Source organism: Erpetoichthys calabaricus, chromosome 4, assembly GCF_900747795.2.
Source record: "Erpetoichthys calabaricus chromosome 4, fErpCal1.3, whole genome shotgun sequence".
In the NCBI taxonomy this organism is placed as follows: Eukaryota; Metazoa; Chordata; class Cladistia; order Polypteriformes; family Polypteridae; genus Erpetoichthys; species Erpetoichthys calabaricus.
This window is the reverse complement of record NC_041397.2, coordinates 243,533,675-243,605,763: the sequence shown is the minus strand read 5'-3', so window position 1 is coordinate 243,605,763 and position 72,089 is coordinate 243,533,675. Positions and strand designations below refer to the sequence as shown.

The window sequence follows — 72,089 nt, the reverse complement described above, 5'->3', positions numbered from 1 at the left end:
GTAATGCAGTGCACTTTTGCAGAAGACTTTGTTAAAGAATTATCATGACCTAGCAAAGCATTACGGAAAGGGTTAGGAGTAGAAATAGACAGTCAAGAGAGACGAATTACTTTAACAATGTTTTCAGTGAGGACCCGGGCGCCGAATCTATTTGGATGCAGACCATCTCGCTAGATGAAACGCGGCCTCTCCCAGAAGAGGTCCTAGTTGTCAACGAACCCGATGTTTGATTCTATAAACAATAATAATAATAATAATAATAATAATTGTTTTTAGTATTTTAATGCTACTGCCTATGATGGGCCTTGGCCAAGAGAGAGGGCAATTTTATGTGTTGTGTATGCATTTATATTTATATCTAGGATTGTGTTTGTGTTAAGGAATTTTGTTTATGTGTCAAGTTTTTAAAATGAATTCTTTCTGTAGTTTTATGTACTGGTTGTGTATTGGGTTAGATGTAATGTCTGTAGATGTTTGTGTGGTGTATGTGGGTTGACAACAGTGATGGATACAAAAATAGGCACAGTTATTTCCTTGGCCATTCTCAACAGGCAGTGGACTTCACTGTCAGCTCTGTGTACATCTGCATTTTATTTGTTTGTGTGTTTTTTAAGTTGTGTGTACTTAGTACAGCAATGTCAATAATATATAGTTTTTTTTTTGGTTGTCTGGTCTGTTATAATGTAAGGTTTTGTCAGTCAATATATTGTAGTTCTGTCCCAGTGTAGTTTATAGGTGGCATTTACTATGGAGGGTCAGTAGTTTACAACCTAATGCGGTGTATTGGTTTTTTCTTGTTCCTTATGGCTGTATTTGCATATACTGTCTACAGTGTTAGTGTCCTTAAGAATATATACTGCTAAAAAATTAAAGGAACACTTTTTAATCAGAGTATAGCATCAAATCAATGAAACTTCTTGGATATTGATCTGGTCAATTAAGTAGCAGAGGGGGTTGTTAATCAGTTTCAGCTGCTTTGGTGTTAATGAAATTAACAACAGGTGCACTAGAGGGGCAACAATGAGATGACCACCAAAACAGGAATGGTTTAACAGGTGGAAGCCACTGACATGTTTTTTTCCCTCCTCATCTTTTCTGACTCTTTTTTCACTAGCTTTGCATTTGGCTATGGTCAGTGTCACTACTGGTAACATGAGGCGATACCTGGACCCTACAGAGGTTACACAGGTAGTCCAGCTTCTCCAGGATGGCACATCAAAATGTGCCATTGCCAGAAGGTTTGCTGTGTCTCTCAGCACAGTCTCAAGGGCATGACAATTACTCTAGGAGAGCTGGACAGGGCTGTAGAAGGTCCTTAACCCATCAGCAGGACCGGTATCTGCTCCTTTGGGCAAGGAGGAACAGGATGAACACTGCCAGAGCCCTACAAAATGACCTCCAGCAGGCAGGCCACTGTTGTGAATGTCTCTGACCAAACAATCAGAAACAGACTTCATGAGGGTGGCCTGAGGGCCTGATGTCCTCTAGTGGGCCCTGTGCTCACTGCCCGGCACAATCGAGCTCAATTGGATCTCCAGAATGTCCTGATCAGAAGAGCTTTGCAAGGAGCAGAATTCTGGACAGATCATAGACTTGTCCAGTTCATCCTTCACACTGTACTTAGACCACCTACCAGAAGACAACCCCCCAAGTCACACCTCAACATTGCATCCCTCACAACCATTGACCCCAGAAACGCATTGACAAGTCATCTTCATAAGCAGCTTGAACACATCCAGATACCAACCACGGATGGTGACATCATGACTACCAATCCTGATGCTGATGAACTGTGGACCTCGCTGCTCACAGCCTTGCAGTGCGAAAAACGTTTTGGTGAGTTTCTCCAATCATCACTAGTCACATGTAATGTCCTTAATCTGTGTTTCTAGCTTGTGTTCCCAGGTGGCCTTCCTGAAGTTGGTGTGATGATGGTGTGTTTTGTTTATTTCATGTTTTTATTCTAATGTGATATGATGGTAGTGACTACAAATATATATATTAATATATACACATCTTTTAGTGTTAAATGTATGTGGAAGAATATTTTCGTTAATAAGTTATGTTGTTAATGACAATTTATTTTTGTTCAGTGGTATTGGTATATAGGGATGCTGAGTGGGGTCTGTTCCTGTGTATTGTGAGTTTTCTCTCAATGTCTTGTCAGTTTGTGTAATAGAATGTAATCCTCAGTGAATAGTGTTTTGGTGGGTTCATCAGTAACAGTTGTTGTAGTGTCCACTGTTTTTGGGTGTACATTGTTTAATGTGTTGTCTGCCAGTGTGTTTCATGAGCTGGTGTTGTTACTGGTATTTTCTGTTTGTTTCTATAAGTTAGCTGCATCTTCCTGTTTTATTTGTTTGGGTCTTTTTTGGTTAAGGTTATGTGTGAGGGTAGTTTATCACTGATCTGCGATTCTTTGTTCTGTGATTTGTATATTCGAGTATTTCTGTGTAAAAGCTATGAAAAATTTGTGTCTGTAATGTGTTGTGTCTGTTTCTAATTCTGTAATTGTATAATATGTACACATAATGAAATGATTAATATATTTTGTCCATTTCATGTACAGGAATATCTTGCCTACTTTGTTGGTCAGGGACATGGGGCCCCTGAAGCAGCCATAGCAGTTTGGGTCTGGTGGTCTGGCCCTTCACTCCATGGAGTGGTCATAGCAGTAATCATATTTGGGCCGGTGCTGCTTTTGCCGCTAGTACCCAAGGGAGACTGCATCTTTTCAAATGTGGGCCTCTACCTAACTCACAAAAAAAAAAAAAAAGGTTCTTTTTATCCTGGGTGACGAACAAGCCAGTATGAACTGCATTTCTAGATGTAACCATTTTTCATTTAACATTTCTGCCAAAGCAGATAATGGTCCACCTTTAGTCTGCCTCTTCACTTAGACCTTACCAGCATGGGTGGCCCTCTCAAGATCATTAAGCTCCTGCTAGCATTGCTCTACCATGATAAGATGGTAGACATTGGGGGGGGGGGTATTTATTATTATTATTATTATTATTATTACAGTATGTACTATACAAGGGTTTATACCCCTTTAGCTTGTCATTAGGTTTGGATGCCTCTGTGCAGTACAGTGTAGTTAAGCCTACTTTCTTTGTCTATGCTCCTATCTCATCAAAAAAGAAGAAGTTGAGAAAATGCTTCAAATGATTTTCTAAAATGGGATTAGGCTCTTCTGCGTACCTTCTGTAAAAAAGACGTTCATATTGCATTATCTAGTCTTAGTCTTGCTAGCTTCATTACAGGAGGAGATGGACTAGGATCAGAAAATAAGACATGAACGTTTGACCTGACTGACTCACCAATCACTTTTGCATCCCTTTCATGGGGCAGACAAGGGACGTAGTCAGTGACCTTCAAAAGACACTAATGTCAGGGGCAATGTGTTTCAGAGGACACTATCTTCAACTAAGTATTATGAAAATATAGGGTCCAATTGTTGTTTGATCTTTTAAATGGTGACTTATTATTTGTTATTAGTTTATTTATTTGTTACAGGTAATACCTTAGCTTGGCCCTAATCTTAAATTATAATGAGACAATGCTGAGAAAAATAAGCCTTACCCAGCTGTAACTTTTCATATATTGTCAGGGTCCATCAGGCTCTACCATTGTGAGATGTTGGACATTTCTTGACTCATGTGCGTCTCCACTTCCCTGTGTGCTCTACCAGTCTCTCCACATTTGGCCATATTATATAATTTTGCATTACTACTGAACCAGCTTGCTCTTGGTCTTCCTCTTCCCCTTTAGCTATTAACTTGGAATTACTTCTTCTAATTTATTAATGACTTTTATTAAATTATTTCCATCTAATTATTTTCCAAATTTGTTTTTTCATTGCAGAATCATAAGACCACCCTCCCGTTTACAGCTACACTCACACAAATGGAGTCTTCTCTTCACTTTATGTTGTAAAAGGGAACTGAAGAGCTCTCTGTGAACAGAGACCCAGATCTGTCACCATAACCTCATAATATTTCTTTTATGCCATCTCTTTGTGACCTGGTTGGCAAGCCAGACATTTCTGTGTATGAGGATCATGATGATGATGATTCTTGCAGCTTCAAATTTGCTTAAACATTGATGCTCAAATTTTCCAAGCATTGTTGCCTTTTCTAGCAAAAGCCTCTCGCTTCTGGTGTCAGCGATTTTCATTTTATTTTGATCTGAGCCAGTTTTAATGAGCAGTCAAAACTGATTTAATCTGAAAGTGACTGATTTCTGTATCTCTTTCACCATGGTATGCATGGTGATCTTCCACCATTGCTCAATTCTCTCTGAGATGTTTTCTTGGTGGCCCCAATTCCATAGCCATATCCTGATACATTGAAGAACATTGCATTGACTATATTATCAACCCATTTAAATCAGTAGGCTGGTGACTATAAATTGGCCAAGTTTGAGTGTCAATGTGTAGTAAAGGACTGTCCCCCCTCTCCAGGATTGGTGCCTGCCTTGCACCAAACTTTTCCAGAAATGGCTCCAGGCTCAAGTAACCTTGAACTAGATTAAGTAGATTTGAGAATTTTATAGTAGTATGAGGAATTCATCCATTTCTTGAACCCACTCAATTTGATGTAAGGCAGGAACAGTTCTGAAAATGGGCCCTAGATGATCCCCTTCTCGCCAGTCTGACTCAGAGTAGTCTACTAACCTAACATATATTTGGGATACAGGAATAAAAAAGGCTAAAGCACCTAGGAAATCATCGGTATGTGGTGAAAATATAGAAATAACTCAGAGGGAGGAATCGGGCCAGACTCCAACTGGGAGGCTGATTATAGGATTGATTAAAGCATTTCTGTATAATGCAGGAAACAAACGAGAATTACATTTTCATTGTTTAAATCATTTCTATTAAATGTGAAGAGCAGTACAGTGACTCACCATTCAATGCACGCTACCTAATTAGATACTATCATACTAAAATGTATTGTCTACTTAGTCCATTAATTACATACAAGTCCTTCTACCCAACTAAGAGAAACAAATGAAACGAAAAAAGAAGAGGAAGAAAATATAAAGAGAAATATGAGTATTTAAACACAGTAGAAAATAGGTGATCAACTAAGCTAAAATGGTGAGAACATATAAAGTGATTCAGTGAGTTCTGGTTGAAGGATGGCATTAAAGAATGGCTGTATATACCAAAAAATATCCGAGATATTCCACACAGAATGACTTTCAGTTTTTGTTTTTTTAATTTTTCTTCTTCTAATTATATGGTTAGCATCTTTGACTCATCTTTTCTTATCTGAACCCAGAACTGAAGTTTAGGAATGCCAGTACCTTTCCACCGACGTAAACAGTATAACAGGCTTCTCTAACACTCAATTAGCATTTACTAATTGACTAATTAAATGATAAGCTTAGGGCAGTTGACCATATTAGGACACTTAAGAAATATCTTGGTTGTATTTTTAAATCAACTTAATAGTATCTTGATAAAATGTAACAATTTCTGTCAAAAATTAGAAAATTTCTGGGCGTGTCCACACATTTTAAACTGGAAGTGTATTTAGAAAGGCTTTTTGCTGACAACCAAACAAATTGACAGTTAAAACTAGTACAGGACAACTACTGAAATCTGTCTGTCTGTCTTTCTGTCTATCTCTTTGTTGTTACTCCTGTGCAAGTGTGGCTGCACAGCGGTTGCTTCTTGTAAGTATACACTGAATGCTTGCTAACTATACTGGAGAGGCAGTAGCTAGGTGGAGGTGTACCATGTACACTGTGACCAGCAGGGGGCACTGCAGCCTCCCAAACCTCAGACACCGCCACACAGACACCAGCTCGGGTTCAAATAAATGATGTATTAATAAAACATCCCTCACAATTGCCCACTGGAAGTACTGCTCGGTCAATCTGAAGTCCCAGAGAGTAGGGATCACATATGCCTGCAGCACACCCTGGTGGCACCCACGGGACGTGACAAGGCTGCTGTAACAGACTCCAGTTCCCAGTGTGTCAACACTGGTAGCATCACCCAGGAAGGCTGGCATCTATCATGTCGGGGGGTTCCGTAGCCTTGCCAGGTTGTTTCCCCTGTCCTTCCATCCTACTGGCCTCCCAGCCAGGTAAGGGTTCGAAACCCATCCCGATTAGGATGCCCACACATGTGTGCTGTCTATCACAACAACCAGGAGAGAAAAGGAAGTTGAGCAAGTGACACTGATCCATTGTTAGAAGAGTAAAGAAGCCTGCGGATAGATGGCAGGAGGTTTGAACACTGAGGAATCATGGACATGGTGATGTGCATTGTGAAGTGGGGCTATTTTAAGGGTTTTTTTTTTGTATGAAGTCAGTACGTGATATAAAATAATCTGAGGCACTGAATCCAACATTTTCATGAGGAATAAAAGTTCTGAATAACTCCTAGCAAGGTTATTATAGTTTTGCCTTTTTATATTATTTCTGACCTTACCTGGAAATTCAGTTTAGTTTTAGTTGTCCTTCATCATGAATTTTTAGTTTTAATTTAGTTTTTGTTTCACAAAGACATATCTATTTTATTTTTATATATATTAGTTTCAGTTTTAGTAATTATGGTAGGGTTAAAGAGTTTTGTGTCACAATCAGACAGAACTGTACACTTAATGGGTTTGGATATGATATGAGTTTAATGTTAGTGAAAGCTTACTACACTACATGGCTTACTATTTTGTTTTTGTCTGATAAAAACAAGCAAAATCAAAAACAGATATTGAATATGAAAGATTTTACACAATTTTATAATTTATAAAACATTTTCTAGATAGATAGATAGATAGATAGATAGAATGTCATCTCTGTAGAACAAATGTGCACTGACTGTTGGCACTTTTATTCTTTTCCTTTTCTTGCCCAAAATGGACCAATTTGTGATGAAATTTAGGTGAATTTTTAGGATCGAGGGTCTTTTTTCTCTAAATTTCTACATCACACAACATATCCTGCTCCAAGACAATCTACTTACAATTAATTCCTTCAATATTGCATTAAAAATTTTCCCATACTGGGCTTTATTTTCTACCAGCTATATTGATCTCTGATTCCATTTCAGGCACATACGATTTATAGACAGAATTTTGCCACCTGCAGGCCTGAAAATATTTCAAAAATCAGATTCTACTGTGTTCTGATAGGGGTGATCATGAAAATCATGGGGGCTTAGGAAAAACAGGGCTCTTAGGCATGAATCAGCAAGCAGACCCCACCTAGCTGTACTGAGGGAAACAAAGAAAAACAAGCATGTAGTGTCAAGGTTAGGGCAGTGAGACTTTGAATAGCCCATGCATAAGAACTGTAAACCCTTAATGAGCAGAGTAAGAACAGGTAATAGGAGTACGGAGAGCCACAAAACAACAGAAACAGCATCTGAGATTAGGAGCAATATATACACTTTCTAAACCTACTTATCCAGAGCAGGATCGCAGGAAACCTGGAGCCTATCTGAGCAGCTTTGGATGCAAGGCAGGAAAAATCCCTGGAAGGGGTGCCAGCCTATTGCAACAATGCTATATATAGGCAATATGTATGACATGGCTGATGTTAAGAACAAAAAATATTTAAACTATCTATTTTGAAAGAGAAAGATTGAAAAGAGGAGGACAAATATTTTAAAACATAATTCTACTACCAGATTATTTTCACAATATCAGGTATTTTGAGCTGTGAATGTAAAACTAAGAAAAGATAAATTAATAAGTACTGACATATCCTGAGATACTTAAACTCTTCCTCTGCAGGCAGCACCTCATCTCCAACCTGGGGAGGGCACTCCACTCTTTTCCAGCTGAGAACCATGACCTCAGACTTGGAATTGCAGATACTCATCCTGGCTGCTTTACACTCACCTGAAAACCACCCCAGTGTATGTATAACGTCACAGCCTGATGAAGCCAGCAGGATCATATCATTTGCAAAAATCAGAGATCTGATCCTGGGCCCACAGATCTGAACACCCTGCACTCCTTGGCTAGACATTCTGCCCATAATAATTATGAACACAATCAATGAGAAAAGACAGCCCTGGTTGAGTCCCACACCCACTGGGAATGAGTCTAACTTATTGCCAGCAATGCGAACCAAGTACCTCTTACTACCAAAGCACCTCCAACAGGACATCCCTAGGGAGGTGGTCATATGCCATTTCCAAGTGCACAAAACACATGTAAACTCGTTGGTCATACTCTAATGAAGCCCCCAGAATCCTTGTGAGGGTAAAAAGCTTGTCCAGTGTTCCTCCTGAATCCAAGGCTCGACCAACAGTTGGATTCTCCTTTCTAGAACCCTGGTATAGGCCTTCCCAGGGAGGCTGAGGAGTGAAGAGTGTGATTCCCCCTAAAGTTGGACACAAACACACAATCCCATCCCCTTTCCTAAAGACGGGGACCACCACCACCCCAGTTTGCCAATGAAAAGTTATTGTCCATGGCCTAACCGAACTCCTTCTTCAGTCTGACAGCTCCTTTTACTGCTGGAACCCACTGCCAGAGATTTAATGCTATGACAGGCACCAGTGACCTCACATCTGCTACTCTGTGCAACCACCTGGGGTCAATGTCCCCACCTCCCTCAGACATCAGGAGAAATTCATCCAAAGGCACAAGTTGAAGACTTTCTAGACATGTGCATCTGCCAAACCTACCTAGGACACCTTTACTATACATTTAGGTTTGCCTAGTCTGTCTGGCATCTTGCCCTGTCCTCTGATCTAAATCACCATGAGGTAGTGATCAGTTAACAGTTCAGACCCTCACTTCACCCAATTGTCCAAGACGTACAGTCATAGATCTGATGATAAGACTGAAATCATATAACCTATGTCGAAGGGGGCTCTGGTGCAAAGTGCACTTCTGAACACACATAATCTCAAACATGGTGTTTGTTATGGACAAACTGTGACTAGCACAGATTTCCAGTAACAAAACGCCACTCAGTTTCAGATCAGGTAGGCCGTTCTTCCCAATCACACTCTTACAGATTTCACTGTCATTACCCATGTGAGCGTTACAAGTCCCCCTGTAGAACAATAGAGTCCTCAGTGAGAGCAGCCTTCAGCACTTCCTCCAAGGTCTCCAAGAAGGCCGAATACTCTGAGCCAATTGGCACATAATCACAGACAAGAGTCTGAGCCCTCCCCCCAACTTGACCCTTTTGTCTACCGGGATAAACTGGTCCAGCCGGGGGGGCTATAAGTAATCTCACTCCTGCTCGACGCTTCTTAGCCTAGGAAACTTCACAGTGGAATAGAGTCCAGCCCCTCTCCATAGGTTTAGTTCCAGAGCCCATGCTGTGTGCTGAGGTGAGCCAAACTATGCCTAGATGATGCCTCTCCACCTTCAGCACTAGCTTGGGTTACATCCCCACCAGAGATGTCACATTTCACGTCCCATGAGTGAGTTTTGGTACCCAGGGACTGGTTCACCAAGGCACTTGACTCCCAAGAAGAACAATTCATACATCCAACTTCTGAACTAATTTTCTCCATTGTAGCGTTGGGGGGAAATGAAGTCTCTACCATCAGGCAGGAAATAATTCTGGATGGGATGCCCACTCATTGTAGGGCACTAGTTTTGAGTTGCCAGACTTTGGTAGAACATGCAAACTCCACACAGGCAGAATTTGGTAACTAGAGATTTGAGGCAGCATCAGCATCAACCACTGCGCTACCATTATCCCCTTGACTCTAAAAGTGTTCACGTTTAATCAAATGTTCTGGAATTAGAAAACAAGTTCAGTAGGTTTTCTAGCTTACAAGGTTTTATTTATAATACTTTTCATTTAAGTCTTACTAAAAATATTCAGATGCATTTAATATATAAAGTTAACATAGCAATTTAAAAATATTAATTGAACAATCAACATAAAATTCTTAAAAATAATATACAATTAATTACAAAATGAATAAGCAAGCTTGGCACACATTCCTTCTATTATGTCCCCTGTTTGCCTGAACTGAAAAGACTCATCAACAACAACTACAACATTTATTTATATAGCACAAAACAAAAAATCTCCAGATGGCTGGAGAAAAAAAATAAAATCTGCAGGGGTTCCAGACCATAAGACCACCCAGCCCCCTCTGGACATTCTACCTAACATAAATGAACAGTCCTCTTTATATTTAGGGTTCTCCCAGAAGGACTTGATGATGATGGTCATGTAGACTTCTAGCTTTTAATCCATCAATGGTGCTTTGATTGGGGGGGGGGGGGGGGGGGGGGGGTTGGAATTGTGGAGCAGATCGCCACCACAGAAAACCGAGAAAAGAAACAGAAGAGAGAGTAGGGGTTAGTATGGATTTTAGAGCCACCATGAATACTTATGATAATTAATTGAATATACAGAGCATCAGGATTAAATTAAAATGAAGTTATGAGAAGGCCATGTTAAAGTAATGAGTTTTTAGCAGCTTTTTTTAAAGTGCTCCACTGTATTAGCCTGGCAAATTCCTATTGGCAAGCTATTCCAGATGTTAGGTGCATAACAGCAGAAGGCCGCCTCACCACTTCTTATAAGTTTAGCTCTTGGAATTCTAAGCAGACATTCATTTGAGGATCTAAGGTTACGATTTGGAATATAAGGTGTCAGACATTCCGATATATAAGATGGGGTGAGATTATTTAAGGCTTTGTAAACCATAAGCAGTATTTTAAAGTCAATTCTGAATGACACAGGTAACCAGTGTAGTGACATCAAAACTGGAGAAATGTGCTCGGATTTTCTTTTCCTAGTTAGGATTCTAGCAGCTGCATTCTGCACTAGTTGTAATCGATTTATGTCTTTTTTGGGTAGTCCTGAAAGGATTGCGTTACAGTAATCTAGTCGACTGAAAACAAAAGCGTGAACTAATTTCTCAGCATCTTTCAATGATATAAGAGGTCTAACTTTTGCTATGTTCCTTAAGTGAAAAAATGATCTGATTAATATGCGATTTAAAATTCAGGTTACAGTCAACAGTTACCCCCAAATTCTTTACTTCCGTCTTGACTTTTAATCCTGATGCATCAAGTTTGTTTCTAATAACCTAATTATATCCATTATTGCCAATCAATAAAATTTGTTTTCTCTTTATTTAGCTTGAGAAAATTACTATTCATTCTTTTAGAAACACAAGTAAACATTGTGTTAGTGAAACAACAGAGTCAGGGTTGTCAGGCACTATTGATAAATAAAGCTGCGTGTCATCAGCATAGCTGTGGTAACTCACGTTGTGCCCTGAGATAATCTGACCTAACGGAAGCATGTAGATCAAAAAGAGCAGCGGACCCAGGATAGAGCCTTGTGGAACACCATATAGAATATCATGTGTCTTTGAGTTGTAATTACCACAACTAACAAAGAATTTTCTACCTGCCAGGTAGGATTCAAACCAATTTAAGACACTGCCAGAGAGGCGAACCCATTGACTAAGGTGATTTCTAAGAATATTGTGATCAATGGTGTCAAATGCGGCACTCAGATCTAAGAGGATGAGAACAGATAAATGGCCTCTGTCTGCATTTACCCGCAAGTCATTGACTACTTTAACGAGTGCAGTTTCTGTACTGTGATTTGTTCTAAAACCCGACTGAAACTTATCAAGAATAGCATGTTTATTGAGGTGGTCATTTAGCTGCATAATGACTGTCATCTCTAAAATTTTACTTAAGAAAGGCAGGTTAGAAATGGGTCCAAAATTTTCAAAAGCAGAGGGGTCAAGATTATTTTTCTTGAGTAAGGGTGTAACTACTGCAGTCTTAAGACAGTCTGGGAAGACCCCCGTATCTAATGACGAGTTTACTATGTCAAGAATATTATCAATTAGCACGCCTGATACTTCTTTGAAAAAACTTGTTGGTATTGGGTCAAGGACGCAGGTGGAGGGTCTCAGTTGAGAAATTATTTTATGTAAATCAGGTAAATCTATCCTGATGAAAGAATTTAATTTGTTTATAACGGAGTACTGGGGCTTAAGAGGATCCTTAGTGTTGGGGAGATATACAATATTATTTCTAATATCGTTAATTTTTTGATTGAAAAATACAGCAATAACTTCACAAGTTTCACTGGAAGTATTTTGGAGGCATTCCTTTGAGTTACTTGGGTTTAGCAGACGATCAATCATAGAGAATAAGATTCCGGGATTACTAGCATTGTTATTTGTAATCTTAGAGAAATAGCAGTGCCTCTCAAGATGGACTGTGTTATTGTATTCTGTTATTTTAACCTTCAATATCTCATAGTGGATAGTTAGTTTAGTTTTTCTCCATTTACGCTCAGCTCTACTGCATGTTCTCTTTGAATCAGACACTCTTTGGGTCTTCCATGGTATAACAATGCTAGAAGATTTTAACTGTCTTTTCAGGTGCAACTATGTCAACAGCAGCTCTCACCTACCTTACTATTTACATTATCCTCGCTATTGTAGTTAGCACTATAAACAGACTGCTTAGAACGTTTGTAAATTTTAAAGCTGCTGATGAATCAAAGAAGCGTTTTTTCACAATATGCTTCTCATGAATGTTTTCTATCAATATTTATATATTAAATAGTAAAAGAAAATGGTCTGATAGACCAGGGGTTCTCAATGTCGGTCCTGGGGACCCCCTGTGGCTGCAGGTTTTTGTTCCAACCAGCTTCTGTTTTTAATTGAACTCCTGGGCTAATTAAGAGAACTGATATTTTCCAAGTTCTGTGTTTAGGGAACAATATATTAATTAGAAAACTAAGTTTGTTAAAAAAAAAAAAAAATTAAAATGTACCAAGCAGTTATATAGGAATAATGTATTTTTTTTCTTTTTAACAGTATTTTCATCTTGATTTTCATTCTACTTTTCTAGGTGTTCTAATTGTTTAATTAATCCATTATTTACTAATTAGTGGGTCTGACGCTAAAGTAGCTGCAGCCTTTGATTATTCCGTGTTGTTTGCCTGGGTGTCTGCTCTGCTCGTTTTAAGTTGTCATTATTAAGATACAACAAAGGGGGAAAAACTGCACAGAGAAAGGGCAAAGTATAATGAAATCAACAAAAGAAAGTTAAGCATTTAAATCTATAGCAAATGCAGAAATTTTATAAATGTCTTATAAATGTAAAAATCATGCTGCTATGCTTTTCTGAATGTCAAATAAAAGAAGAAAAAAAAATACCAGCTAATTAAATGAGCTCAGTGTTATCAGGTGTTGTCACTGATTAGGAATCTGGTTGGAACAAAAACCTGCAGCCACAGGGGGTCCCCAGGACCGAGTTTGAGAAACACTGTGATAGACCAATATCAATGACCTGCCTGACATCAACTTTTAGTCCTTTGGTAATTACTAAGTCTAAAGTATGACCTGCTTTATGTGTAGGCTGATTAACGAGCTGTCTCAAATCAAAAGGTTCATGAATTCTTGTACTTTTGGGTCCCACTGATTATCGATATGAAAGTTAAAGTCGCCAACTATTAGGAATGTGTCATAGTTCGTAATTATGATTGACAACAAGTCTGAGAATTCCTCAAAGAAAGACGCGTTAAATTTAGGAGGTCTATACATGGATAATACTAGAAAGTGAGAATCTCCATGAATAACAACGGCATGATACTCAAAGGACTTGAATTTACCAAAACTGACATCGTTACACTTTAACCGGCTCAAGTAAATGTTTGCTAAGCCGCCACCCTTCTTTCCCTGGTGATCTGCACGAGTAAAACTGTAATTTGGAGGCGCAAGTTCGATTAAAACAGCCGTACCATCTGAGCTAAGCCACGTTTCACTTAGTGCAATAAAATCTATTTTTCTATCACTAATAAGATCGTTGATAAAAAATGTCTTGTTGGTTAATACTCGAACATTTAATAGTGCCATATTTAATGTTTCGGAGGAGCAGAGCTGAATTCTATGTTTGTCATTGGTCAATTTCTTTGTTGCTTCCTCATAAAATTCAGTAGTTTTGTGATAATTGATGTCTCTGTCTAAACCCATGTTGACTTATCAATAATATCCTGTTCTTGTTGCTCAATTTTATTTTTCATATTAGTAGTACCATCATGTGTACTGAGTACAATTAAATTCTTACTTACTTGTCAAACCAACATACAACCCATTACCACTCTCTGGCTTCATAAAAAGTGGATTGTTGCTCGCTGCTCTTCTTTGGTGCAAATGCAGAGTTGAGCAGACCCTGTTTACACCTTGAAACAACAGGAGGTACTGATTAACTCTGTCTGATTTTAATTTTTGTATTTTAGTTTTGTTTATAATCTGTGTTTTATTTATTGTTCGGTGTCCTTGAGTGTTTAGAAAGGCGTCTACAAATAAATAAAATGTATTATTATTATTATTATTAATAAAGGTTCAAACTCTACTACTATCACTACAGACACAACATATTTCCACAAGTGCATAGTTCGGTACTTAAACCCAAACCAAAACATTACTAAAGTGCGAACAATTCCTAACTTACCCTTGTAGTTATTGCATTCATTAATTTCCCATCATACTTTACACTATCTATGGACAGAAGCCATACACCCCGCACTTCAGAACCGGTAATTCACCTGAAGCTAAGCACATGTGAGCCTGGCCAATATTTGAATGGAAGTCTATGTACAACCGTGGTTTCCAAACTCAATCCTGCAGATCCAATGTAGCTGCAGGTTTTTGTTCCAACCAGATTCACAATCGGGGATAATAGTTGATCTTATTTAATTAGCTGGTCTTTTTTTTCCTCTTCTCTTATTCTAATTAAATGAGATTTATAATGAAAATAGAGACACACTGATAAAGTATTGGGGTCTGTGGATTTTTCCAAAAAAATAGAGTACAAGGTCTGTGTGGTTTACAACAATGTTTACTCCTTAAATCAAGCTAAAGGAAATGCTCCTGAGGAGGCATCTCTGTCTCCATCAAAAGTTGGCTATTTCCTGAACCCTGACTTCCTGTTTAAATAGCAGATGTGGTGGGGATGCAGGATGTCTTTTGTGTGAGCGAAAGTGATATCAGAGGTCTTCCTAGGTGTTCTTCTCCATTCTAAGTTCAAAGAGGAAGAGGCAGTCGATGACTGTGTTACACCCCAATCCTTTCCTGTCTTACGTACCTGCACAGAGCCCACATTAACACTCCATGGTTGTGCAAGGCTGACAGCTTAATGGAATAAATACTCTCCTCACGTCTTTCTTATATTCAAAACTGACTTGATTTGTGTCGGTGTACTCTGCAAAGGACAGGCATCTGGTCCAACATTTGCTCCTGCCTTGCACCACATGCTGATCAGAAAAAATGAATTAGACAGCTTCATTAGACAGGCAGATGAGTAGTTATGTACTATGCATTAGTTTAATTCCAAATTCCTCCCATTAAATGTTTCTCAGTTTTTTTTTAAATATTAGCTAATTTCCGCAGAACCCCCATTAATCAAAGTAGCAGGGCAGACTGCAGTAAAGTAGTGTCAATTTGTACTTATCGTAAAGTGTGTCCTTAATGAAAATATTTAAATAGGCAGGGAAATGAGAGGCAAAAAGTCCAGACTAACAAATCCAGTCCTGTTAATAAAATAGATGAATGCTGGCTGAGCTCGTGGAAGATGACAAGGCATTTTACTTTTAACTGTAAAATGGAGCAGAAACAATGCAGGATCTTGTCTCTACAACTAAAACCACTTGGGTTTCCCGTTTAAAGGTTAATTGTTAAACTGAAAATATACCTCCATGTATAATGAAGGATTAATAAGTACAAGACATGAAAATATGAAAATAAGTATGCAAACACTTCATCAACTATTTACTCTTGGAATCTGAATGCGAATAACTGAAAACCAAATCACTGAAATTGAACATTTACATACAGGATCTGACCCTGAATGGCTTTATGACTGCCTTGTTTTTCAGAATCATTTCATGGCAGGAGGATCCTATCCTGACCACAGTTAGACTGTATCTCCAGACATGACGCCTGTGTTGTCACTAAGTACACTTTCTCACACTCTGACTTGGGTCAAACATGCATGTAAGCAATCCCACCCGAGCCAAGAGAGTGAGCCAATGTTAATGTACCAGTATTTATTCTTCCTTTCTGTCCACAGCTTAGAAGCTTTTGGATAGTCCAGAAGATTTTCTTCCAGGTCCTCCACTAAGTCTCACTCCTTCCAGAACCACTAAGTAAAAGGTCAGCGATGAACAGTAGTAGGCGTTGTAAACAAGACAAAAAAACAATGATAAAGATTTGGGGAGTCCACCCCGTATATTGTAACTACCAGCACACAACAGGAGAAAGTATTCATAAAAGACTGAGTGAACTATACAGACTGATCTGGTGATTGATGGGTTTGCTTTTTGTATTTTCTTGGCGGGTTAGGAAGGGAAGTGAGGTCAGTAGAAGGGCTGGAACCGGAAGTAGGTGGGGCTTTAAGTGGTCTTCCCTTCTGAAGGTCTGCGAAAGAGGGAGAAAAGGCATTAGTGTAGTTCATCAACCCCTGTCTCTGTTGCTTATCCTCAGCTAAGCCCTTAGACTGCCTCCCATGCGCACATGTGTCACAGCGTTCATTCTGGATCTTGACCTGGAGACAGATCTGACCACTTGACACTGTCTTCATTTCCCTAAATTCAGCCTTGGGTTTGATTTATTTCACACTTGTGTGCCTGTTAGTTTCATAACATTAAGTTCCAGCATTGTTAAAATGAGGTTGTTGACAGACTCTCCAACATTTCTTTGATGAACCTGTAATCGTCTTTTTACAAGGGAAAAGGACTCAACTGGGAGTGAAACCTGGGGCTTTGGACCATGAAAAGGTAGGTTTAATGGACTAGAATGACATTCATACTGTAAAATATTTAAGTGACATTCTTACTTACTGTATATGTGCTAATCAACAAGCAACACATCTGCACTCCCCCTGCTCAGATGATCGCTCTAAATTCATGGAGGTGTTGAGCAAACACAACTACAAAACTTGGGAAGCACTGAGAGATAGATAGATAGATAGATAGATAGATAGATAGATAGATAGATAGATAGATAGATAGATAGATAGATAGATAGATAGATAGATAGATAGATAGATAGATAGATAGATAGATAGATAGATAGATAATATTTTACTTGTTCCAAACATATTTTACAAATGCTTGGAGAATCCTGCTTGCACAACACCCAGAAGATTTGGCAGAGAGGACGACATGGTGGTTAAAGCTGCAGCTTCATGCAACACTTGGTCATTGCCTGTATGAAGCGCAGATCTGCACAGATTATTCTCTGGGTACTGTGGTATTCTTACCACATCCCTAAGACATGCACATTGGGTTCATAGGTGTCTTGGTTCCATTGCTGTGTGAAGCTGGTGGCGTGTGTAGGTCCTGCAATGGACTGGCATTGTGTTTAAAGCTGTTTCCTGCCTTGTACCCAATGATACCTGGAAAAACCCTGGCCCCCTGGAACACTAGACTGGATTAAGCATGCTCAAGAATGATGCTGTGTGTAAGATATGTTACTGCTGAGTACATCTCACCTAATTTTGGATCCCAGGTCCCTGTATTTGTAAGACAATGATAGCAACCATTTAGCCAGAGTGTCATCAAAAAGGAGAGCATTTTCTAAAATTGCTTTGTCAGTATCAGGATTGTGTTAAAATGGAGCCTGCACTGGTAACACTGGACACAAGCCTGGAACCATATCTTGAGCCAAGGTCATTGGATCTGAAGGTGCAGACTTAACCAGTCCAACATCTGTAATACTAAAATATAGAGTTGAAATGTAATTAAACTGTGAAAACCTCTGACTAAGAACTGCTTGAGCAGTAAACCACAGTGTAAGGAAAATGCTGCACTGGATTGGTGTCCTTTCCAGGAATGGTTCCTGTCTTGTGCCTGATACTGCCAGGACAGAATTTGGTAAACCTTCCCCCAAGCCCCTACCGCAACTCTCAATTGGATTAAGCTGGCTTAAAACTTTTATTTTATTTTAGGAAAAACAGATATGTTACAACTTTTATCTTATATAGTTTCCAAGTGGTTTTATTCACAAGTAGGAGCCATATATGTATGTAGCCCTTTCTATGTCCACCCATACATTGGTCTAGCTGGTAACTGCAGACCTGTTCCTGAAGCTGGGAAGCAGCAGTGCTACCCACTGGGCCAACTTGTCACCAGAAATGAGTTACACACTCTTAAAAATGATATCAGACAAGAGGACAGAGGTAAGTACTCCTGGGGACAAAAACTAACTGCAAAAAATATCTATGAAGTCCATTAAGACATATTGTACATCCCACGCAGGCAGTAATTTTTAGGACTGCAGACTGAAAATACCTAATTAAATTATTTTTTGCATTAACGGCAAGAATTGACTTCTAATTTATAAATGAATTGAAAAAAAAAGATATAGCGGCTGCAGCTGTTCTGAGACATCTAATCTACATTATTCATAAAAGTGTTCTTATTTTTTGACTAAGAAAACACTTTAAACCACTTTTTTCCCTGAACCGAATATATTAAATTAATGTAATCATACAATGGTTAGCAAATTCACATTGAAATCAATAACTTAATGACAGTCGGCATGGGAGATATTTTATTTGGGATTATACATCTTTCTGTTAAGGCCTTTTTCTTTTACATGCAAATTCTACTAGCAAATGGCTTCACACAAGATTAAATTCTAAATGTATTATAAAGCTTTATGTGTCTGATCAACTGATTTTAAGTCTGCATTTCTTGTTGTCATGGTTCTGCTGGAACTTTGCCCTTGCACTTTGTTTTTTTGTTTTCTTAAGAATCTCTTAATTAATTGATTTCTCCTTCCCGTGTTAAAAATTGACCCTAAGGGGGCATGCCCTCCTATTGCTGCCAATAACACCAGTGGTACTGCTGATTACAGCAGGCTGACATCAGGTTCAAGTTATCGATGTTCTTTGTTGTTGTTTTTTGTGCAATACTCCATTTCAATTCTTATTGTTTACATTTTTTGTATCGTCTGTCTCCATTTTGTATAATTGCGTTCGTGGGTGTCTACATTCTGTGTCTTCTCCCTAGGATACTACAGAGATGCATGTTGTAAATCTTATTTCTGTCTTATTTTCACACATTATATTTTGTGAATCTTGTTCTTTTTCTCTTTGTGCAACTCCAACACATCATTTTTATGCTTTTATTTGATTTTTGTATTGTTTGTTTTTATTTCAGCTCGGGTTCCCAGCTGGCCGGGATTCAAATGTCAGATTTTGTTAAATGTTTATGCTATTAGTGATGATTATTTACTTTCTGTATTCCAGTGTGTATTCTGCTATATTCTTTGTGTCTTGTGGGTTGTCCCCCTAAGAGGCAGGGCCACCTGCCCAACACTATAGGGCGCTATACCCTTCGTTAAATGCTGAGGAAAACCCACAGTTCCATGCAGTTCATTGAATGTGCTGGCTTTGGTGAGTTTTGTTCAATTTCTTATGATCATTATGCTTTTGTGGATTCTGGATTTTTGACCCCTACCTAGATCATTCTTTGTATTGTGTATTGGGATTTTGTTTGCTGTTGGATTGCCTTTTTCAGCTTTTGCATTTTTAAAACAAATCTTTGGTGTGTGCGCTTGTGATTATTATTTTGTTGGCTAGGGATTTTTGTGGTGACTTTGGTTGCTGAATTTATTTATTTTTTGACTCACCTGAATAAATTATATTACAATTTAGCCTAAAATATGAAGGCATAATTTTCAGTATGATTTAATATATCAAATAAATATTTTTAAGATTATACCTGAAATATAATGAAACATATATTTCCCTCAACTGATGTAGCACACACCTTACTGTGCAACTTAACACATAATCAGTGATGTTACTTGGGGTCATTGGGTGTTTCTTGTCTTTCAGCAGCAGGCGAACTTATCTAGCGACCCAGCCAGGGGTGATTGGGTCATGGATGGCCCCATGTTATATGTCTGTTGCATTTTCCCTAGCAGTAGGCTTTTCACTTGTACTGTTTGATGACAGATTGTCATTGTTTGCTTCAAGACAAAGCCACTTATTCACTTATAGAAAAACAAAAAACAAAACACACACACACACTTTCTGGCTGCTTTTAAAAGGTGGTGAATAGGCCCTTGTTTGACATGCTGATTAAATGATGCAGCACATTGTGTTTACTGATACACTAAATTGTGTTCTATAACTTTTCTTGATTGTGCAAAAATAAATTAAATATTTATTATTCCATTTACCTAGGTGCTGTAGCTTTTTTCTCACTTAATTATCTTGCTGTTCAGTTTTTTTTTTTTTTCATACTCAGCTCAGCTCACTGTCTTATTTAACTGAAAGTTTCAAATAATCTAATTATTATGCTGCAGGGAAACTGTATAATTTAAAACTGAATTCATTTATCACATTATCAATATATGTATAAGTAAACAGGTAGGAATTCTTTTATGTTTCCTCCTGAAATATTTTCAAGCACCATACTCTGTGTCTGCACAAGTCCCCCCCATCTCCAATCTGTAAGACACCTTCATTGGAAGTCAGTGGTCACTTTGCCTTCTCGCCCACACTACTTACCAACAGTTTAGGGTATCAGTCGGCCACCCGCTCACCAACCACCCTCTGGTGCCAGCCAGCTATTGTCTCATTCTCCTGAATTGTCAGCCGTCGAGTCAAGCATATCAGATGACGAAAGACAGCACCTTATGGCACCACTGCTGATTGGTCTCCTGTTCTGTCAGATTCCGTGAAGTGTGATTTAGTCATAAGAGGACCATTTCAGATTAAGTACAGTTTCACTTTTCTAAAACAAGAGAATGCATCACCATTATTGGTAAATCAGGAAAAAAAAATTAAGAGGTTGGCTCACCTACTCAAAAAATTTGCTTCTGTTGCAAATGATTTTAATCCAATAACTACAATTTGGCTCATCTGTGACTTACTCACTGGAAAAATGCACCTCTACTTCTTAATGATCATGAAAATAGTCCAGAGTACTCAGAGCATATGACAGCCTGGAAGAAGTTAGAATTGCCCCTTAACAGTGGCTTAACACTTGATAAACAAGAGATGACACTCTTGGGGGCTGAGGGAAGGCAATGGCGTGATGTTCTCTCTCATTTACTGGTAATGATTCAGTCACTATCAGAGAGGAATCTTGCTTTGATGGGGTCCACAGACACTCTAAACCAGCCAAACAATGGAGATTTTTTGAAAGAAGTCAAACTTTTTGACAAATTTCATCCTGTTATGAAATGGCATATAGCACACAGCTGAGTGTGGCACCAGCACCCACACAACTGGCCTTGGCTAAACAATTTAAAATAAGCTCATTAATTTCATAAGTAACAAGGTGACTGAGTATATAGTGAGTGGCATCAAGCAGTCCAGATGTTACTCCAATATTTTGGATTGCACACTCGATGTTAGCCACGAGGAGCAAACTTCACTAATTATAAGAATTGTCACACTGGAGGAAGTACCCAGGATTGAAGAGCACCTTATGGGATTCCTTCCAGCAAAAGAGACAACAAGAGCAATTTATCTTCTCTTGTCCTGGACAGACTTGAGGACCTAACCATTTCTTTTAATGATTGTAGAAGGTAACCATATGAGAATGGTGCTAACATGAAGGGAAATGACAAAAGTGTGCGGGACGAACTGCTGCAAAAAAATTCACTGTGCTTTCTTTGCGCCATGTGTTGCCCACTACTTAAATTTAGTGCTAGCGGATGCAGCCAAAAGCCCAAGAGATGCCATTGTCTTTATAGCTCCTTTCCATCTGCACCTGTCTTGATTAAACATGTAAATATCACAATACATGTTTGCATTGTGCTAGTTGGGGTTCCAGAACAAAACTTTACTTAAGGTTCCAAAATAGTTTGGGCTACAAGAGTACAAATACAAAATGTCTCCAAAGAAGATCAAGGAACAAACAACAAATGCACATATAAAACACTACTGAGGGGCCAAAAGCTCAGAGGCCTAAAGTATTTTATTCCATAACAAATAAGAATCTTTTATGGGCCTTTTGTGTAATTATGGCTGTAGCACCTGAGAGTCCTAATTTAGAGGGTGACCCACTCCTGTAGATTCAGAACAAATTTGAGAATAAAGGACTAGAGGAAAATAAAATCATTAAATGAAATGAAAATAGTGACAAGGCACCATTGTAATCCTAACAGACTCCTGTCATCATGGTGAACACACTATAAAAGATAGCCATGTGCACGAAGTAAAATTAAAACTTAAAAAAATGACTTTGTGGAAGACAAATTGTGGAAAATATAAATAATTTATAAATGATTTTGACTTGGATTTAGTTTTGACTTCAGCTTGAGCATAGCTCCTTTGTGTTTTGATGATCAGTATAGTCTCTTGTGGGCCCATTTCTGAATATTCTTTTAAAAAATCTTTTAATTCTGTTGCCTCTTCTAAACTCTACCTCTTACTCCATTTGTGATTCCTGATGCTTAATAAAAAGGTTAGCTCAAGCCTTGAGGTGTTGTCGAGGCATTATATCGGTTTTCTTCCTTGCCAGCGGCTTTTCCCTCGAGTAAAGTCAGTTACTTCTAACTTTCCGGCTTTCTTTTTTCTTGTTATTGATTTAGAATTTGTGTATTTCAGTCTTGTTTGATGATTTGTGCTTTTCAGATTTGAAAGTTTGTTTTGAGCTGGTTTTGTTCTTAAATAATCCATTTAAGTTTAAAATATTGTTTTGCCTGCATGTAGTTTGCATGTTCTCCCCGTTTCTGCGTGGGTTTCCTCCAGGTGGTCCGGTTTCCTCCTGCAGTCCAAAGACGTGCATTGGCGATTCTAAATTGTCCCTAGTGTGTGCTTGGTGTGTGTGTGTGTGTGTGTATGTGTCCTGCCCGGGGTTTGTTTCCTGCCTTGCGCACTGTGTTGGCTGGGATTGGCTCCAGCAGACCCCAGTGACCCTGTAGTTAGGATATAGCAGGTTGGATAATGGATGGATCGATGGATGGATATTGTTTTGCTTTTGAGCGTTCTGAATTTAAGTATTTAAATTTGTGTTTGTCCTTTTTTGTTGATGTGTTTTTAATTTTTACTTTAGATTATGTTATGTATTTGTTTCTATTTACTCCCCTTGTTGACAAATTATTTGGAATTTATTTCACTTTTCCTTGTGATTTAGTCTTCGGTTATAGGATAAAAAAATCATTTAATACAATCATTTAATAAATAATCATTTTTTGTTTACTGATTCTTTAGTATGGATACCTTCATCATCACTTAAATTAGACAATGTGCAGTGTATTTACTAGAAACTGTAAGGACTGCTTATGTGCCTCTCTCCTGCCTACATTTTGCTTGGTGTTTTCTGTTTATTCCTGATCTCTTATTTTGACAATCATCCATTAAGTTCTGAATTAGGCAGATGAGAGATTCTCCCTAATTCAGGTGTCCCAGGAGCTGCAGTCAGTGAAGCTGCATTTACCTGAAAGGTTTAGAACACCCTCGTAGCTGCCACCTGATCCCTTCTGTGTAACTAGCAGGCTTTTCGGTCCTCTTAGTCGGTGCTCTTTCTGTCTGTGCTCTGGATTACCTCGCCATTGTTTGAATGTAAAATTTTTAGGGTTACTACTTCATTTCAGTTCCATTTTTGCCATTTATATGGTTTTGTTTAAAAGTTTAAATTCAAAGCATATAGGTGTTGTATTTTACCATGAGATTGATTTTTCTTCCAATTTTGGCATTTTTATTTATTTTGTTTCTGCCTGTTAATTACTGTTATCGGTCATAATGAGGTAATTTTGCTGTTATATTGGGAATTTGGTCATTGTTGGACAGAATGATATTATCCATTTTTGCCTTGCGTAGAAACACAAGTCATTAGCTTAGCTAGCTGCTGCCAAAAACTCTTAATATCAGCCTCTGCACTTTACCTGTGTAACAGCAGATGACGCTATACCAGCATTTAACCCAACACAGACAGACACAGGAGGCACTGATAAAACACAAATGTCCTTTATTTATTTTTAGCTCATGTGGAACGTCTTCCCAGTTCCCACGAGCACACAACACAGTCCACAAAGCACAAAACACACTACAATTCTTAGTCCTCTTCTCTCTATCTCCACCATTCCTCTCCAGCAAGCTTCATCCACTACCACCCGACTCTGGCTCTTGGAATAGTATCTGCTGGTCCCTTATATAGGTCACCCAGAAGTGCTCCAGGTGCTTATTGACCTTCTTCCAGCAGAACATCCAGGTATAGTGGAAGAACCACCCACACAGGCTCAGGAATTGTTGCAGCACAACAATCCGGCGCTCCCGGATCCCAACAGGGCTGTAACAAACTCCAATTACCATGAAGCCCTGTGGGAGTCTGAGGTACCACTGCCATACAGGGAGGCTGTATTCCGGGGAGGTGATGCGCTGTCCACACTTGCTCCCCCTATCCTTCCAAGGAAGAGTCATGACACCTGATAAAATGATCAATGACAAGCCAAATGATATCCCAGAAATTGCTCCTCAAGGCACCATCTAAATACCCAAACTCAGACAAACAGTTATAACTCAATAATTGGCATCCTCAATGGGCAATTCTTTGCTCCAGTAGTCTACCAAAAATGATGGGCTTATGTCCACCCAAGAAACCAATTGCTTCTTCTTATAAAAGCTCTTTCTTTGTACACCCTAAATCTTTGTTTCTTCTATCAGTTCACTGTTACCTGTCTGTAACAGGATAAAGTCAGCCAATGGATTATAGTATGAGTATCAATATCACTGAAAGGTAATAACCTTGTGAAGTATAAGTTCCAGCTGTTGTAATTTTTTTTCCTAAATCCAGTAAGAAAGAGCAGTGCAGCATCACTTACACACACATATACACAAACTCTGGGTGGGGGATGTAAACCAGTATAGACTAGCTGTGAGTAAATCAATGCCATGCTGCTTAATAACGGGTTTAAGAGCTTATCCATCTTAACCAAGTTGAAAGATTAGAATTCATAAGTAGTGTGCCTTTTTCTACAGGAAAGAAAAAGATTTATCTAAGCCTGGAAAAGTTCAAATAAGCAATAGAAATTTTTCATTTTGTGTTGTTTTTTATTGTCCTTTGTATATACTATACTATATATCTATATACAGTACATATAAATATGATACAGTATCTGCCAAACAATACAAAGAGTACACAACACGTGTTTTGCCCTTATTGGGGCTCGTCAGGTGTAAGCACTTTTGCGTCCGACAGTCCGACAAACCACAGGCGTTACCTGATAAGTAACCACCTAAATAATCAGACTGCGATTCAGAACTAAGAATGTAATATATATCTGCATATATACCATCTTCTATTATCCTTTTGTTATAGATAAGTTGCATTGTTTGGTTTATTGCAACACGTGTGTTTGGGTTATTTGTTGAAAATAAGTGTATTGCCACATCTGAAGCACAACAGATAAAGTGAGTGTTTAATGTAGAATTTCACCAATTTATTAACCTTGTTCATAAATTGTACAGATCTCTTTATATTTTCTGCAAAACAGAGATCCCTCGTTCAATCTACATTAGTCTGGCATCCTTTGGTGTTTGTGTCTTGCTATTTGTTTTAATTAATACCGGCATTGCCAAAGGCAAAAATGTTAACTGAGTGATCAGAGTCAACCCTTTTCATACATCATAAGTGCTGCTATTATGCACCATGGATTCATGGATGGTACAGCTGTCTTGTTTATTAGCAATCTAGTCCATTGCCAATGCTTCTGTGTACAATATTGTCATGTCAACAGCCTTTAACGTGATGGCATGGTAGTTTAAGCATTAACTGTTCTGAAAAATGGCATTTTTGGAACGACAACTCTCGTGGGTACACTCAGACCTGAGAATGAGAGAGAGATGCTGTCAGGAAAGGCAGTGCCAGCCTGTGAAGATGACTACAAAAGGGGGTCAGTGTGGAGGTGTGTGTGTGTATCAAGTTAGGCCTTTTCAATTTTATTTGTATACAGTGCTCTTCACAGAGGGCAGGTGTGTGCACTCTCAAATTTACAGTATGTGAGTGTGTTAAGCCACAGGAAATGGTACAGGAGGTGAAATTTAACCAGAGGGTTAAAACCATGAAGACAATTAAACCAAGTGTCAAAGCAAAAATTGCATCTTAGCCCAATTATAATTTAGAACTAGTCTTTTGTTAATGAGAGCTTTATTTAAACACGCAAATTGAAAATTATTTAGCTATCCACAAACTCTAATAATAATACGATTAGATACCAGATGTCATTCCTTGGTAACTAGTGACTCATATGCTAAATTTGTAAGTAATGTTGATATCCATAGCTATAAAAATGCCATCATGGGAAAATTCAAAAGAAATTCCATTAAATGAAAGCAACAGCATGTGAAGAAACTAACTGTGAAAATGAATTCAGAGACCCAGAAAACATATAAGAAGAAGTATGTAGGCATTGCAAGGTGCCCACATTCTCACTGTGTTTAAACTATGATTTTACTTATTTTAATATGGGGATGCCAGAAACACATCCAGCCTTGACTCAGCTCACACCCTCACAGACAAAGGCATGTAAACAGCAGTTTAATCAAAATGAAAAAGTATGTATTGAATTAATAATAAATCAATCTGCATAACCCCAAAGGTAATAATTATTTAACTAACACAGAACAAATGAAACCCAACAATGCATTAAGCACAAAACAATTATTTATTTATTTATTTACAGTCATATGAAAAAGTTTGGGAACCCCTCTTAATTCTTTGGATTTTTGTTTATCATTGGCTGAGCTCCTTTTAATATATGACATGCCTTATGGAAACAGTAGTATTTCAGCAGTGACATTAAGTTTATTGGATTAACAGAAAATATGCAATATGCATCATAACAAAATTAGACAGGTGCATAGATTTGGGCACCCCAATAGAGATATTACATCAATACTTAGTTGAGCCTCCTTTTGCAAACATAACAGCCTCTAGACGCCTCCTATAGCCTTTGATGAGTGTCTGGATTCTGGATAGAGGTATTTCTGACCATTCATCCATACAAAATCTCTCCAGTTCAGTTCAATTTGATGGCTGCCGAGCATGGACAGCCTGCTTCAAACCATCCCATAGATTTTCGATGATATTCAAGTCAGGGGACTGTTCAAGCCATTCCAGAACATTGTACTTCTTTCTCCCTCTGCATGAATGCCTTTTTAGATTTCAAACGGTATTTTGGGTCATTGTCTTGTTGGAATATCCAACTCCTGCGTAACTTCAACTTTGTGACTGATGCTTGAACATTATCCCGAAGAATTTGTTGATATTGGGTTTAATTCATCCGACCCTCGACTTTAACAAGGGCCCCAGTCCCTGAACTAGCCACGCAGCCCCACAGCCCCACAGCATGATGGAACCTCCACCAAATTTGACAGTAGGTAGCAGGTATTTTTCTTGGAATGCGATGTTCTTCTTCTGCCATGCAAAGCGCTTTTTGTTATGACCAGAAAACTCAATTTTTGTCTCATCAGTCCAAAACTCTTTGTTCCAAAATGAATCTGGCTTCTCTAAATGAGCATTTGCATACAAGAAGTGACTCTGTGGCAGAAAGGGCTTCGTTCTCATCACCCTGCCATACAGATGTTCTTTGTACAAATTGTGTTGAATTGTAGTTTGATGTACACCATCTGCACCAAGATATTCTTGCAGGTCTTTGGAGGTGATCTGTGGGTTGTCTGTAACCATTCTCACAATCCTGCGCATATGCTGCTCCTGTATTTTTCTTGGCCTGCCAGACCTGCTGGGTTTAACAGCAACTGTGCCTGTGGCCTTCCATTTCCTGATTACATTCCTTACAGTTGAAACTAACAGTTTAAACCTCTGAGATAGCTTTTTGTAGCCTTCCCCTAAACCATGATACTGAACAATCTTTGTTTTCAGATCTTTTGAGAGTTGCTTTGAGGATCCCATGCTGTCACTCTTCAGAGGAGAGTCAAAGGGAAGCACAACTTGCAACTGACCACCTTAAATACCTTTTCTCATGATTGAACACACCTGTCTATGAAGTTCAAGGCTTAATGAGCTAATCCAACCAATTTGGTGTTGCAAGTAATCAATATTGAGCAGTTACATGCATTCAAATCAGCAAAATTACAAGGGGACCCACATTTCTGCACAGCCAGTTTTTCACATTTGATTTAATTTCATATAACTAAATACTGCTTCACTGAAAATCTTTGTTCGGAAAACATCCCAGTACTCAGGTGTCCCTAGGAAATGAAAGACATACCACTGTTATCTTTTTTGTTGAAAGTAGAGTAAATTATTATACACGCTGAGAACTTTTTCATATGACTGTATGTTGTACATAGGGCTTGAAGTGGGCTGCTGCACTGCACCAGCAGCTACCAGTTTCTGCTTTGCAAACTGGAGCATAGCAGTACATCACAGTCAGTACAACGTTTTCATATGACTGTATTCATTTATTTATTAAGCACTTTAAAAACAACATCAAGGCTGACCAAAGTGCTGTACAATAAAAACCCAACATATCAGACAAACAGTAACCAAAGGGAAAATAAACAGAAACACATAAACACATAAGAGCTGAAGAGATTCATAATAAAAACTACACAAACAGTCAACATATCATACTGGGTTAAAGGCTAGGGAGTAAAAGTGTGTTTTTAAATAAGATTTAAAGGCAGCAAGTGAAGGAGCCTGCCTAATGTGCAACGGCAAATTGTTCCAGCGTTTTGGAGTTGCAACTGAAAAAGCCTGATCACCTCAGAGTTTGCATCGTGCCTTAGGAACACTTAAAAGCATCTGGTCTGCTGACCTGAGAGAGCGAGATGGTACATATGGGTGCAGCAGTTCTGAAAAATAAAATGGGGCACAACCATTAAAGGATTTAAAATCAAATACAGGGATCTTAAAATTGATTCTGAAACGAACCGGAAGCCAGTGAAGGGAAGACAAAATCAGGGTAACGTGCTCATACTTTTTTGTGCCAGTTAAAAATCGAGCAGAGGCATTTTGCACCAGCTATAGGCGAGCAATGGAGGCCTGGCTAATTCCAAAAAGAAGCTCATTGCAGTAATCTAGACGAGAGGTTATAAAAGCATGTATCACTCTTTCAAGATTGCGTTTAGACAAAACAGGCTTGATTTTTGACAGCCGCCTCAACTGGAAAAAGCAAGATTTTACCACTGCGTTCACATGGCTATCAAGTTTTAAAGTGGAATCCATTTTCACACCTACATTTGTGATTATGGATTTCTCAAACTGAGCCACAGTGGAAAGGTCGATGCAGGGAGTCCCGCTGGTGCCATTTGGTCTAAATAGCATGACTTCTGTCTTGTTCTCATTAACATTTAGAAAACTGAATACCATCCAACTCCTTATGTCAATAAGGCAATCAAGCAGGGGCTGGACAGAACATGGACCAGGGTGCTTCAAAGGGAAATAAACCTGACAGTTGTCTGCATAACGATGAAAGGAAATACTGTGTTTCCGGAAAATAGCGCTGAGTAGCTGCAAGTACAAGGAGAACAGAAGAGGTCCCAGGATGGAGCCCTGTGGTACCTCCTAGGGGAGGGCAACAGAGGTGGAAGTAAAGTCATCAATGCTGACACAAAAACTTCTATCTGAGAGATATGACCTAAACCATTGGAGAGCTGAATCTGTGATGCCCACCCACTGCTCTAGCCTGGAGATGAGGATAGCATCTTTATCTGCTTAATTATATTATGCAATCACCTGATCGACTCCTTTTTTATCTTCTGGTGTTTGCATTTTCAAAAAAGATCCTGACAATTTGAAATTGTGATTTTTTTTTTTAATCTCTTACTTAGAATTCTAAGCAATGACTAATTGCACACAACATCCAACCTCTGACTGCCAATGGTTGCTGTCCTTGCATCCCATTTCATACCTTTACATTTTTCCTATTGCTGTATAAACCTTAGCTTTGTTTTATCACTTTGATTTTTGACAGCTTTTCAAATTTTGAGTTACCTTGCTACACCAGCAATGGTTTCATTTTTACTTTGTTGAAACTGCTTAGTTACAGGTATTATGAACTGGAATCCCAGAACTCCTAATCCCAAAAACACTTCCAAAAATGCCCACTAGATATCACTGTCAAATCCTGGATAATGAAAAGGGCATACACAGAGTCATTTATTTTTTTTAATAAAAACACTTGTTCTTTACAAAAAATTCCAATCTCCAACAGTGAAGGTCTGTAGAAACACAAAAAGCAAAAGGAGCTGCCAGTAACACAAAAGGCAAAGCAAGCAAACAAGTCCCAATACAGATAATCGAAGAATGGTCAGAAATGGAGCAATAAGTTCAAAAATCTAAAGAATCACAAAAGCACAGAACTATGCAAAGATACACTAAGCAAACTCCCAAACACATTGGAAAGTAATCGTCAGGAGAATTATAAGGCAGGGGTGATTGGCAGGTGGCCCCGCCTCTTGGGGGATCACCAATAAAACACATGGAATGTAACACAGACAAACTACATACGTACATTCATTGTCAAAATCAAAAACAAAGAATACTTCACGTAATCGACAAAAGTAACATTAACATAAATAAAAGAACCAAGAATGAACAAAATACATAGCTGTTAGCAAGCAAATCTTTAGATGAGCATATTTACTTAAGAGGTAAAGTACGATAATTTAAACATCCATCCATCCATCCATTGTCTCCCGCTTATCCGAGGTTGGGTCGCGGGGGCAGCAGCTTGAGCAGAGATGCCCAGACTTCCCTCTCCCCGGCCACTTCTTCTAGCTCTTCCGGGAGAATCCCAAGGCGTTCCCAGGCCAGTCGAGAGACATAGTCCCTCCAGCGTGTCCTGGGTCTTCCCCGGGGCCTCCTCCCGGTTAGACGTGCCCGGAACACCTCACCAGGGAGGCGTCCAGGAGGCATCCTGATCAGATGCCCGAGCCACCTCATCTGACTCCTCTCGATGCGGAGGAGCAGCGGCTCTACTCTGAGCCCCTCCCGGATGACTGAGCTTCTCACCCTATCTTTAAGGGAAAGCCCAGACACCCTGCGGAGGAAACTCATTTCAGCCGCTTGTATTCGCGATCTCGTTCTTTCGGTCACTACCCATAGCTCATGACCATAGGTGAGGGTAGGAACATAGATCAACTGGTAAATTGAGAGCTTCGCCTTGCGGCTCAGCTCCTTTTTCACCACGACAGACCGATGCAATGCCCGCATTACTGCGGATGCCGCACCGATCCGCCTGTCGATCTCACGCTCCATTCTTCCCTCACTCGTGAACAAGACCCCGAGATACTTGAACTCCTCCACTTGGGGCAGGATCTCGCTACCAACCCTGAGAGGGCACTCCACCCTTTTCCGGCTGAGGACCATGGTCTCGGATTTGGAGGTGCTGATTCTCATCCCAGCCGCTTCACACTCGGCTGCGAACCGATCCAGAGAGAGCTGAAGATCACGGCCTGATGAAGCAAACAGGACAACATCATCTGCAAAAAGCAGTGACCCAATCCTGAGCCCACCAAACTGGACCCCCTCAACACCCTGGCTGTTTAATTTAAACATGAATAATACAATATATTCATGGTGCTGAGATGTCAGTTGCTGCTTTCTAGTGAAGTACCAGTATATTTTAAACAGACAGACAAAAGTCAGTGTAAGGTGCTTTTGTTATTTTGGTAATCTTATGGCATACCTTCATAAGATAAGCTCAACACAGCTGCATCTCTTAAAACAATATTTGTTTATTTAACTCCGTTGGAAAAACCTTGCAAGCCAAAATGCTAAAGTGTTATAAAAATATTTTCTCCAATAGATGTTTAAACTCAAATTACAAAGATTAAAAAACACACATAATGTAACTTGATCATAAAGTGTATAAAGTACAGAGTGAAATTACTTCCCATGTTAGCCACTTACTGATAAGTAGTAGGCAGATTCTTTTTATTTCCCAGTTAATCACTTCAATCTGCAGGTACGGGAAATGCAAGTACAGTACTTAGGCCCAATATGGCTACTGGAGGCAGTGGTCTAAATAGTAAAAGGATAAAGGGGAATTATTTTTCTGAAAGTAGAGTGTGTTTCCATTAGCCATGGACCCGGACTATTTCTTAGAGCCTTGTACAAATTTTCTTGTTTTTTCCAACTTAGTCGTAGTTAATCTTCTTTTCATATATTTCTGCACTATAATTTAATTCATTAATAAAAATGTATTCTTCATTGGATTGATACATTATGTGTTTATTTTTCTCTGTTGTTGTTTTCCTCACCCTCTAGTTTGCTGTTTTCTTGTTTTTGGTTTCCACTAAAGAACACCAAAATAGAGAGAAGGGCATCAACCTGCACTGTAATACATCTCATATTTTTTTCTTCCCATATCCATATACAGTCATATGCAAAAGTTTTGGAACCCCTCTCAGCCTGCACAATAATTTACTCTACTTTCAACAAAAAAGATAACAGAGGTATGTCTTTCATTTCCTCGGAACATCTGAGGGTGTTTTCCAAACAAAGATTTTTAGTAAAGCAGTATTTAGTTGTATGAAATTAAATCAAATGTGAAAAACTGGCTGTGCAAAAATTTGGGTCCCCTTGTAATTTTGCTGATTTGAATGCATGTAACTGCTCAATACTGATTACTTGCAACACCAAATTGGTTGGATTAGCTCATTAAGCCTTGAACTTCACAGACAGGTGTGTCCAATCATGAGAAAAGGTATTTAAGGTGGTCAATTGCAAGTTGTGCTTCCCTTTGACTCTCCTCTGATGAGTGACAGCATGGGACCCTCAAAGCAACTCTCAAAAGATCTGAAAACTAAGGTTGTTCAGTCTCATGGTTTAGGGGAAGGCTATAAAAAGCTATCTCAGAGGTTTAAACTGTCAGTTTCAACTGTAAGGAATGTAATCAGGAAATGGAAGGCCACAGGCACAGTTGCTGTTAAACCCAGCAGGTCTGGCAGGCCAAGAAAAATACAGGAGCGGCATATGCGCAGGATTGTGGGAATGGTTACAGACAACCCACAGATCACCTCCAAAGACCTGCAAGAACATCTTGCTGCAGATGGTTTATCTGTACATCATTCTACAATTCAGTACAATTTGCAAAAAGAATCTCTGTATGGCATGGTGATGAGAAAGAGGCCATTTCTGCACTCACGCCACAGAGTCGCTTGTTGTATGCAAATGCTCATTTAGACAAGCAAGATTCATTTTGGAACAAAGTGCTTTGGACTGATGAGACAAAAATTGAGTTTTCTGGTCATAACAAAAAGCACTTTGCATGGCAGAAGAAGAACACTGCATTCCAAGAAAAACACCAGCTACCTACTGTCAAATTTGGTGGAGGTTCCATCATGCTGTGGGGCTGTGTGGCTGGTTCAGGGACTGGGGCCCTTGTTAAAGTCAAGGGTCGGATGAATTCAACCCAATATCAACAAATTCGTCAGGATAATGTTCAACCATCAGTCACAAAGTTGAAGTTACGCAGGGGTTGGATATTCCAACAAGACAATGAGCCAAAACACAGGTCGAAATCTACAAAGGCATTCATGCAGAGAGAGAGTACAATGTCCTGGAATGGCCGTCACAGTCCCCTGACTTGAATATCATTGAAAATCTATGGGATGATTTGAAACAGGCTGCCCATGCTCGGCAGCCATCACATTTAACTGAACTGGAGAGATTTTGTACAGAAGAATGGTCAAAAACACCTCCATCCAGAATCCAGACACTCATCAAAGGCTATAGGAGGTGTCTAGAGGCTGTTATATTTGCAAAAGGAGGCTCAATTAAGTATTGATGTAATATCTCTGTTGGGGTGCCCAAATTTATGTACCTGTCTAATTTTGTTATGATGCATATTGCATATTTTCTGTTAATCCAGTAAATTTAATGTCACTGCTGAAATACTACAGTTTCCATAAGGCATGTCATAGATTAAAAGGAGCTCAGCCAATGATAAAGAAAAATCCAAAGAATTAAGAGGAGTTCCCAAACTTTTTCATATGTATTCTCAGACCCACTTAATACAGCTCATGGTCCACTCATGTGCACACCACTCAGTGGGCCAGTTTAAGCTGGCCTGTTAACATATGCTTACATTTATGATGTGATAGGAAAACCAACAAAGAGACACAAAGGCCAGACAGACTCCGCATGAACAACATTTTGGTGTGGATTTTGAACCCAAGAACGTGAAGCAGCTGTGCTAACCTATGTATCACCATAACATACTCAAAGCTCCGATTTGTTTGAAACTGACTTTATTGGATTCTTACAGGGATTCTTCAGTATTTTTTTCATTCCTACTGGTATAGCCTTTCTTTTCAAATAACAGCAGATTGCAGCCCATCCTGCCTTTACAATCAACATTCATCAATACAACTCCAGGTCAGTCAGTCATAAGTTACTATGCTTTAGCCTAAAGCCTCATTTTTTTGTTTCATAAATAACATAATGTTGTTGTGTTGAAGAGTCAGAATTGGGGAAATGTGTACCACATCTGTCCGCTTCATCTCTAAAATAAACCACAACATATTGCATATTGCAATATAATATTAATATCTTAAGTGTGCCACCTTGCATTGGACCATTTTCTAATATATCGCCAAAAAAGTCCCCTGACTTACTTTCTTGGTATATTGTCTTCTTATATAATACGCTACCGTGGCTGTCCGTTTGTATGTCTAGGATTTTAAATCACCTGTAGCTCACAAACCGTTTCACCTATTGACCTGAAATTTGGTACACATATACTACATGATATCTACTGTCCACTTTCGGGGTGATGATTGACCTCCAAGGTTATTCCTATTTTTATTTTATTTTATTGTTGAATCAACTCTCGGCATTGGCCAGCAGGGCGGCCGTGCGGTGCATGTGTATGGGCGCCGTTCTCATCCCCACCAGCTTCACCGTCACTTCCCCTACCTCTTCATATATTAAATCATTCCTGAGGCAGATTGAAGACTTAAGTGGCAACTTAAGTGAAAAATTAAGGAAAACGTACTAAGTAATTGCAACACAAACACTGACTTAATCAGTTTTAATGTGAAAAGATGCCAACGAAAGAAGAGAAGAAGCGGGCCACTAGGGTGGAGAAAAGAAGAGCTGCTCAGGAAGCAGCAAGCACATCAACTTCTGAACAAACGAATGCTAAACGTACAGAGAAAGAGGATGAAAACTAGGAATGCTCAAGTAAAATTTATTCGCAGTGCGCTGTTACTGGTAAGTAATAATGCTGGAGAAACAGCCTCACCAAGTCACCAGTGTGATAACAGATAACATGCCAGAGGAAGTAAGACACTTTATGAGCACTAACTAGAGAGTGCACCTATAGAAACTGTCCTGACATCTACAAACAGCATTTTAAATTTTTACAGTGAGGAAAAGACATAGCAGGTTTTGGACTTACCATTAATTCTTTCCAACATCAGTTCAAGGCATGCACCTCATGTGTGAAAGTCCATGATACTGCATAGTGATTTAAATGTTGTGCCGAGGTTTGGTGTAACCACAGATGGATGGGAGCTCAGGAAGGCTGCTGCATGGTGATTTCTGGAGTTTGTTGATTAACTTTAAGGAGGAAATTTTGTTGCCGTTTTTCTGTAATAACCCACTGTTAGGTTTGGTGGTGTTTGAGTCTCATTTGGTTAGGTTAAGGGATTTGTTTAATGCGTCCAATTCCCCTGCATAGAGGAAGTCATTGCTCCATTAAGCGAGTGCAGACAGGATTGCACTTGCTCTATAAGGATGGCATTTAGTGTAATAAGAGGTGAGACTATCAATCAATAGAGGAATGAGAGTGTCCCAAGCATACCATACAAGCAGAAAAGAGCTAGGTAGCTGAGCAATTGGCTGTGTAATCAGAGAAAGTTGAGGCACCCATTAGCCTGGGTAGATTCCTAAATTTCAAGTTTGGAGGAGCTTTACTTTTGAGAAGGTGCTTGATTGGAGCCCATTTTTGACGAGCCATGTCACAGGTAACAGAATAATTTTAAAATATGTAATATTTCTTGTCCTATGTGTACCTTCAGCATCTTTCCTTGGTATCCTTGTGTGTCTCAACTTTTAGAGTTCCCATCTTTGGAGGCGACTCTCGGCATGTCTCCTATGTCTTTATGTCTCACACTCACACCAAGGTTATTATAGTTTTGCCTTTTTATATTAGTTTTTATTTCTATATTTTTTCTGACCTTACTTGGAAATTCAGTTTATTTTTAGTTTTCCTTCTTCATGTATTTTTAGTTTGAGTTTATTTTTTATTTCACAAAGACATTTTTATTTTATTTTTATATCCATTAGTTTCAGTTTTAGTAATTATGGCATGGAGCTCCTATGGAGTTTAGTTTTGTGTCACAATCAGACAGAACTGTACACTTAATGGATTTGGATATGAGTTTAAAGTTAGTGGAAGCTTACTGCACTACTTGGTTTACTATCTGGTTTTGTTTTTGTCTGATAAAAATAAGCATAATCAAAACCAGGTACTGAATATGAACAATTTTACACAATTTTATAATTTTTAAAATACTTTGTATGTCATTTGTGCTGAACAAATCTGTGCTGACTGTTGGCACTTTTTATCTTTTTCTTTTATTGCACAAAATGGGCCAATTTGTAATGAAATTTTGGTGAATTTTAAGGTTCGAGGTTTTTTACTCTAAATGTCTACAGCACATAACATATCTTGCATCAAGAAAATGTGCTTAAAGTGAATGCCTTCAATATTACATTTCAAAAATCTACCTTACTGTGCTTTGTTATTTTCTACCAGCCATATTGGTCTCTGATTCCACCTCAAGCACATACAATTTATACACAGAATTTTGCCACCTGAAGGCCTGAAAAGATATAAAAAATCAGAAAACAGAATCTGCTGTGTTCTGACAGGTGTGATCATGAAAATCACGGGGGCTTAGGAAGAACATGAGTCTTAGGCTTGACTCAGTGTGCTGACCCCACCTAGCTGTATTGAGGGAAACAAAGAAAAACAAGCATGTAGTGTGAAGGTTAGCGGTAGTGAGACTTGAATAGCCCACCATAAGAACAGTAAACCCATAATGAGCAGAGTAAGAGCAGGTAATAAGAATATGGACGGGCACAAAACAACAGAGACAGCATCTGAGATTAAGAACAATATATACATTATCTAAACCTGTTTATCCAGAGTAGGATCGCAGGAAACCTGGAGCCTACTGCAGCAGGTCTGGATGTAAGGCAGGAAAATCCCTGCTATACTGGCTGATGAAAAGAACAAAAAGAATATGACTATTTCAACTATTTATTTTGAGAGAGAGAGAAAAACATTGAAAAAGGGAGACAAATATTTTAAAATATAATTCTGCTAATGGATTACTTTCACAATATAGTACTGTATTTTGAGTTGTGAATATGAACTAAAAAAGATAAATTAATAAATATAGAATAAATACAAAAACCTATTAGTATGTTTAGTTTTTCATCACTTGGCAGACTCTCTTCACCTTCCTACCTTTGTTTGTATCACTTCATTGTTAAACGATGTTTTTAAAGCAAAAGTGATTGGTCAGTAACAATATGCTGATCTTGTATGATGACATTGTCAGTCTCGATCAGTGCCGTTTTATTTTCAAAAACCGGGAGTTGTCTCCCCTCAACTTTCTTGCATACTCAGATATGGGGATGGATATTTGAGGAGTAAACCGCAAGACAATAATTATATTTTTATATTATGTACATTAAAGAACCATCAACAACAAATCAAATCAAGTTAATAATATATTGAACAATTATTATAAAAGTTGAATAAATCGGACTCTGCAGCTGCCTGAATAAAAAAAAAATCGAACATGTGTTCAGGTAAAGTACCACTTCCAGGTGATGGATTTGGCCCAAAAGTTAATAAAGATCTACAATGTTGGTGTAACAACCACATGCCGAATTTCATCCATCTATCTCGTTGCATGTTTGAGTTATTGTGTTTACACACACACACACACACACACACACACACACACACACTCACACAATTCCAAAAAATGGTATTTTTTGACTCAGGGAGGTCAAGATTCATCAAAATATCAAGGTTGATTTTTTTCATGATTACTATAATTTCTCTATACTTCGTATATGAGAAAGTAAAATCGATTTCCTCTGTGCGAAGTGGCAGGTGAATTGCTGTCAACAAAAAGCAGTCACCTGAGAAATAAACTGAAACGTTACTCACTCGTGATTTTTCTGTCCATAATGTAAAGGTTTTGTTGACCACCATCTTGATATACAACAAGTGCAAAGAAAGACGGCACATAAATCACTTTCTATTTCACACTCTTTACGCACCCGCATTCAGCTTGCTCTGTCACCAGCCGCTCTTCACTGGATGAATATGTGCAGGCAGCTTGTGGTGGATGACTTTCTGTTTTACAGTTAAAATTTACAAGGGTTAAAGACTAAAGGCAAGAATATTCATTCAAAAGCGAAAGCTAAAAATATTTTAGTAAATTATTATTTTATTTCAGTTAGTCTTTCCAGCTACTTTAATAGTTTTGTTTAGTTTTAGTTTTTCATTTCGGTTTTGTTAATTATTTTATTTCAGTTTACGAAAATGTTTTTTTAATAATAGTTTCAGTTTTGATTTTAGTTTTCGTTAACTATAATAATCTTGACTCTCACTTCCTCTTTCGATTTTGTCACCAAGGCCAAACTAACCAATCAGATTGCTATGAGAAACTGGACACATACAGACCTCAGTGTTTTATTGTAAAGTAAATAGAAATACGTAGACTGAGTTTATATTTGTATAAAAGCCTTTCATTTTTCATTTTGTGTTTTTTCCTGGTTTTTGCAAAGGTATATTTTTTTTTATTTTTGGCGTACATTTTTATTTGAAACATATTTTCACTGTAAATATTTTTGCACCCTGAACTATGAGTTCTTTTTATATTGCCCATGTGAAATAAAATCTTCCTGTCTTTTGTACATCTGCCATCTTCCTTGCCTTTAATTACAACCTTTGACTGCGGTCAACCCCAAACTACTAGTAGGGCATCTGCTCCTGCAGGTAGCTTGTGACAAATGCAACATGGGCTCAACAGAGTCAGAGCCTAATCCAGCAGCACTGGGCACCAGGCAGGAAATGGCCTTGAACATGGTGGCATTCCATCACAGTGTCTGTTCTCTTATACACCCACAGTAACACCTACCCAAACTCATACACACACACAGGGGTAACTTGGAGTCGATCGTGTAATTGATCATCTTCCTAAACAAACAAATGGCACTTCTATCAGTTAGGAATCCGACAAAAACAAATGGTCTAGACTTATGAAGTTTTATTGGCATGGATGCTAATGAGAATTAATAATATTCAGGAAAATAATTTTAAACTAAACATCATTTGTGCTGTCTTCTTTTACACTTTTATTTTCTGGCACACCTATCCATCTACTTGTGCTCAAAATATAATGGGTGTTGTGCTCTCCCACAGACGTTTTCCATTATTTTAACACCATACAGTGACTCCTCAGCCAAACACATACACCAAATGTACAGTATATAATATACCTAGTAATTTATGTGACGGAATCGCACACTATTCAGAGTTACATCCTAACTTCCTGTTGATACTCTGGCCTGCCCAGATCTGCGGTTCCTGTCATGACGAGAAAGACTGCTCTTGTAACAGGATGGTATCCTTATCCTAGCTCACTTTACCTGCTTCACAATGACAGGAACATGTTGGATCAAAAAATGACATCTCCATGAACACTTGGATACCATAACTAGTTAACTCCTGCTTCAAACCTAGGAGTTCCTGCTTTCGTAATCTGTACTCATATTAAATATCAACATTAACTGAGGTTTTACCTTTCTTTGCTTTACCGAAGGTCTCTGGCCTCCCTGAACTAACCTTAGGACAACTGTGTTATGATGTGACAGGTGTCATCTGCCATTGTCCCTGGAGTCGGTGACACTGAGTGGACACTTATTATCAGAAGCCATAGCCCTGTGGGTTTCCTCTTCCAACTTGCAAGGTGAGTGAAAAGGCAATCTTTCCAAGCTAGCATTGCCACATTTGGCATTCTTCATACCCAGATGATTTAGCAATAAACACTTGCCATGGGAAAAATTGCTTCTTTTTCTTCAAATAAAACAAATTGGTACAGGGTATAAACTGACCCTGTACAAAGTACATTCAAACAAAACAATAATATGTTTGAAAACACCCTGAGAAATGTTCACAGTGATGTGCTTGTAACACGTTGAAATGTCAAGCAGCATTGAAGAAACCCAAACAAAAGAGAGAGGAGAAGATGAATAACTTTAATCCCTTAGTCCCTTAGTTGTGGTGTGGCTGCAGTCTCTGTTGTCTTATTTACAGCACTCACTTATTGACTTTGCGTGTTGCAGGCCTGGAAGTTTCAATGTTTATTCAGATGTCTGATGTCCAGTCTTAAATCCTTAAGTTGCCTTGGGCACCAGGAATTCATTTGTTAATTACAGGCACTTCACTGAAGGACCATCCCGAACAACCCAATGCAGTCCATTGACAGGCACGGTGTCCAGCCTATGAATCAGTAAATGAACAACTGGAAACAGCAGTGCAATTATTTATTTCTTAAAATGTGTATTTTTCCCAGTAATACAAAGAAGGAAATAGTAATGCCTTTAAAATAATGAGAACTATCTCCTGCTCCTACCTCACACTCTGCATGCAGATGAGCATTGCTTGCAAGTAGCGTACATCAAACACCACCAGATTTGTGGTATAATTTTTAATATGCAGCTCAAGGTGCATGATTAAACTACAACAGCTCTTCTTTCCATGGCTTCATCTGCTTTATCTCAAAGAGTGACAGTAAACCATCATTGTGTTAACTGGAGGCTTGCTATGAGATTAACTGTGCAACACTCATTTCATTCAGTACATTCTTATTAAAATAACATACATCATGCTTAACTTTTATATTATTGTGCAGTGTACAGTTCATTAATAGCATATGTTTTTATTTATTTAAGTTTCCCTCTAAGGTTGAAATACTAAACACTCCAGTAGGTTTGAAGGTAGTCAGATGTTACTTTGATCTGGCCCACTGTTTCAAATCATGGATGGACTGGCCTTCCACACTGCTTGTACAGTTCTTGGTGGAGCAGTCTTTGTGCCTGTAAGAGTGACTCAGTGAGTGTGAGAGAGACAGAAAGAGGTGACATGACGCAATGTGATTGGCTCATCCTAAATGCATCTCTCCAATCACATGAATCTGCTAACCCCAATGCTGTCTCCCATGGCCCTAACCTAACCACCAGACTCAGATATGAGGGGAGATTTGGGGAAATGAAAAAGACAAAAACGAAAATAAAAATGGGGCTGAAAATTAAAGGTAAAATAATTTAAATCATCTCAGTAAGGGATAGTAACATGTGAGAAAATTGGTTATTTAGGAGTTAGGACCTGCAGCAGAGTCCGAGGTTAGTTGTGGTCCGCCACCTCTTTACTATGACGGTTTAGGATACTGTGCAAGCCAAAAGAGTTCATCAGGAGACTTACATTAATATCAGTTTAAAATGATCTATTAGGCAGGAGTTGCAATGGTGAAGCATAAGGCAATATTTCTTAGTCTTTCTGTTGCTGTGACTCACTTTTTTCCCTTTATCTTCTCTGCAACCGATGGGGTGTCCAGCTTGGTGAGTCAAGCATGATTGTTGGGGGAGAGGGGATCTAGAAGGTGAGGCCAACTTGATGAATCGAGTGCAATCATCATAGCAGGGAGGGTCTCCCTTGGTAAATCGAATGTAACCATCAGGGGAGGGGATCGAGCACAATTATCAGGGCCTAACACAACCCGCTGCTGTTATAAATAATAGCAACTTGTGATCCACCAGCATCATCCCCCAACCCAAAACTAGGTCATAATTGAGTGTTTGAGAAACACTTGCATAAGGTGAACATTTAGGATAAGACCTTCAGTGTTAAATAAGATGATGTCTTAAAAGACTTCTCTTGAATTTAAGTTCCTCCAGTTTCATTTAGCCATTTTTTAAGAATGCCAAGTTTCAGATCGATGTAGAGTGCCATTAACATTAATTAGTAAGGACTAAAATCTAATTTTGTTAATGTGATCTTCACAAGTTACAATAGTAATGTTGTCAAGATTCAGCAAAGTGTCCATCTGTAGAGCAGCTCAGCATAGTTGGAGTCACGGGGAGATCTGTACAGCCTGTGGTTTTTATGTCAGTGCATATATACCTCACTACTTTACTTACAAATCAATAGGGAATTTTGTGCGTACAGTATGTGGATTGAATAGGGTGCAAAAATGTTTGGTGTCTGGCCAGTTTTTGGCCAGAATAAATAAATATCCACAGGCAGTTTCTGGTCCCAGTACATCCGCTCTTTTAAATTTAGAAATGTTATTACTGTACTTTAGAAACAAGATGTTCACATTATATTTAATTTATTTAGATTATGTGGATGCAGGAAGGACATCTGGTGCAAAACTTTGCCAAATCAAAATGCGGACAACAATACAAATTTCAATACTGGATCGGTCGAGCTCCGGGTTAACAACAACTGCCACCAGTACTGTTAGCCAACAGGGTGCTGACGGAAATTGGGCTACTGTTGGCTGAAGAACAAGAAGTATAAGAAGAGGGGGGAGACGTGTCCAGAGGCAGGAGGAGAGGAGGAAAGTAAAGAGAGTGGAACTGAGGGTAGGAACTTTTAATGTTGGCAGTATGACTGGTAAGGGGAGAGAGTTAGCAGATATGATGGAGAGAAGGAAGATTGACATATTGTGCGTGCAAGAGACTAAATGTAAGGGGACTAAGGCCAGGTTGATTGGAGGTGGATTCAAATTGTTCTATCATGGTTTAGATGGGAAGAGAAATGGGGTAGGAGTTATTCTGAAGGAACAGTATGTCAAGAGTGTTTTGGAGGTGAAAAGAGTGTCAGACAGAGTGATGATTATGAAGCTGCAAATTGGAGGTGTGATGATGAATGTTGTTAGTGCATATGCCCCGCAAGTTGGGTGTGCGATGGAGGAGAAAGAAGATTTTTGGAGTGAGTTGGATGAAGTGATGAACAGTGTACCCAAGGGGCAGAAAATGGTGATTGGAGAAGATTTGAATGGACATGTTGGTGAGGGGAACAGAGGAGACGAGGAAGTGATGAGTAGGTATGGTGTCAAGGAGAGTAATGAAGAAGGTCAGATGATAGTGGATTTTGCCAAAAGGATGGACATGGCTGTGGTGATTACGTATTTTAAGAAGAGGGAGGAACATTCAAGAGTTACGTACAAGAGTGGAGGAAGATGTACACAGGTAGATTACATCCTATGCAGAAGAGTCAATCTGAAGGAGATTGAAGACGGCAAAGTGGTGGCAGGGGAAAGAGTAGTTAGGCAGCATAGGATGGTGATCTGTAGAATGACGAAGGAGATCAAGAAGAGGAAGAGAGGGAGGGCAGAGCCAAGGATCAAATGGTGGAAGTTGAAAAAGGAAGACTGCAAGGTTGAGTTTAGGGAGAAGGTGAGACAGGCACTGGGTGGTAGTGAAGAGTTACCAGATTGTTGTGAAACTACAGCAGAAGTAGTAAGGGTGACAGCAAGAAGAGTGCTTGACGTGACATCTGGACAGAGGAAGGAGGAAAAGGAAACTTGGTGGTGGAATGGGGAAGTACAGGAGAGTATACAGAGGAAGAGGATGGCAAAGAAGAAGTGGGATAGTCAGAGAGATGCAGAAAGTAGATAAGAGTACAAGGAGATAAGGTGGAAAGTAAAGAGAGAGGTGGCGAAGGCTACAGAAAAGGCGTATGATGAGTTGTATGAAAGGTTGGACACTAAGGAGGGAGAAAAGGACCTATACCGATTGGCTAGACAGAGGGACTGAGCTGGGAAAGATGTGCTGCAGATTAGGGTGATAAAGGATAAAAATGGAAACGTACTCACAAGCAAGGAGAGTGTGTTGAGCAGATGGAAAGAGTACTTTGAGAGGCTGATGAATAAAGAAAACGGGAGAGAGAAGAGGTTGGATGATGTGGAGATAGTGAATCAGGAAGTGCAACGGATTAGCAAGGAGGAAGTAAGGACAGCTATGAAGAGGATAAAAAATGGAAGGGCCGTTGGTCCAGATGACATACCTGTGGAAGCATGAGGGTGTTTAGGAGAGATGGCAGTGGAGTTTTTAACCAGATTGTTTAATGGAATCTTGGAAAGTGAGAGGATGCCTGAGGAGTGGAGAAGAAGTGTACTGGTGCCGATATTTAAGAATAAGGGGGATGTGCAGGACTGTAATAACTACAGGGGAATAAAATTGATGAGCCACAGCATGAAGTTATGGGAAAGAATAGTGGAAGCTAGGTTAAGAAGTGAGGTAATGATTAGTGAACAGCAGTATGGTTTCATGCCAAGAAAGAGCACCACAGATGTGTTGTTTGCTCTGAGGATGTTGATGGAGAAGTATAGAGAAGGCCGGAAGGAGTTGCATTGTGTCTTTGTGGACTTGGAAAAAGCATATGACAGGGTGCCTCGAGAGGAGCTGTGGTATTGTATGAGGAAGTCGGGAGTGGCAGAGAAGTACGTAAGAGTTGTACAGGATATGTACGAGGGAAGTGTGACAGTGGTGAGGTCTGCGGTAGGAATGATGGATGCATTCAAGGTGGAGGTGGGATTACATCAGGGATCGGCTCTGAGCCCTTCCTTATTTGCAATGGTGATGGACAGGTTGACTGACGAGATTAGACAGGAGTCCCCGTGGACTATGATGTTTGCTGATGACATTGTGATCTGTAGCTATAGTAGGGAGCAGGTTGAGGAGACCCTGGAGAGGTGGAGATATGCTCTAGACAGAAGAGGAATGAAGGTCAGTAGGAACAAGACAGAATACATGTGTGTAAATGAGTCAGTGGAATGGTGAGGATGCAAGGAGTAGAGCTGGCGAAGGTGGAGGAGTTTAAATACTTGGGATCAACAGTACAGAGTAATGGGGATTATGGAAGAGAGGTGAAAAAGAGAGTGCAGGCAGGACGGAATGGGTGGAGAAAAGTGACAGGAGTAATTTGTGACAGACAGGTATCAGCTAGAGTGAAATGGAAGGTCTACAGGATGGTAGTGAGATCAGCTATGTTATATGGGTTGGAAACGGTGGCACAGACCAGAAAGCAGGAGACAGAGCTGGAGGTAGCAGAGTTAAAGATGCTAAGATTTGCACTGGGTGTGATGAGGATGGATAGGATTAGAAATGAGGACATTAGAGGGTCAGCTCAAGTTGGACGGTTGGGAAACAAAGTCAGAGAGGCGAGATTGCATTGGTTTGGACATGTGCAGAGGAGAGATGCTGGGCATATTGGGAAGAGGATGTTAAGGATAGAGCTGCCAGGCAAGAGTAAAAGAGAAAGGCTTAAGAAGAGGTTTATGGATGTGGTGAGAGAGGACATGCAGGTGATGGGTGTAACAGAACAAGATGCAGAAGGCAGAATGATATGGAAGAAGATGACCCGCTGTGGCAACCCCAACAGGAGCAGCTGAAACAAGAAGAAAAATTTACAAAAGAATTTACAAATTTTATAATCTGACCTGTTTCTTTCATTAGAGAAATGGGTAAGTGTGTGGTACTGCTAAACAAATTTTATATAGAAAGCTGAGGATTTAAAGGCTAAACGTGAGAAAATTGTGTTGGTAGGTTGTTATGGGAACTGCAGAAGGCTTCATATATCCAGCATCATTCTCGATGATGGAGCAGCACTGAATGCAGAAACATTTTGTTTTGTATATTATATGCTACATTCTGGAGATCCAAGAAAAATTCAAGCCCTTTGTTTATTGTGCCCATTTGACTCCTTGCTATCCTTATCTCATCATACGATAACTGCATCTAAAAAACACACTATACACCCAGAAGATGCCAAGGATTGACGGGAACATACTGTAGACAGAAAGATATGGAAGAAGACGATCCACTGTGGCAACCCCTAACGGGAGCAGCCAAAAGAAGAAGAAGAAGATTATGTGTTATATCCAAAGTGATTCACGAATGCCAGTGACTCTGCTGTGTTATGTTCGTTTTAGTGGTGAGGACTGAGCTGTTGCTATTTGCTCCAGTAATGTCATGTTAACTGGACAGACTGGCCCCTACCAGTAAAACTGGATACCATATGGGAGATACTAAGGGATATTCCCTCCACTGCATGTTAGCCATATTATTGTAATGTGATGTAGCCTACAATTACAAGGCTCACCTAAGGCTGCTGTTTGGCTGGACATCACAGATCTGTGGGTCGGATGGCTGCCTCATATAGTTCACTGCTGTCTGTTGTATTTGTGGAAATTGCACTTCTCACCATCTTTGTGTGGCTTTCCTCCTTCAGTTTAACTGGTGCAACTCAGATGGCTTAATGGGCTCTGTGCTTGGCACCATCAGACTCTTCATTTTCTAGACTTCCCATCAATGAGGCTGAAAGCAGTGTGCAAGGGGCTCCCCAGTACAAATAAAAATAATACATAAGGCTTTTCTAGTAATTGAAGTATATCACATGTATAAGTACAAATATTTGTATTCTTTTTAATATGGAAGATATAGCACAACTCATTGGCAGGCTAACTGTTCTCTTCCTATCCTTTTATTTTCATTTTTAAGAATGTTTGCTTCATGACTGATTTTTCTCCTGGCTTCTATATATGCATCACTCTATTTTCTCATTACAGACTGTAGTTTTTCAATGCATGCTGCCAGTTATATTGTGCAGTCTGTCAGCATTTCATTATGCTTAGAACTCTATTTTGCAAGAAAACTAAGTATTGCTCAAAACAAATTCTATGTAAACAATGGATTTCCATCCATTCATTCATTTTTTCATTCACACTCAATTCCACTTATCCAGTTCAGGGTGACAGGGATCTTGGCAGCACTGACTGCAATCCAGAAGTCAGCCTTGGACAGGGGGCCAAGCTATCACTAACACATGTGCTTTAAAATGGCACTGACAATATTCATTGACTATGGCCTTTGTGACAGCATTCCAAAAAGGAACCAAGCTAAACAAATGTGTCTAAATCATATTTTTTACTTATTTAGCAGATTCTCAGCTTTGATCCCAGCATGGCATCTGTTCATTTCAGGATTGCAAAGCTCTACACAGAGTGGTGAAATCAGTTTAGAATATTACAGGTACACAGAAAGGCAAATAATATTATTTAAGACCTCAGCCTTACTGCAGTCATTTTTCTCCTCTGGTAACTGGCCCAGGATCATAAGCGCCACTAAGATTCAGGGAGAGTTTTTGTCCGTGGGTCATAAGGCTGAACTGACAACTGCATAAATATTTCTAATCATCTGATGTTGCATTCGTTGTCTGTTGTTGGTGCTGTACTACTATCAATAGTGCATGTCTCACATGTCTGTGGGAGACATTTGAGTAAGAACATCACTATACTGTGTACACCAGGCATAGATTTGTTTTCAATCCTATTTTTTGTAAAAATTGATCTTTTTGTATGGAATGATTACAATAAAATTAATAAAATATAAAAAAAATATATATATATACTGTGTACACATAATAACACACTTGACGTTAGTTAATTTTATAGTTTGATTCTTATTGATATTAGCCATGCCTGTCAGTTTTTGACTTTTCAGAGAATGGATAGTTCCTGAATTTGATTTTGTCTTTCCAGAGGCACAGAGACTAGTAATCTATCATCATGTTGACAAAGCACAAGAGGATATGTCTGTACTTCAATCTAAACTATGCAGTTATTCCTATTCTGCAATGGCCATTTTCACAATGCTCGTTCTACAAACATTTTCCTTTTTCCTTCTTTGAGCAGCAGAAATTGTGCCCTGTACCATGTGTATGTATTAAACAACAAATTGAATCCAGGTGAAATGTGGCACTGATCTGAAATGTAAGATAACATTGCATGACAGGTGACTGCGATTATTGCATACAGCGCATCTGGGCTTATCCTCCTTCCCCATCCCATTCACCCCAACTCTGTTCTTCTGTTAACAAGTTAAATAAAGGTAAAGACAGGCATTCACTGCCAGTGGGTACTTGAAAGGAAGTGCAAGAAAAGTTGATGTCATTTGGCCACATGTCTTCCTACTTATCCTCTTCCAGTTGTCCCACTAATCCTTAAAAATCTCATATCTAAGGTCTGGTGAGTCTGGTAGCCATTGTAGAGACATTGTCATCCACCCCCTCTAATTGTGTCCCACATGTGCTGGTCTACTTATAGTACTACAGTATATCTGACAGTGCCTGCCTGTCATTTGAGATACAGAAGATCTTACAGAGTGAAGGGAGAAGATCATAATTATGAAATGACTACTTGTGTTTCCAGAAGGTGTAATCAAAAATACATGGAACTTTATTTAAATGGATGGAAAGCCATCACTACCTTGGCAGAGAAACCCTCTTTGTATTGGGCACAAAGCACTTTCAGATTGCTGACATGGTCATATGGGCATAGGATGGCAATTGAGTCCCTTTCTCACTTGTACATTTACTAGATTTATTTTCCAAATGCCCACTTGCTTTCTCTTTCAAGTTAATCTCATTTTGATTGCTGCTGCTCGTCTCTTTCACGTTGTAAATGTCCCAGCTTTCAGGCAGAAGACCCCAGTTGAAGAACAGTGTGGTGAGGTAGGAGACAGCCACAATAATCAGCAGAGAAACAACCATGGAAAATGTTTTGAATGGGAAGAATTGCACGTAGGTGCCATCTAACAATTTGCAGCCTGGGAAGTGAATAACAGGAGAAATGTGGAAAAAAGGCTCCCCACTCAGCACCCTCAGTGTGGTGCCTCCCAGCAGTCCGGCTATGGCACCATACCCATTGGAGCCTGGAATGAAGAGGGTGCACACCAGCTGAGGGAAGACAGCAGTATACATCATCTCTCCACTAATTAGCCATAGTCCATACACTGAGCTGGCTGACATTGCAAGACCTGTGCCGATCACACCAAACACTAGAACTCCTAATCTGCTGATGAACTGCAGCTCTCTGTCTGATGCCTGGGGATAAGTACAAAAAAAATTGACATCAGTTACGGGGCACAACATCACAGCAGATGCCTTCTTTCTGTATTTGTGGTTACTCAGCTCTGCTAAACCAATGTGTTTCATTCAACAGTCTTACCTTCTGTCTTAAGATTCCCTTATAGATGTTATGGGTAAACATGGAGGTACAGGAAAGCAAGGCAGAGTCCATGGATGACATGACAGCCCCAGCAACTGCCCCGATTCCAGCAATGGAGATGTACATAGGACAGAGATTATGAAGGGCAATAGGCAGAATACTGCCAGCTTCCCCCTTCTCAAAGGGAGTTGGCAACCCATAGCTTGTCTGGTTCCAATCTGAAAGAGAGAGGCTTCTTAGTTGGGTCTGTCATGACTTCAAAGAGGTGAGCGACTAGATTTTTAATAGTCAAAAGAACACGTGGTGAGTTCATAGTCAGCTGGGCAGTCATATCAGATGTCATATTGATGCTCAGCTTGGCAAGTGTCCTAATAAATATTAATTTGGACAGGAACATACTGTGGTGTGGGGGGCATGTCCACATTTACAGCTGGGTGGACATTGTTCTCAGAAGCATGTACAGAGATCCCCTGCTATATCACGGTTCAGCTATTGTACCCCCGCTATATTGTCGATTTATTATTATTATAATTATTATTACTTGCTTCGATTGCCCACCCCCGGGTTTGGTTTACCAGATAAACAATTTATTTTCATTTTTACTTTAAAACTTTTGTAAAAACAATATTTGTCCTTTATTTCCTGCCCCGGGCGTGGTTAAATCTCTTTCTTGCAGGACTTATAATGCTGCTCGTGTTGTGAAAGGGGGGTCTGAATGCACGCTAAAGAGATGTGATTGGTTCAGCTGGTGTCTTGCTGCTGCTGGCCAGCTGTGTGTTGTGCTTGTCGCGCTTTGCATCAATCACTTAAAAGCCTGTACAGCAGCTGTCCTTTTGCCACTTCGCGTCTCTGCCGCTAGCGTTCTGAAGGGGGGTGGGGGATGGTGAGGGCTGAATGCACGCTAAGGAGAAGTACTCGGATCAGTGCTGGCAAGCTGTGTATTCTGTTTGTCGTTGTTTTAAGAGCTGGGAGCACCCAAAGTTTGTCTGCCAAAAGCATTCCAACAGCTGCGAGGTTAGATGTTAGTGAACTTGTTTTAAATTGTTTGTAAGTAGGGCATGATGTGCAAAAGTCACAGTCTCACGGGCTTTGCTTCCTAAGGTTGTAATGTCTAGTCCTGGATGTCATGAAAGTGTCTCTCCGAGATGATCTGGTCTTGATCACTTCGCTCAACCCCTCTGGAGGCACACTACGCTCCTGCCACTTCGCGTCTCTCCCGCTCAGGTTGTGAAGGGGGGGAGCTGAACGCATGCTAAGCAGAAGTGGACAGATCAGCTAGTGGCTTTGTGCTGCTTCTGCCAAGATGCCTGTTCTGCTTGTCGCTCTGTGCGTCAATAATTTAAAAGCATGTACAGCAGCTGTCCTTCTATCTCACTGCCTTGTCTTGCGTGACGTTAAAATGTCCCTCGCGGGATGTCAAATTGTCTTCTGAGAAAATCATGTTTCGTGTCCCTGGTCTCCCTGTCAAGATTTTTTTTTATAATAGAGAGAGATGCTACTCATATCCTTAGCACAAGATCCACATATCATATGTGTTTACAAAGTGTTTTAATAAGTTTACGTGTGTTTAAAGCATGTGGGAGTGGTATTTTAAGGCTTAAACTATTTAAAAAAATGTTTATTTATATGGTCGTTCTATATCGCGGACTTTCACCTATCACTGATGGGTCTGGAACGTAACTTCAGCAATAGGCGGGGGATCACTGTAATCTTCTGGGCCGTGATCTCAGTCAAATGAGGGACGATTTATAGTTACTAGGCACAAACCTTAGAGAGGACATCTACCACGTTAATGATAGGCTACAAAGTGAAACCTCACCTGAGCAGACAAGTGACTGAGTTTGTAGTGATCTCAGAAGTCACACTAGTCAGCTGGCAGGCTTTCTAGCAACATTCTACTGAACACCCACACACCTACCTGTAGATGCAGCTGCTGCTCCAAAAAGAACTGATGGAATTCCTAAAAAGAAGCAGAAAATGGCTGCGGCATAACATGTGACCTGTGCCTGGATAGGTGATGTGGCAGACAGTACTCGCTGGTAGTAGGACTGAAAGCAAACACCTGCCAGGATCTGCAATGAATTGAGAATGAGAAACAAGTTCAGTAATGTGGACAGTTAAAACAATGAAAAACAGCCAGCCTTACTTATTGGGCTGATGTTGTATAACAGAAAATTTGAAAGAAAAGGCAGACAGATTGCCACAGGATTAAAAATTCTTAGCTCTGGTAGGGTGGATCATTTCTGTCCAGCACTGGAGATGTCGGAACATATTCCCTCTTTAGAGTTGACATGGCAGGGGATGAGGGGCTGTCCCATAGCCTTGCAGTCTTAGTCTGTTTGCCATGGATCATCAAACCAACAGGGAGAGCCACCAAAAAATAAGTCCCTGCTAGTAGCCTACGAAAAAACTTGTAATCCTGGCCCACATTAAATCCCTTCGCACCTCTCCATCATCATCTTTTCTTTTGTAAATGTGTCGATGAGCGCAAGCAGCCTGCTGTCCCAACCAACAACCGCCTTGACAGAGCTCAACTTGGGCAAAAAGTTCTCTCAGCACAAGCCAAGGCTCCTTATCTTCATGTGATTTTCCTGGAGTTGTATAGGGTAAATAATACAGTATATCATCATTTGGAATACATGCATTTCATGTGTGTTCCGTGTCTACAAAGATCTGGGTAAGTGTAGGATGAAAGGAAATGTGAGGCAAGAAATGCTGAACACATACCTAAAGCTGAAACTTTTTCCATGTTATACTAATAATGAAGTGAAGTGTATAATGTGTGAAGACTTTAGTCCAAATATAAAATAAACGTGTACTTTTATTCATGAATATAACCAAAGAAAAAAAAAAATTTTCATTTACATGTTGCTGTCAGTGAGTTAAAAACCCAAGCTCAAATGTCAATTAACAGGAAGTTGATATGTATTCTTGAATAGTATAGAGGAAAGAACTGCTGCCTTCTAACTCAAAAGTACCGTGTTCGAGACCGGGCGCTCCGCATTTTAAGTAGTGAGCTTCTATTATTATTATTATTGTTATTATTACTATAATATAATAAAAACATATATTTGATTTGAGTCGTTAACACCTAGTGTAAATTTTGGCTACTTGTAAAAGTTAGCACTTGTTTTTAAATTATTCAGTTTTATTCTGTCAGTAACGTTCATGTGGTACAACAACTTGCCTCTCCCTCTCTGAGTTGATGGCACTTATCACCATTCTTTTCACAAGAGCAACGCTGTGGCTGATGCCTCCTCAGAACTATTTGTTGTACCAGCAATCAAAGATACGATGTCCTGTGACCGCTACAAGACTGGACAAAGACAGGACCGTAGCAACAGATAGCTTCTTCACAACGTTTTCACTGGCTAATAGACTGCTGCATTGTGCTTGGCACAATAAAGTAAAATGGGACTTCGACCTGCAGCTAAACTCACTTCAGTACCCGAGCAATTCACCACGCTGCTGTTTAGTTCTGCCAGTGTCATGATGATGGTGTATGCAAAGGGATTTAATGTGGGTCGGGATTACAAGTTTTTTTATAGGCTTCAGGGATTCTAGTGTTAAAGGTAAATTAACTTTGCTTGAAGTGAATTTGTACCTCTTGGCCTAGTAATCGGGAGACATGCCTATCAAACTGACCCTAAAAAAGCCTTCTGGTCTCTTCTGTTAAACATCAGTTCATTACAGGGCACACTCACACAGAGGTCTTTGTAAAGATGGAGAAAAACTGAAGCCCCCTGAGAAACCCCAAACTGGATGGGATTCAAACCCATTTGCCTTGAACTGTGAAGCCAGATAGCTACCCATTATATCACTTCCATACAGGATAGTAAAAGCAGCAAACATAAACGCCTCTCAGAAATAACTCTTTCATACTGGTAAGAAACAGAAAACCTCTGATCCCTGTGACAGAGAGGAGAGCTCAGCTATGGCAAATCTGGAGAAAGGGCAAAAAACAACTGCATAAAGCCATGCTACTCATCAGGCTGGTAACAGCAAATGTGAACATACAGGTATTCCAGTTACTTTTAATCACTAAGAGAAAGGCCTCCAGATGATCACACTGACAGTCTCACCTAAATTGGTAAATTGGCTTGGAAGGAGAAGGTAATTTCTAACAATTGTCTACAATTTGTCAGAACCATAGTGGCAAACTCAACTATTTCAGCAAACACAACCAGCTGCCAATTATTCATCTGTTATAGTGGTCAGCACAAACATACTGGGATGTCTTTGTTACCCAACCAATTTCATTATTCTATGCTGACTGTTGACTGTAATGGATGTAGTGCAGAAGAATTCCACAATGATGCCCACCATTCAAGCTTCTTCAACCCTTGAGAGTGCCCCATATTACAGTAGGTAAAAGCCAAAGGAAAACATGCACCCTGAGGACTGTCCATTGTATTGTTTCCTTTTTAACGTGTCTCTCATTTGACATCTCCACGTCTGCTACCAGTGCAATATGATGATACTTCCAGATGGCAGACTTCCTCAACATGCAGCTATGCAGGTTCCTGCCATCACCTTACTTCAGTGCCCTGTGAGATGTTTCAATGGTGTAGGGGTGGAAATGAGACTCACCACCAGAAACATGTCATCCAGCCATCTCCAGACTGTTTGGGAGTCTATTGTTCCAAGCCAGGGTCCCTGGTAGACCTCATTGAGAGCTGTCAGACGGATATCCATTGTGGATGGATTGATCAGAAGAAATGGAATGCAAAGCCACTGCAAGACAAAGGACCAACAGGAGAATTAAGGATGAACTGACACCATGAGAGTCTTAGGCCTGGGATAAGGGTGTCATAAACTGGGTAATGCTTAGAGGGTGTCTGTGCTTTAGTCAGAGTGAGGGATATAAGAATCAATGAATGGTACAGTAATGTTAATAGGTAGAGATGATGTGATGTCATCATCACATAGTCACTTACACAAAGGATTTTATTGATTAGTATTATGTTATTATGTGGTGTAATGCTCTCTGTACATTCTTGGTATTCACCTAATGAACATTTTTTCATGAACAGTTAGGGTTTAATGTTTATTCAATTGACAGTTATTAGGTCCAATGTCCTTACCCTGCCTTGTGCCTGATACTGCTAAGATATACTGTACTGTGGTACTGTGATAATGGATGTATGATCATGGGAGGATCACATGACATTTTTCGGTGCTAATAAGTGACGCTTAAAGTTAACCTACCAGGCTGACTGTGATGAAGCAGAGTTGGATGATGTCGGTGTAGGCCACAGAATACATGCCACCCAGCAATGTGTACAGTATAGCAACTGCTGCTGAAATAAGGATGGACTGATAGGACTGGATATCCAGGATGACTTTCATTGTTCCTCCTGTGAAGAGAAGCAGGCATTAAACAATACTCTCAAACTTTCTAGATTGGCTTAATTTTGCCAGTTTACTCCAGGCACAGCTCTAGACCGACAGTATTGAGGATTTTCTTGACTGGACTTGGAGACATAAAGAAGCTGACAACCTTCAGAGTGAGTCTCATATTTTGGATGTGTCACCTGTTATTTCTGCCACCCTTTGGATTTTGCATGCATAATCTCTTCTACGTTTCTGCCATTTTAAGACCATGGACCAAGGTCAATAGCTTTATCCCCCGAGACAGCATAAGAAGAAACAAGAAAGCTATTTTATTTTAGGAGGAACATTCACCTAGAGCTGAGAGAATGCAGGCCATCCAAAACACTTCAGCCAACATAGTGAAGATGAAAATTGCACTGGTCACTGCTCCCCCGTATCGGATCTGAAAAGGATCCATCACAGTAACAAAATTCTTCTGTCTCATTGGCTTGGCAAAAAAAAGCCCACCTGTGGTAAAGAAAAAAAAAATGGTTTATTCCCAAAAGTTAAAGAAACTCAAAAAAAAAACATCTATCAAGCATTGACATTTATTTTATCTGAGAAAATGATCATCTCATCATCTGAAATGAAAGGAGCCCGCCAGACTCTCTGTGTTGCACAGACGCAATTCACTGATGTGGCGCATTTGTTTACCTACTCGGTCTCTTGGCACAGAGTTTGAACTGCTGCTTTGCAGTATCAGAGTCCTGCGTTCAGATCTAAGATGGCCACTGGTTTAGTGGGGTTTGCGTGCTCTCCCCATGCTTAGGTGGGTTTTCCTCTACATGCTCTGGGTTTCCTCACACAACCCCAGAGACTTCCATGTTAGGTTAATTGTTGAATCTTAAATTGGCCATGTTTGCATGGGTGTGCCATGTGAAGTTGTATAGTGTGACATTCAATGCCTTTTAGAAATATTCACCTCCTTGGAAGTTTTCCCAAGTTTATTATTATACAATAGTGAATCACAGTGGAGTTAATTTGCCATTTTTGACACAGATAAACAGAAAAAGATTCTTTAATGTCTGAGTGAAAACAGATCTCTGCAAAGTGGTATAAATTAATTACCAATAAGCATTCACCCCCTTTCAAGTCAGTAGTAGAGCAGCCTTTGGCAGCCATGACATGTACGCGTGGGCAGATCTCTGCCAGCTTTGCGCCTGTGAATGTTGCAGTTTTTCTGCATTTACTTTATAAAAGGGCACCAGCTCTGTCAGGGTGCTTAGGGATTTTACATGAAGAGCCTTTTTCAAGTCCGTCCACAAATTCTCAATTGGATTGAGATCTAGGCTCTGACTTGGCCACTCCAGAATATTAACACTTGTGCTTTGAAGTCATTCCTGTGTAGCTTTGGCTTTATGCTTGGGGTTGTTGTCTTTCTGAATAAAAAAAAAATCTTTTCCCAAGGTGTGGGTTCCTTGCAGGCTGCAGCAGGTTTTCTATCAATATTTCCCTGTACTTTACTGCTTTCAATTTACTCCCTACCCTCACAAGCCTTCCTTGTCCTGCCGCAGAGAACCATCTGCATAGGATGATGTTGGCACCACCATGACCCATATTTTCTTGTATCCATCCCCTGACTTGTGCTTTTCGTGGAATTGCTTGGAGTGTCCTTTTGTCTTCGTTGAGTTGGGTAGGCCACCATACTGACTTACCACAAGCTGGATAAGGTGCATTTAGACTACAGTCAATTTGAAAACCCTGGACTAAAGAAAGGTGGTCTCCATTAAACTAATTATGTGACCTCCAAGACAAACTGGCTGCACAAGTAACAACTAAAGCTTATCATATTAAAGAGGTGAATACTTATATAATTATGTATTTTGTGTTTTATAGTTGTCCGCCACACAATAAAATGAGAAAACTGCCAAGGGATGAATAGTTTTGAAAGGCACTATAGTGTGTGGGTCACATTGAATTGTATAGACCATCATTATCTGCTTGTTTGCTCTAAATTGTATACCCCAGCTGTGTTGCATTACATGGTATAGTGTCTGGCTGCCATGTTTTCTATAGTCTTTGTTTACCATTGTATCTCCAGTATGTTGTACTGAGCAACACCAAACATTTGACCTTAAAGCTGTTGTATAGTGTGGTAAAAGTGATGTGTCTGCATTGTTTAACTGTATCTAATCTGTCATCATTTGCATGTTTATTGTCTGCCTAAAGTATAGGACTGCAGTGCCCATCTGTCTGTCTGGTGTTACAAGTTTGCCTGGTGTCCACCATTGCAGTGCCCTTTTGATCCGTGTTTTGAAAGGTAAAATGTATTTGATACTTACCACAGAAAAGGCTGAGTGCATAGCCCACAGGAGCAATGGCCCAGGCCATGCCCTGCGTGGGAGAGTAAACCACCTCTGCAGTGCCCAGGATGTAGCCTCCACCCACCCAAGTGGCTGAAAAAGAAAGATTAATATCAAATAAAATGTAAAGACAGTGTGTTGGATGCCCATCTTATAGAAATGGACCCCAATAAAGAGAATAAAGAGACACTAATACCTCCAGGTCTGATGATGGAGACCTGTGTGAGCAGACCCTCAACGACGAGAAAGCTCCCTGCACTGGGTGGTGGGAGGTAATGAATAGACAAAAGTGGAAAATACTAAATGCTGTACGACAGAAACATTTGACCTTGGGTGGGTTTAATCAACCTCTTGAGGAGACACTGAAAATTTAGAAACTTCTGGGACTGGACAAGGCTGCCATATTCTTCAAAAATTAACCAAACACAACCTCTCTCACAATGGATACCACAGCCACTGCTTATGGAACACAAAATGATTTCACAGTTTCTGGTGAACAATTTAAAATGGAAGTAACATATTTAGGATTGGAAAACTGCTGGTCATGCAGAAGGACAGTTTTTCAGGAGAAGTCTTCTGTCTGTGGGTCAGTAGCCTCTGTCTATTCCATCCATCCATCCATTTTCCAACCCACTGAATCCGAACACAGGGTCACGGGGGTCTGCTGGAGCCAATCCCAGCCAACACAGGGCACAAGGCAGGAACCAATCCCGGGCAGGGTGCCAACCCACCGCAGGACACACACAAACACACCCACACACCAAGCACACACTAGGGCCAATTTAGAATCTCCAATCCACCTAACCTGCATGTCTTTGGACTGTGGGAGGAAACCCACGCAGACATGGGGAGAACATGCAAACTCCACGCAGGGAGGACCCAGGAAGCGAACCCAGGTCCCCAGGTCTCCCAACTGCGAGGAGGCAGCGCTACCCACTGCGCCACTGTGCTGCCTCCCTCTGTCTATTGACTGTTAATATTTCCATTTTTTGCTAGAATGTTTCCTTTGTTTTATTTTGGGGGTGCGTCTGATATTGTGACAGTAGTGAGAGAGTGACTACTACAAAACTAAGTGCTGAGAAAAGAAGTCACCCACTGGACAAACTGCAAGTCTCTCCACTCCAATGCGGTGTAGTAGCTTTTTAAGAAAATTGGCTTAGCATTAGATTAAATTGGATTAGAGAATACTTTATTTCCCCCAAGGGTAAATTAACATTTTATAGAAGCTCCAAAATAAATAACTAAATATAATAAAAATAAACAACAACCCCCTTCACCACCACCACACATAAACACACAGAAAAATTTCTGGCTTGGCAAACTGAACTGCTGCTGTCAATAGTAGGCTTTTAGGACACTACAGGCTGGACCTGACCAGATCTTAATGACTATATACTGTATATATAAACCTGTAATATTTTATAATATATACATATAACCTGTTATTTTATATTATTATTCTTTTCAGTTTTTGGTAGCCTAAATGTTTTTTGTACCATTTATTAATGGTATCTGGCTTGGACAACAGAGAGGTGCTGCGGTCAATAAAAGACTTGTAGGTGGCAGCAAGATGAGGTCAGACCTGATGAGATTGTGCCACAGGTTTATATTATACTTTTTTATATTGTATTACCATTTGGTAATTTAAATCTTCTTACTTAGAAAACAGGTCACCCACTAGTCTATGAACTGATTACTGTATAGCTGCCCACTCAAGAATCAGGCCAGGCACTGGATAATTTTAAAGTACTTACTCAGAAAACAGGCCATCTGCTAGTTAGTGTGGCACTGCCCATTCAAAATTAGGGACTATTTAAATGGGAAATCAAGAAAGAATACTGAAGTTGTGACAGATTGTGACTGCTTTCCATTTTATTCACGGCCTGGAGGAGATCTGGAGAAAATCTATGAGTGCACCTCTGATCTGCCATTAAGTCTATGTCATCTGTTCATGGAGATATTTAAGCCTTGGGATCCAGCAAAGTGACATCAGTTGCAATAAGCACCTGAAGATGACATACTTCTTTTAGTCCAGACACATTTAGGTGTTTCTGATGTGGGGAGCTGGGACATATCATTACACTGCTCTCATATCAAGCAACCCATGAAATGTGGATGGTTTAAAACTAAAAGTTACTGTTTACTTGTAATATTTTCCTTTTTGTCTGTACCTTGGTGTGAACAGGTTGTTGCTAATGGCCTTACACATGCTGCACCTCTATATCCTGGGAGTAAGATGAGCCTTTTAGCCTCCTTGCTGGTGTCTTTGCAACAAATCAATGAAAAAAATACATTCACTTGCCTGCATAGATGGTGACACAAAGCTAAATCTGACCACTGTGTGAATGGCCAGAAGTAAAAGACAAGATGAAAACCACCGACTATGTCAATCTGCTAAATGATCGGCCTTCAATATAACTGAAACAGAACAGTACACGCATACATGGCTGGAAAGAGGTGGTCCAAGGGAATGGCAAAATAGATCAGTCTTCCAGCATTATCTGCTCCCCCCCAGCCCCTACTTTGTTGAATGAGCTTAGATTGGCAGTCCAACGAAATCTAGGTGTTCAGGTTGACTTGATGCATGACATGTAGCCCCTTCCTGAATTTGACGTTGAACCAGAAAATGGCACACTGGTTTGACCGATGAAGGAGATTTTCTTTTTATTTTACAACCTTTTTCCTATCTTATATATAAACGTCTATGCATGGAAGTGTGTGTGTCTGAGAGGTGGAGTTGGGATAAGGGCTCCATCTCTGAGGAAACACAAAACTCACTTAGCCACTAATAACATAAGTGAGGTCAGCATGTCAGCAAAATGAAACCTCAGAAGAAAGACAAAGTCGCTTAGCCGCTAACATCGGCAACACAGTATCCCTTTTTTTTTTTTTCTTTATTTTGCCTTATACAATTTCTTGTATTAGGAATTTGTCAGTTTTTGCAGAGCACATGGTCAGCCATTATACAGCTCCCCTGGAGCAATTACAGGTTAAGGGTCTTGCTCAAGGGCCCAGCAGAGTAGGATCTGACAGGGATTTGAACCAGCAACCTTCTGGATACTAGTGCAGATCCTTAGCCTCAGAGCCACCACTCCACCCCGTAAAACTTTTACTTTTTCTCCTGCTGCTAATGCACAAGCGAGGTGAGCATGCTGGCAAAACAAAACCTTCTAGGAGAGAGATGCCCAGAGTAGTTCCTTTCAATTACCTGACATCTCTACATTTCAATTTTTTTTCAGATGATTTCAATAGTTTCTAGGACCCTGGACTTCTTACAACACAGGCTTACACAGCTAGTAGGTAATAAATAGGAATCTCTTGTTGGATCACCAACTCTTTTTACATCTTGGTGTGTTTTCTTTACACCACTCAGATAGCAGCTTACTTTAAAAGTGCACACTCAGAAATTAGTCAGTGTAATGGCCATTGTTTAGCTATCCTCTAAAAAAGCAGTTTACAGACAACACATCTACCAATTTAAAACTCAGGTAATATTAATACGTAATTACAGTTATATGCCACTTTTCTCACTACTCAAAGTGCTTTACATAAACCACTTCAACCACTACCGCTGTGTAGCTATTATTGTGCCAGCACATTTACTACACTTTTAGCAGATAGGAAGTGAAGGGGTGAAAGACATAGTCACACAATTAGGGACAGAGGAAGATTAGCAGGCCACGATGACCAGGTCAGTATAGCCAGGAAATCAGGAAGCACCCTACTCTTTCTGAAACATGCCCAGGGATCTTTGATGACCACAGAGAGTCAAGACCTCAGTTTTAAATCTCATCCGAAGGACGGTGCCATTTTTACAGCACAGTGTCCCCATCGGTGCTCGGGACTTTTGGGTCCACACACAGACCACCGGGTAAGCACCCCCTGATGGCGCCCACCAACACTACTTCCAGAAGCAACCCAAGCTTTTCCTAAATGGTCCCCCATTTAAGTACCGACTGGGCCCAAACATGCTTAGCTTCAGGAGGGTTAAAGAAAGTTGATCATCTACTGGTTTATGTGAAACTGCCCATTTAGAAAGCCGTTCACCCAGGAGTCAGTGTGAATGTGAGCAGTGAGAAATTACCTCATACAGTACACTGGTTACTATATAACTGGCCACATACTGTAGAAAGCTCCCAAGTGTGGGAGAATGTAAAATTAGTTCCTTTGAATACAAGTTGTCCACTGCTCATGTTTGGCACTGTCCACTCTGAGATTAGACCATTCATCATGTAAAATTCTCTACTGGAAAATCAAGTTAGGCATCGATTAATGCAAAACTGCCCTCTCAGAAAATGAGGTCATCCACTGATTACTCTCAGGACTGTCAGCTCCGAATCAGACCAGGCACTGGCTACTGTATAACTGATCACTCATAAAGTGGATCATGTTACCTATTAAAGACAGGTAATAGAATGCACTTTAAAATATTTGACATCTCTTGCCCTGCATTAACCTTGAGTGCCATTCCTATGTCGTTCCTTGTTGTGTCTACACCTCTTTTGCCTGGCCCTTTCTCTGTCGAGCATTCCCATAAAGCCTGTTTCTGTCATTTTGAGGTGTTTTGCCCACCTTCTTACTTCCCATCTTTGAAGGAGACTTTCAGTGTTCCTCCTACACATTTACTCCTGCTCTATATGTCTCACGCCTGCATTTCCTCTTTTAATTGCACCGCCAAAGCCAAACTGACCAATCAGATTGCTCTAAACGACCAGACACACACGCACAAGGACCTTACTGTTTTAGTATGCAGTAGGTTGACCACTTAGGAAGTCTGTTCCCTACCAGGTAATCAGAAGGTGTCCCCTCAGTAATGAGCCAATGCAGTGTCCAGTATGAGCCTAGTCTCTCTAAGAAAACAGGTCACTTGTGAGCCACTGCAAAGCCACCAAATTTGAAATGATGCATCAAACTGGTTACTGAGGAAGTGTCTACTCAGAATGCAGATGGGCCACCACTGACTGTCCACTTAGAAAGCAAACTACTTGTCAACTGAACGTGAAACTGTCTGCTCAAAAATTAGACATTAGTGCACTGATTATTGTAAAACTATCCATTCAGAAAGCAGGTCAATCACCAGTATGAAATTAATGTTTGTGGTGTCCAATGTGAAAACTACCACCTGAGAAAATGGGGACACTGGTCAAATCATTAGAAATCAGGTCAATGTAACACTGTCCATTTGAAAGCTGATTGCCTTCCCATTACTACAAGCCTGTCTACTTAGGAAACAGGTCACCTGCCAACCACCGCAAAGCTGTAAACTTACCTGTCATGGTGAAAATGCCCACCCAGACACTGAGATTCCTTCCTCCCACTATGGATACTTCACTCTTCTCTCCCGTGCATTTTTCCTCTTCTCTTTTGGACTTCCGTGATGCCCAAATACCAGTGGCCAGGATGATGATGTAAAAGACTATAACAGCAACCAAACCTGGGATGTTCACAGCCATTCTCAGCTAGGCCCTGAAATGAAAAGAATAAACTGGAGTTTGTGACGTTGGATGTTCTTCTAGGCTAAGGCTTCTCATCGGGTGGTCACAGACAAATTTATAAGATAGGAAGAGAAGGTAATACAAGAGATTGAAAGGTCAACAATGACTTTTTGTTTGCCTGACTTCCCAAGTATGATTAAATCTTTGAAGGTGGGGAATTAAGGCGGAGTTGCAAAGCTGGGGGTCTTCACTTTTCCTGCCCACATTGGCCCAGTAAACTGCTTAAATGAAGTGATGCCTATTCACTATATTGGCCTGTACAAAGCTATTTATGGCCTAAGACCCTCACTGGTGTGCCAGTTTCATAATATTCAGGCATGGTCCCTTAGTAACTTAAGTACAATGAGCAAGTTAAGACAAAAAAATCTGTAAGTGTGCTGAGAGTCCTAAGGTGACTTTTTGGGATATAGGAGAAACATCCACACAGGAAGGGGAGAAAATGAAAAGTTCACAGAGACCACGGAAAGACAGCACTAGACCACTCCAAACATTACAGTAGTCCTTATTCTAAAGTGACACAGAAATGGTACCTTGTAAGTGCCTTTGTTACATTACAGTAAGCGACCAATAGGTATCCTTAACTATCCCCAATTCTGTAGTCTTGTCATTGTTGTGTTATAAGTCTTATTAAGCTGAAAATATGCTTTTAAGATAAAAAAATAATTAAGCCATCCTAATTTGGGATGTTCATAAGTAATGTAATGATTTACTTCATGGTGTTTAAAGCTTAAATGCTCTCAGTTGTAATAGAAATGTGTCATTTTTCACCTGCTGAGACAGATCGCTAGGAAAGGGTCAAAAATCAAAAATAACCTTATATTCATAATCACTGACCTTGAAGTAGTCTAAAATGATTCTCCACATGTTTATGCTTGAAATTTATCATTTTTAACCGCCTGGGAGTGTCTCTTAGAGGCTAGGACCGCCAGTAAAGAATCAAATATCAAAACTGCATAAATTTCTTTTTTTGAAGTTTGGTGAAAAAGAGGAACTTGATCCCTTGTTTCCCATTAGAAGTTGAACCCATGAGGTCGGTTGATATGATTTGGACAACTTCAGGACTGTCTAACCATTTTTCCTGAAGTCACCTTTCAGTTAACTTTTTATCATAAGGGTGTAATTTCCTTACACAACATATGGTCGAAAACAGCCTTAAAATGAATGTTTTTTCAGGTGTAAAGGGCTAAAATAAGAGGATCCCCAAAAAGCTCAACATTTGCATGACTAGACTTTAAGACGCATCAAACTATATATCATGAGGAGGAGTTTTTTCATATACCACTGAAAAAGTGCTGGACAAAAAAACCCAAAAAACTAAAGCAATTTCAAAGCATTTATAAGTAATTCTTATGAACATAATAACCGACTAATACTGTGCGTGTTCCTAATTGCTACAAAAAGTTAATCATATAATTTATGCCACAGGCATTTTTCTATGATTATCCAAGTGATAGATAGATAGATAGATAGATAGATAGATAGATAGATAGATAGATAGATAGATAGATAGATAGATAGATAGATAGATAGATAGATAGATAGATAGATAGATAGATAGATAGATAGATAGATACTTTATTAATCCCAAGGGGAAATTCACATACTCCAGAAGCAGCATACTGATAAAAAACAATATTAAATTAAAGAGTGATAAAAATGCAGGTAAAACAGACAATAACTTTGTATAATGTTAACGTTTACCCCCCCGAGTGGAACTGAAGAGTTGCATAGTGTGTGGGAGGAACGATCTCCTCAGTCTGTCAGTGGAGCAGGACAGTGACAGCAGTCTTTTGCTTAAGCTGCTCCTCTGTCTGGAGATGACACTGTTTAGTGGATGCAGTGGATTCTCCATGATTGACAGGAGCCTGCTCAGCACCCGTTGCTCTGCCACAGATGTCAAACCATCCAGCTCTATGCCTACAATAGAGCCTGCCTTCCTCACCAGTTTGTCCAGGCGTGAGACGTCCTTCTTCTTTATGCTGCCTCCCCAGCACACCACCGCGTAGAAGAGGGCACTCGCCACAACCGTCTGATAGAACATCTGCAGCATCTTATTGCAGATGTTGAAAGACGCCAGCCTTCTAAGTGTTACAGTTATATACAACAGATTTTATCTACCTGCAGGAACATCTCAGACTCTCCTAAGATACCTTAATCTTCCTGATGTGACTGTCATCTAGAAGGGAGCTTATAGGGTCATTATTGTCACAAGTTCCGTGAAATTCTAACTTCACTCAGTTCTCAGTGTACAACCTATGAAGACCTGATGTATTAACAGACTACACAAATACTTCATTAGCATGAACCTGCAGCATTGAAAGACTGCAGTTTTACTAATAAGACACCTTCAAGCATTTAGATCATAAAACAGAGTAAAACAAGAGACAGAATTACTGTACAACATAATCCCTTCAGAGCGGGGGTGAGTATCTGGGCAGGAATGGAAGAACTGCCTAATGATATAAAAATGTAATACAAATTAAACAAATTAAATCCCAGCTTGTCTTTGTTAGACAGGCTGCCTTTTCACAAATGTTGATGCCCTGTTTCCTTTGTCTGCCGCCTTCCTTTGATTTGTCAATAATCACTTCGCCACTGATTAATTGTCCTGTTTGCTCTTCACACATAATCTCATCTCCCTCAGTGCCTCTTAATGTTTAAAAAGTAATGAATCCTTAAACCAAAAACTTGCATGAAAGCCATCAAAAGAAGAGGATCTGCTGAGCAGCTGAACAGACTTTCAATGAAGTGATGCTGTTAAATTAAAACCTAAAATGCACAGTGGCGTACAAAGCAATGCTTTGTACAGAGAAAAAGAGTAAACCTTTATGTTACACACACAAATATGTGATTTATGGCCTGTTTGGTTCTTCACAGTAACAGCTGCAGCTTCGCAACTCCAGCAGACCAGGCCTGTTCCTCTGTGTATGAAATATGCTTGGATCTTTCTTCAATTTTCTGGCTCATCAGGTACTAATTGTTCACCGCAGTGATGATGGCCATCATCCCTGCCACAGTCGGTTTCTGTCCTGTGTGCGATGCTGCTGGGATGGCACTGAATCACTAATCATGAACAGCTTTTAAAAGCCACATACCGAACTTGTGTACAGTAGGTTTAATTAAATGTACATACCTGTTCGGTTTTTATCTCAAATGTATTAGCAATCTCGCAGAGTTAATTCAACTCAGTGTTTTTCTGCTTAGCACTCCTCAACTGGGTGATAGAGTTCACAGCCCAGCAATATTTTTCCATTATGTAATTGCTGAACTATAAATGTAAATGTATTACTATGAAAAGTACATGACTAATTATTTGAAACCTGAATAAGACAAATGCCTTTCAAAAAATGGGTGTGTTCTGATTGTTCCTTTGGCTGGACTGATGATTTAATTTAATCGCTTGCCAGTGCCATCTTAATATGTGGGCACTGGCCAGGGACACCAGGAGCATAGGGACCCACAATGTTTCTGATGCCTATGTATGTTTCTGTTTTGCTATCAAAACAGGGGCCGCAGCACGCTACTTTGCCTGGGGGACTATGATGCTGTTAAGATGGCCCTGAGAGAGACATTCAGAATTCTGTAATTGATGGATTTATGGAACTTTATTGATGGAACTTCAGAGCTGCGAGGGGGATGCACTAATCTTGGGTACATGGGTGTATATCTGAGCGCACTGTGTCCAGTGTTGTCTTACTATGAGACACAGAACTGGATTGGAGTTCAGTAACTGGTGGGTGAATGACACGGAAACACATGTGAATCCAACAGCCAGACCTGTGCGCTTTGGTCTTTTTTAAGTGTTTCAGCCATTCATCCTGGTGGCTTTGTATGCTGAAACAGTGCAATATATGAGTGGATTTCTATGAATCTCCTGCGGTGGGTTGGCACCCTGCCCAGGATTGGTTCCTGCCTTGTACCCTGTGTTGGCTGGGATTGGCTCCAGCAGACCCCCCGTGACCCTGTGTTCGGATTTAGCGGGTTGGAAAATGAATGGATGGATGGATGGATGGATTTCTATGAATCAAAGAGAACTTAGGAGACAACAGCCTGTCAAGAAAATGCAGCCTGAGACGAGACTGTTGCGTGAAATCAATAAATGGTCAATAACCATGGCAGAGTTTAACCCTTCCAAGATATACTGAAGCTTCAAATATTTTAAGGTCACAGTCAATTTAAATATGTTAATAATCAACAAATTAGGTGCAAGGTGCTTTAATGGTAGCGCTTCTACCTTGTAGAAAGAAATTGAGAGGTCGTACCCGGGGGTGTTTTCATATGTAGTTTGCATGTGGGTCCGCATGAACTTGCTCCGAATTTCTTCTCACAGTCCACAGAAATGGACATTAAGGTCATGTCACATTATATGACTTTAAAAGGGATTTTTAGTTGTAGCTTTCGTTTACATAATCTTAGCGAGTCAGAGACAGTCAGTGGCACCCTCCTGTAAATGCAGTCGTGTAATGTGACATGGCTGCATGGCAACTTAATCTGGAGCTACAGGGGTCTGCGGCTAGACCCATCTCTTCAGGGCCATTTCTGACCTATTTGATGCCCCATTCAAGAAAATCTGTCTCCCTCCCCCCCTGCACACCACCATACAGAAACACACACACACTCACAACATGCTACTAACACATGTTAATCACTTATATAATTAAAAATAAATAAATGTAAATAGAATAAAATAATAGCAATATAACAACAGAACACATACAAAAATAACATAGAACAATAAAATAAAGCAGAACCACTTTGCATGTACACAACGTATTTAACAGACTCTACAAACTTTATGTAGAAAAAGAAAAGTACAACCAATAAGTAATATTAGAAACCCGTTGCTGGTAAATGGACGCACTTAACTTGGCAAACAAAAGCCTTCTTAAAATCGGACATGCCTTGATTTTCTTGCAGGAAAATCATTTATAACATCCTCATATGAAACATTCCTAGACATATCTCTCTTAATGCTCATCATTGCAAGGCCATTTAGACAGTCTTGTGACATGGTAGACCTCAAGTAATTTTTTATGATTTCACTTATACAACGTTTCTCTCTGTAGAACCTACAGTTATGGGAGTAGAGGCTGCAATTCTGGGGGCTATCCACATATTTGGATGTCTATAATTTAAATTAGTCTCTTGCAAGAAAGATAACAGTTGCAGTGTGTTCATGTTAGCCTTAGAAAAATCTGTGAATCCTGACTGCTGGTACTGGCAGCAGCTAACTGCCGAATTGTATAACATAAACATTTCTTTGTGTTCCAGTCCAGTCCAGACAAATTTTTCTAAACAAAATAAAGATAGAAATCTCTACAGGGGGCTGCAGTAATGCCCCCTGACCATTAGAGGGTAGCATTGGCCCTTGCCAAGACAGTATGCGCCCAGAAACGGCTGCTTCTCTAAATTTCGCCTTTAGTTGTAGTGGTGGACACTCTGTGTGTGTATGTGTGTGTGTGTGAGAGAGAGAGAGTTGACAATGTCAATTTATTTATGTAGCACGTTTAAAACAACATAGGAATGCTGTGGCCAAAGTACTTTACAATAATAGAATAAAAGAAAAAAACAAACAAATAACATAAATAACATAAACAGAAATAAAAATATATGAACATAAATAAAAATAAAATTAATAAATAGAAGTGATGTTATATAATCACAATGAGGAAACCATCAGTATTACTGAAGGTCACAGAATGCAAGTGAATAGAATGAGTCTTTAATCTTGTTTTAAACAGTTCAGCTGCAGACGACTCCTTTATGTGATGAGGTAAAGAGTTCCACAGGCGAGGAGCAGAAGCTGCAAAAGCCCTGTACCCCTTAGTTTTACACTTGGTATGAGGGACAACCAGAGACAACTGACCAGAAGATCTAAGCACTCTAGATGGCTGGTGTAAAACACACAGTTCGGGTAAATAGGCAGCCCATGTAAAGATTTAAAAACTAGCAACAAGATTTTAAAATCAATTTGAAAACTGACAGGCAGCCAGTGTAAAGAAGTTAATATTGGAGAAACAGAGTCATACTTTCTTGCCCCAACCAGAAAGCGAGCAGCAGCATTCTGGACCAACTTTAACCTGTGTATCAGGGATTTGCTAATCCCAGAATACAGCAAGTTGCAGTAATCAAGGCGAGAAAAAATAAAAATATTGAGTATCTATCTCAAGATCCCTAAAAGATAAAAAGGCTTGATCTTACCTAATAGACGAAGCTGGAAAAAGCAACTCTTGACTACAGAGTTTACTTGTTTCTCAAAAGAGAGGTTACTGTCAAAGATTACACCAAGATTGCGGACTTGAGGTTTGCAAAAGACAGAGAAAGAGCCGAGAAGTCCAAGACCAATTTGGGCTTTAGTTGATGGACCCACTATAAGCACCACCATTTTATTTTGATTCAGATCAAGAAAATTATTAGCCATCCAGGATCTAAGTTCAGAAAGACAGTTGTGGAGTTGATTTATTGCAGAGTTGCAGACAGGAATATAAACCTGTGTGTCATCAGCATAGCAGTGAAAAGAAATGTTAAATTTCCTAAAAATAGCTCTAATAGGATGAAGGTATATAGAGAATAAGATAGGACCCAAAATGAATCCCTGAGGAACACCATATTTAAGAGGAGCAGTAGACGAAAAAGAGGAATTTAAAGTCACTGAAAAGTGTCTACCAGTTAGATATGACCTGAACCAGTTAAGAGCAGCCCCTTTAAGCCCAACAAGATGTTCAAGCCGAACCAGCAATATCTCATGGTCAATAGTGTCAAAGGCAGCAGTCAGGTCAAGGAGGACAAGGACTGCAGCGTCACCTGAGTCAGTAATAAGAGAGATGTCATTGAATACTTTAAGGAGTGCCGTTTCAACACCATGATAACGCCTAAAGCCAGATTGGTAGATCTCAAATAAATTACTGGAGTTAAGGTGATCGACCAATTGATTATAAATTCTTTCTAGAATTTCAGCCAGAAATGGCAGTTGGGTAATTGGGTGAAAATTGGCTAAAACTCCAGGATCTAATTCTACCTTTTTTAGACAGGGACGGACACCAGTGAATGCTCATCCCAAAGTACAACATATATAATGCAGCGACAAGGAATTAAAAAACATGGGTGATTTGGACCCCACAAACAGAAGAGAAGCTCATCTGTCTGATGTCTGATGTTTTTTGTACCATGAAAGAATAGAAAACAGAAAACAGGGCTGAGACAGCCAGCAGCTAAACTTGGCGTACCTGTTAACCCTTCATGCAGCACTGCCTCTGAAAGGCAGCACACTATTGGCTGCCACAAAAAAGGGAGAGCATGACTGTGCTGGAAGGTGAGCTGAGCACTTAGTCGGTAAAGTAAACATGGTAAGCAATTTTCAATCCTTTAAACTGGCATTCTCAGGTGACGAGATCAGAAACTGTAGTCATCAAGTGTGACATTCCTCATGACAAGATGTTGCATAATGAGACATTGGCTTTTGGGTAAATTGGCGACGCTAAATTGTTCCCTGATGTGTGTGTGTGTGTGCATGTGAGTCTGAATGTTCACGTGTTCACTTTGTGATGGGCTGGTGCCCTGTCCAGGAGATAGGGGATGGATGCATCAACGAATATTATAATCCATCCTATCCAAAGTAACTCTCTTTTTCATGTCGCCTATCTTAAAACAGATAAGTACTCTTTTCAATTTAAATTACAGATTTCTTTTATTTTTCAGATATAATTTGCAAGAGATTATTTCAGCTTGTAGATTTTATTTTTGGTATCTTCCACTTTTATATGCCTAATAGCTGCTTCTGTTGGCAAAACAGACCCTCAACAGTCCGCACGAGCGTTTGCAACAGCAGCAGAGTTTCTACCTGCATGTGCCTCATGGCAGTCTGAGCAAATCTCTATCACACGTGCCACTGTGACAAATTATTTAAAAGGCAAAAAAGTGACATCTACCTCTCTTTCATGAAACAAATGACTAATAGAAAACGCTTCAACATTTAAATCAGTCAACTAAGTCGCACCCAAACGTTACACTATGTGAACTTTTTCTTACTTGTTAAAATAAGAAGGTGTTTATTTTGTCACAATTAAAATACATAGTCAACCAAACTTAAAAAAGCAACATTTTGTACTATTTATATATTGTTAACAGTATTTGTCTACTTTATTCATAATTTTAATTTTAGTTTTGCATTGTAACTTTATATTAAACACAATTTACTGTATTTAGCATGGGATGTGATGTAAATATGTAGAAGTACAGTTGAGACTCTGAAAATTGCAGTTATGTTTTATGGTTCGTCTGCTCCATAAAAAATGTCAAACTCCACCAAAATAAATAATGAATAATATGAATGTTTAAGTCAATATATTGTATACAAAAATAATGATGTATTCCTGTTTGACCCTCAGATTTGAGTGTTTCTAAGTATTAAAATGCATATTGATTTTAAATTATTGTTCAATAGAAAAAAACTCTGCTGTCTCTCTCTTCTTATGCATTATTTTGTACTTACAGTATTTGACCGTTTCTTTTAAAGTTCCACATTATTTATTAGAATGACCTCACCAAAGAGAGTAACCCCGCTCGCTGTACTTACCTGCATGAATTCACATAAATTGCAATCGTCATGTTTTTCTGTAAGCATGAAAGAACTCACCTCTCAGTGGACTATTTTCATTCATATTTGGAAAACATATTGTTTGGCAGAGAAGTTGGATGTTCTTGGAGATATGTCCAACAAAGTAAGATGAAAATTTTAGATTTTAATGTTCCCAATTGAAAACATTGTCAAATTTTCCGAAAACAGAGAAATCTTCTGTAGGAGCCCAATACCAGATGAGTTTACACTTTCAAGTTTAAGTTGCAGGAGAATACAGTAATCCCTCCTCCATCGCGGGGGTTGCATTCCAGAGCCACCCGCGAAATAAGAAAATCCGCGAAGTAGAAACCATATGTTTATATGGTTATTTTTATATTGTCATGCTTGGGTCACAGATTTGCGCAGAAACACAGGAGGTTGTAGAGAGACAGGAACATTATTCAAACACTGCAAACAAACATTTGTCTCTGTTTCAAAAGTTTAAACTGTGCTCCATGACAAGACAGAGATGACAGTTCCGTCTCAAAATTAAAAGAATGCAAACATATCTTCCTCTTCAAAGGAAACAGAGAGGAAAGCAAACAAATCAATAGGGCTGTTTGGCTCTTAAGTATGCGAAGCACCGCCGGTACAAAGCTGTTGAAGGCGGCAGCTCACACCCCCTCCGTCAGGAGCAGGGAGAGAGAGAGAGAGAGAGAGAGAGAGAGAGAGAGAGAGAGAGAGAGAGAGACAGAGAAAAACAAAGTCAAAAATCAATACGTGCCCTTTGAGCTTTTAAGTATGCGAAGCACCATGCAGCATACTTAAAAGCTGTTCACAGAAGGTAGCAACGTGAAGATAATCTTTCAGCATTTTTAGACGAGCGTCCGTATCGTCTAGGTGTGCGAACAGCCCCCCTGCTCACACCCCCCTACGTCAGCGTAAGAGAGAGAGAAAGAAAAGTAAGTTGGGTAGCTTCTCAGCCATCTGCCAATAGCGTCCCTTGTATGAAATCAACTGGGCAAACCAACTGAGGAAGCATGTACCAGAAATTAAAAGACCCATTGTCCTCAGAAATCCGTGAACCAGCAAAAAATCCGCGATATATATTTAAATATGCTTACATATAAAATCCGCGATAGAGTGAAGCCGCGAAAGGCGAAGCGCGATATAGCGAGGGATCACTGTATTTCAACTTTTACATGTACGGCAGTGAACACACCATCATTTCTCATACAAGCTGGCAGACTTCAGCACAGGTTTGAAGGATTATGTTTGGGAAATACAAATTATATTTAGTCATAGACCCTCTATACGTAACACCTAACAAAACAGCAATTTT

At 39.7% G+C, this 72,089-nt stretch overlaps 1 protein-coding gene across 1 annotated transcript; it reads right to left on the bottom strand.

The window, feature by feature from the left end:
* Positions 1–48,286: 48,286 nt before the first annotated feature.
* LOC114651230 (high affinity choline transporter 1-like) lies at positions 48,287–62,257 on the bottom strand. Its single transcript, XM_028801175.2, has 8 exons — positions 61,965–62,257; positions 56,675–56,788; positions 54,705–54,860; positions 54,228–54,376; positions 53,610–53,753; positions 50,938–51,091; positions 49,020–49,237; positions 48,287–48,895 (listed from the first exon to the last, which is right to left on the bottom strand). Exons 1-8 carry the CDS (start codon positions 62,146–62,148, stop codon positions 48,320–48,322), a joined length of 1,695 nt encoding a protein of 564 aa, XP_028657008.2. The 5' UTR covers positions 62,149–62,257; the 3' UTR covers positions 48,287–48,319.
* Between the last annotated feature and the right edge of the window lie 9,832 nt (positions 62,258–72,089).

Excerpts from the sequence above, each read along its gene's own strand:
- LOC114651230 (XM_028801175.2), bottom strand. The coding sequence starts at position 62,148 with ATGGCTGTGAACATCCCAGGTTTGGTTGCTGTTATAGTCTTTTACATC. Across the intron at positions 56,789-61,964 it reads GGGCATTTTCACCATGACAG|CCACTTGGGTGGGTGGAGGC; the intron begins GTAAGTTTACAG and ends TTTCTTTTTCAG. Across the intron at positions 51,092-53,609 it reads TGGATGACATGTTTCTGGTG|ATCCTGGCAGGTGTTTGCTT; the intron begins GTGAGTCTCATT and ends AATTCATTGCAG.